Consider the following 68,311-nt stretch of genomic DNA (forward strand, 5'->3'; position numbering starts at 1 on the left):
TTGTAGATGCCGAGGGCTTTCCATTGCTCGCCGAAGAGCTTTTCCATTCGTACAACCTAGGCTGCCCAGGTTGTAGTGGTCGAGGGCCAAGAGCCTTGAGGCATTGCCATATCCTACTTCGACCATTCAAACCCTTGTAGCAAGGGTGATAGGCAGTGCTCCTGGAGAAGTCCAGTTATGGTTGAGGGTACTGCCGCTTTAAAGAGATGACCCAAGATTTGATGGGGGGTACTCATGTCACTTTCGAACCATATGGTTTTGATCGAACTTCGATCAATAATTTTCTGACATTGGTCACATTTCTTGGAAAGCTTGGAGATGAAGGAAACCATTGTAAGGGGGTTTAAAAAATGCGACACTTAAAGGCGAAGATCTGGAAGGAAGGGATGCACTGGAGAGCGATGGCAAGAATTTCAGAAAATTTGAAAGCGTAAAGTACAAATGAGAGAATTTCGGTATTTATAGAATGGTGGAAGGAAGAGCAATCGTTTGAAATTCCAAATGAAGGGTAAAATCGATCGAGAAATTAGCTAATCATTATAAACATTTAGAAAATCCAGTTGAGAAGACCGAAGGTTTCGTGTTTCGGGGGACGCACGATTGCATGTGGCGGTGAGATTTATGGTGAAAGATGTTTTGGCGTCTGCACGATGCTGAATGGTTCGCAGATCAAGGCGGCATGGTTGTGTTCAGCAACAAGGTCATGATGGTATGACGGTTCAAGAAACCGCACGCTTTAAACGTCATTATTAGGGATTAGCCATATAAAAGGATGCCACGTGGTGTATTGGTTAGCAGGATCAAGATCGTTCAATCGTGCTCAATAAATGCGCCTTGCAAATAGAGTATTTGGATTTTGAGTGTTAATTTCGCTTCTTCAAGGTCGAAGCTCGACCAGAGGATTCAGGCCGAGGACCTCAGAAGCGAGGGGGCAATGTTTGGGCCCAAAATATTATCAGTTTGGGCCGAGTATAGAATTATTCTCGGCCAGAAGGCCTTACGACAGGGTTAGCAGGGATCGTTTAGTTCTGGATCGGTTAGGTCGTGGGCTTCCAAACCTGGGTCGGTTAAGTCATACTGCATGACGAGTCGAATCCTGGTGCAATGAGGAGTCTCAGCAAGATTAATAACCCGAAAGTGAATCTGGCTCAATAAAGGACTAGGTTCATAATTATAGTGAAAATAGGACTGGTCGAGTTAGTGTTTGATCAGGAGAAGAAGTCCTAATCCGGGTAGGGTTTTAACTCGACCTTGAAGGTATCCGGTGCTATAAATAGAGGAGGTTGTACATCATTTGGGGCCCTTCCAATTCAACACACAACTGTCTTGCCCAAATTCTCTTAACAACTTTGAGATTTTTATTTTCTCTTTTCGCTGACACATCTTCCGTTGGCATCAACAACACTGTGAAAGCAACCGGTGATATCTTAAGTCAGCATAGATAGCTCTGTTGCCGTAGAATCAGCCAATCTCGCAGCATCTTCCGTTGGCATCAACAACACTGCGGTGAGGACGGTTGGTTACCTATCCAAGTCTCGGTCGAGAAGGATTTCCGAATCCTTATTGATTGAGGTCATCTCATTAGCTTTCTCGGCGAAGTGAGGTGTTACAGTTTACTGAGCTCGACGCATTGCACGCCGAGTTATTTTATGATTGGATACTCTTAAGTGGGATTTAGAGTTCGGCATTCAGACGGCCGAACTACGTTCACTATTAAGACTTATATTTGCTTTAAGTATTTGTACCCTTACACTTTGGTGTCGATTCGGCGTGAGTTTACTCTGACGAATAACATCACTGTGACCGAATCTGACGACGACGATTCGTGAACTTCGTAAGAATAGCAGCCTTGTCTTCAAGTTTGAGAACCTAAGAGGCCGAGACATGTTTCTTCCTCGGTCGCAATCGCAAGACGCAGAAGTCAGCCGCGCACCCAATGCAACATCAACAAATTTACTCCTCGGTCGAGCTCGGCCGACGAGTTGGCACGCCCCGCATTAATCGAAAGACGTAGTTAGCTTATAGATTACTCGGCCTGCGCGCCGCATAGGCTTGGTAGTTTTTAGGGTCAACAAATTCATACATGCTTTGGTATGTGGTACTTTATATATATATAAATGTGGTGTTGTGGACGCTCAGGTAAGCTTAGGTAAGTTATGTTCGGTTATGTAAATCATCAATGAAACGATATGTGATTGAATAATGTTGAGCTCATAAAACTGCACTTAGGGTGATTGAGATTTAGCCATAGATATGGCACAGGCCTGTTTATTATGTCACCTCCCGCACCATATGCTCATATTGGATCCAATTTAGGTGAACAGTCTTGTCGTACAGACCTTATTTATGGTTCCGACTCGTAGGTGACTAGCGAGTTATGGCCCAGCTATTATGTAAGAGTAGTATTGAGCATGATTATATTACACCCATTATTGTCGTATAGACCTTTTTGTTTGGTTCCGACTCTTGTGCTGCCGTATAGGTCATAGTAGTGACTCCGGCTAGAGTGACTTTTGGAGCTATGAATTCAGCCATACAGACTACCATAGGGGTTCCAACTCACATGTTATATTTGTACGAAATTATTCTTACCTCAATTGCTTACTCTGTTATATCTTGGCATGGCATACATATGATTATGTGAAGTATGAATTGAGTTGATATATTTCATATCTGATTATGTATATGCTTATATTCTGATTCTGGGAAAAATTATACATGTTTTAAAGTGATGGGTTAGATATGTTGATAAATGAAATGGTTTTGTAAAACATTTGTTTTTGCCCACTCACGTTTTCTATTTTGTGCCCCTCCAAGTTTTAAGTAAGCTTGCTATTTGTGGCTTGAGGACATCGGCAACTCTGACCTATCTAAATAATAGTAGGACATTCCTGGTACTGTATAACTAGTAATTGTCCTACTGGACTGCACCTAGACTTATTATGCTCTGATTAGGAGTGTTTACTTTTGTAACTAACTCCTATCACTTCCTGTTTAGTAGTGCATTCTAGTAATTCGATTTCTAATTATTCGTATATTTCTTATATCTATTGTTTCCGCATTGTGCACATGGCTACGTCACTCTCACGTGACGGCCAGCATGCCTTGATCTCGGTCGGGGTGTGTCATTTTCACTTTTTTATTTATTTATTATAAAATCAAAGTTTTGTTTGATAACTGATTTTAGTTCTAAAAAACTAAAAGTTCATTTTGTGTTTTTCAAAATTGTTCTGAGCAAAAAAAAAAAAGTATTGATTTTGATTTTCAATTTCATTTTTTTTAAACTAAATACTAAATTGGTTATCAAATGTGTCCTTAATTTAACTTTGTACGTAAAATTTTGTACAATGCTCATTTTATTATCTAGCATAGGTCATTTGAAACGATTTTTCTCTTTAACTAAGATCAACACAAACAACTTTCCTCTCTAACTAAAGTCAATGCCACTGTCTAGATTTCTCTTTATTGGCCTCTTATTAAAACAAAAAATAATAATAACTGGCCTAATCCTATAAAAAAAAAAATTGTCACCTTAATCGAATTACCCTATTCTTTTCTTACCCTGCATCGCATCATTACGTTAGATAGCCATTCATGTGAAGTAGTCACTTGATCAGATAAATGGGGTTGATAAACCAAAAAAGGATCAACGGGGTTGTATTACAAGAAGTAGAATTCAGACTTATCCGCTTGCAAATTAATTGCTAAATATTCTTTTGTTTGATTAACTTTAACAGAGATCTTCTACTCGGCGACGGAAGATTGAAAAACATGTGGATGGGTTTAGTAAGATTTACCAATATCTTTCGTGGACTTAAACGTTCTAGAGTTTTAGTTTGTCGTGGCAAATTTATTCATTTTGGTTTTATAAATGTTTACTGGTGTTAAAATTTGTAAAAGATTGAAATTGATTTACGAAATAAATGAAAAAATATTACATATGTTACGTGGACCTCGCTCGTTATGCAACAATATTATAATATATTGATTGACGGATACTGGTATTCAAATTAACTTGTCACAAGAACATTCATTGTGTGGCAGCACTGTGCTTGCGTAGAAGATCAGGAAACGGGTCACCGTCAATTCTTTCTTTATTTGCTTCAACCAAAAAGACAATCTTTGTTTTGCATTCACAATGAATCTGATTTAATGTAGATTAATCTTGCTAACGTCGACCGTAACAGCAACAATTTTGGTTAGCCATGCATAATGGCTGCCTCAAAAGCTCTATTCGCTCTGAGCAAGGGAGCGCGGGCAGGTTGCTTAAGCTGTTCGAGGACTAAACCCTACCATTTCTAAAAAAAAGTTCTAAATTTTTGTTAAACTAGCAAGTGAAAAGTGTCAAAAATTATTTTAACTACTCATTTTAACTTCTCATTGTCAACAACACTTTCTATTTTAAAAAACTTTAAATATTTTATATTAATAATTCAAACTCAACGTACTCATTTTTTAAAACAACATTCTTTTATTCTCTTCCTTTTCTCCTTGTTCAAGGGTCCACCCTTCAGTTTTATTATTTTTTAAATATTTAACGGATAAAGTGACTCTGTAAATTTAAAGAGTGACTGTTTATTTTACTATAATAGAGACTCTTTTATAGTTTGTTGGTGATGTATTTTTCTAAGGTTTGGCTCTTTAAAATAGAGTTTTGATTGTTTTACAGCATCTCTTGAACACGCGCTAATACAAAGTAATGGTAGTACATTTCTGTGTCACATTTGAATACCACTCGATGTGGTAAGTCATGCATATAATCAAGCTAAAATCCTTAATTAATTGGTATGATATACACACATATGTTTTTAATAAATTAGAGAGTTTTGAAGTCTAAACTTAATCTACTTTTACTCATCATCCTATCCATCCTCACAACTACGCTAATAACTCAAGTAGCTTCATGTACAATGTAATCTTTCTAAGATTTTCCTTTATTAATGTATGCTTCAGCACAACGAACTTTAGTTATTTGTATTGTCTCATGGCCTCATGAAATATTCCAAACGAAGCGAATTAAGGGCATCTCTCCAGATGTGCAGATGCCATCAGAGAAGCAATATATAATTTTGTACATTTAAAATTTGGTCCTACACCTAAATGTTTTGACATTGTCTTATCACTAGTTGTCTCCTCTCATTCATCTGAATTAAAACAATTATACTATTGATTGTATTATAACTAGAGAGTGAATTTACCCTCTCATTTTCTCTCCTTCTCCCTTTCTTTTGTCTTTTATTTTTTCTTGATAGCCTAATGCTACAATGGTGTTCTTCCATTCCTCATGACTTTGTTTTTTAAAGTTCCTTGATAGCTTTCATTGAATAAGCGAAACAAATAGTTCACAACAAGCAAACAGAGTAGCCTCTGGCTACCAACCAAATTAACCGTACAATCTTCAACAAGTAAATATGACATTAGGTCAGAAGGATTCTCAAATAAATTACAAAAACAACCAGAATGAGGGCAAAACGAACTAGACGATAGGCAATACCCTTTTTTGAACATAACACGTGAGCAAAAGTTGCTCCCAATGCTTAAACGAAATAAAAAACAAGAGGGATCAACTGAAGAAAATCCTTCTCCTTCCCTTTGTGTTTTGGAAGAAAATGAGAAGATGTACAAAATCAATGAAACGAAAAAAATCCGAGTGAATGAAAAGAAAAAACAAAGAATTAATTCTACTTTAAAAAAAAACAAGGACTATCCTTTAATATAAAACATCTTACAATTTTTGCTTGGGATTTTTTTTTTGGACAAGGATTGTCTGCCCTCATTTTTTCCATGTCCTTCTGTTTTGTGTGGTCACAGTTAAGTCACGTTAATATTTTATATTATTTTTTTTATAAAGATAATAAGATAAAAATGAATAGTAATATAAAATATTAACTTGATTTAATCGTGACCATACAAAAAAGAGGGTATGGAATAGCATGGAAAAAGGGAGGACAGACCTTGTCCTTTTTTTTCGGAAAACAGACAGATATTGTATTCAAACCTGTAACGGGAACCAGAGGGATGATAGAGGTTTTTATTAGGGTTTTGCAACAGCTAATATCGCACCCTACGACCATCCAACATCTGTCATATACAATCATTGTCATGGCAGGCCCGGTACAGTACGGTCCCATCCAAATTTACAATCTCTAGTCGGACCTATGTATTTACCCGGGGTGAGTGACAGCCGTACACGTGGATACATACTGAAATGCCGACGGTCGTTGTCAGAGTCCGTTCGCATTTCCTTTTCTGCCCGAACGCGACACCGATTGCGACCGGACCCCGGTTTAGTAGCACCTGTCCTTGCCGTCCCCATATATGTACCACGTATGCAATTACATCGTAATCCGAGTAGTGCCCTGTGGAAAATGATTACGTCCTCTCCAGTAGCAATTCTATTCCGCTGAGGTAACAATTGCCTTGATAATTGGGTATAGAAAATTATTGTCTAACTAGTAATTACTCAAATGCATTTTAACTAACGAGAGATTTTTCAATGTGACCGGTACACAGAGAAGTACATCAAGTGTTACTATACAAATGGTGGGATATGTGTCCTATAAAGTTAATAACTTAAAAAATAAAATTTTTCACTACTTATATTAAAATACGTGGTGTATCACTTGTGTTCCTGTCATAACTAAAAATTTCTCTTAACTAATTATCTCATGTCACGTGTTATTATCACTCCCAAAACGTTACGATCTAGTAATTATTAATTTTTTATAATTTTAATATTTATTTAACCTAATTAAAATAGACCCTTTGGATTACATTTTTTTTTAAATCCCAACAGTCCATGTTGTGCACGGAGGCCCAATGGTAATAAGGGATTTTATAAAAAATTTCTTTTATTTAAATTTTTTTGTCAGACAAATATGGACGGTAGGATAGATAGCCGTTGTAAATCTAACGGAGGATGGGGTGAGTGCGCCTGCAACACAACCCCAATGTCTGTATGTTGATCGATTGACTCGTCGTCAATCGCAATTCAAGTGTACGTGCCTGACACAAAAAGATCATAACGTGATTGACATCAGTCTTACGTCATATAGGCTCAGTCGCACGAACTTGGATTCTTTGCCCTCCCATTTCGGTACCCTTCTCGTGCCCTCCTGTTTTGTGTGGTCACGGTTAATCCATGCTAACATTTTATATTGTTTTTTATAAAAATAATAAGACAAAAAAAAAATAGTAATATAAAATATTGACGTGGCTTAACCGTGACCACACAAACAGAAGGGCACAGGAAGGGCACCGAATTGGGAGGGCAGAGAATCCAAGTCCCAGTCGCGCACACTACATGAATTGCCCTATTGCTTAGTCCAGAATGCTTGGGGCCACAGGCTGCCTGACTTTTTGGGTTAGGATGGAGAGGGTTTTCTGAGTTTTGGGGGATGAATTGCCCAATTCCATCGGCAAGTGGGATGGGTTAGAGTTAGACCTGGCATTCGTGTCGTGTTTTCCGTGTTCGTGTCATTTTCGTGTCATACCTGATATCTTAACGGGTCGTGTCGTGTAACATCCATTAAAATAAACAGGTAAAATGACCCGACTCGAAATCGACCCGATAATATTAACATGTAATATGACCCGACCCGTTACCCGTTAAGAAAAATATATTTTAAACCAATAAATAATCAAATGAAAAACGTAATACTAAATAAGTATATACATATCATATTGTTACATCCAAAACATAAAACACAATTTTCTTTTAAGTATATTTTCACCTACCTCAAGTCTTTAATAGTTTTTCAATTAATGTAGAAGTGTAAAAAAATATAGAAAAATATATAAACGCTCGTAATGACAAGCTTTACAACTTTCATGAAGAGCTTAACTTTGAAATTCACCACTATAATCATATAAATCATAGATCAAAATTTAACCGTTGATTGTTATTTACATTTACGCTTCATTGTTCTCATCAAATTTTGTTTTTTCAGATTTCTTTTTTGAAAACTTGATCTGTGTAACATCCATTAAAATAAACAGGTAAAATGACCCGACTCGAAATCGACCCGATAATATTAACATGTAATATGACCCGACCCGTTACCCGTTAAGAAAAATATATTTTAAACCAATAAATAATCAAATGAAAAACGTAATACTAAATAAGTATATACATATCATATTGTTACATCCAAAACATAAAACACAATTTTCTTTTAAGTATATTTTCACCTACCTCAAGTCTTTAATAGTTTTTCAATTAATGTAGAAGTGTAAAAAAATATAGAAAAATATATAAACGCTCGTAATGACAAGCTTTACAACTTTCATGAAGAGCTTAACTTTGAAATTCACCACTATAATCATATAAATCATAGATCAAAATTTAACTGTTGATTGTTATTTACATTTACGCTTCATTGTTCTCATCAAATTTTGTTTTTTCAGATTTCTTTTTTGAAAACTTGATCTATTAGAGAATGCAGGAATATTAACGGTTTGGATCGTTGATATTATATTCAGGGTTTTATGGTTAGTGAAAATATTGCTTGATGTTTATAAAGTTTCTACAAACTATATGACATCGACTCATATTTTAGTTAACCGTAAATATCGAAACGTGATATCAAAGATCTGAACCGTTCATCTTCTTACATCTGCCATATGATCATGTTTTCAAAAAAGAAAATTTTAAAAATGAAATTCAGTAAGAATAATAAAGCGTAAATAGCAATCGACGGTTAAATATAAATTTAAGATTTATGAATTATAGTGTTGGATTTCGAAGTTGACATCTTCATGAAAGTTGTGAAGTTTGTCACTATTAGTGATTGTACATTTTTTTTTACATTTTTTTACACTTCTACAATAATTATTATTAATTTTATTAATTTTTCCCTCAAATAAAAAACATTATTCATGAAGGTTTGGAGGATTTTAAAAATCTAAACGATAATATAAGTGTAACCAATATCTACTCGTGGAGGAATAATGATGAATCACGAGTGTTTATATATTCTTTCACATTTTTTATACTTGTATGTATGTCTTCTTAGTTCTTGCCTATACAAATACTATATTAGTTTATTTTAATTTTGGACAACAACATGTTAAGTAAAATTTATCCTAGTAATGATAATAAGGAACTCTCATAATAAAAATAAATAATGACTAAAACGTTTTTTTAACTTATATAGAATAATAATACAAAACTATATATTTAATATAGAATATATTGTATATATTAATATGGCTATTGTATTTTATAAGAAATCTTTTAGTAATTAAACTTTAAAATTGTCAAAATAAATTTTTTCTTAACGGGTCGAAACAGGTTACCCACCTATTAACCGCGTGTATACCCGTTAAGAACCCGTTATTAACGCGTTCTTAATAGGTCACCCGATAATGACCCGATAAGTTATCGTGTTGACCTGAAACCTGTTATTTTCGTGTCGTTTTCGTGTTGTGTCACCGTGTCATGTCAGAAATTGCCGGGTCTAGTTAGAGTTTCTCTAATTATAGAAGCCATGGCTGACGTTATAACCTAAACCTTTACATAGGTAATGGATTTCCAAGAAACCCTAAAAATTGTTCTCCATTGCAATCATTGATGCAACGTTTTTCTCCCAATAATTAATGGCTTACCGAATAGACTAATTTTAATATGATTTTCAATTCAATAATAGTGTTGTAGTGACAGGGTTACTAAGATCATGTTTTAAACTATATGTAGCTTCTTTTCGATAGAGCTAGGATTGTATAAGTTTTAGATATTGAGTGATCAGACAAATAAAAAACCAGAGTTTTAGGTGGAGATATGATCTAGGGACGGAGCTACATTTAGGTTTGAGGTACCCAAACCTTCATGTCTCTCACTTAGGTTTTTATAACTAGTACATACCCAATGACGAAGCTACAAATTGGTTTGTGGTAGTCATAGCCCACCCCAACCTCCACGTGGCTCATTTTCACTTTCTAAAATGCATTTTGGATTGTAGAATTTTTCAGGTCGACAGGCCGAGGGCTCACTCCAACAACCCTGATATTATCCCCACTTCAACACATGCTCAATCCTCAGGTGTGGGGTTTTATCACAAAATGCCTCAATGTTAGTTAGAGTGGGGAAATTCTATATAAATTGCTCTTTCTTCTTCCTTCTGTCCAATGTGGGACAAATTGAGTTCCAACACTCCGTCGAACATGAGACCCAATTTTATGGATCACACGTGGAGATTCACACATCGGCAACCACGTTGAGCCATGTCGGGGCTCACCCATTGTGTGGGGCCAAATGGGGACTCACCCAATCACGTGGCATCTTTGGCCTACGTGGAGCCATGTCGAGACTCACCCATCGCGCAAGGCCAAACGGGGACCCACCTAATCACGTGGCAGTAAGGGCCCGTCCCTTGGCTCTGATACCATGTAAAAATTTCAGGTTGACAAGTCGATGGCCCATTCCAACAACATCGATACTATCCCCACTTTACCACCTGCCCAATCCTCATATGTGGGGTTTTATCACAAAAGGCCTCGGTGTTAGTTAGAGAGGGGTATTTCTATTTAAACTGTTTTTTCTTTGGCCCTCGGTCCGATGTGGGACAAACTATGTTTCAACACTCCCCCGAGGGGTAAGGTTTGCTATGTGCTTATATGGTCTTGGGCTACTCCCCATATTGCCAATTGATTTTATGGTGGAACCCCAATTTCATCATGGTATCAGAGTGGGTTGTCCTCGTGTGAAGCCAAACAACCATACGCGCTCCATGTCACCCAGTTGTTGTCCACGTGTAGGCTTGAAAATCCGCCACACGTGCGGGGGGCGTGTTGAGAGTTATCCTACATCGGTGAATGACAAGGTTTGCTATGTGCTTATATGGTCTTGAGCTACTCCCCATATTGCCAATTGCTTTTATGGTGGAACCCCAATTTCATCATGTTGGAACTCAATTTGTCCTGCATTGGACAAAGGGAAGAAGAAAGAGCAATTTATATAGAATTTCCCCACTCTAACTAACACCGATGCCTTTTGTGATAAAACCCCACACTTGAGGATTATGCAGGTGGTAAAGTGGGAACAATATCAGTATTGTTGGAGTGGGGCCTTGGCCCGTCGACCTGAAAAATTCTACATTATATCAGAGCCAGGGGACTGGCTCGTACTGCCATGTGATTGGATGAGTCCCCGTTTGGCCTCACGCGATGGGTGAGTCCTGACATGGCTCCATGTAGGCCAAAGATGCCACTTGATTGGGTGGGTCCCCATTGGCCCTGCGCGATGGGTGAGTCTCGACTTGGCTTCATGTGGTTGCCGATGTGTGGATCTTCACGTGTGACCCATAAAATGGGATCTCATGTGTGGGGGGGGGTTGTGTTGGAACACCCATTGTCCCACATCGCCCAAGAGGGAAGAAGGAAAGCAATTTAAATAGAAATACCCCTCTCTAACTAACACCGATGTCTTTTGTGATAAAACCCCACATCTGAGAATTAGGCAGGTGGTAAAGTGAGAATAGTATCGATGTTGTTGGAGTGGGTCATCGGCCCGTTGACCTGAAAAATTCTACATGAATAGCATGTCATTTCAATTGTACCAAAATATTATTACATAAAATTTGGAAACTCTATGCTAGTTTGGCCCCTCCCAAATATTCCATTATTGTAGCTTCCCATCTCGCACTACGGATTGGTCGTTTTCCATTGTGTGAGACCTTTAGTGCACCTTGCTACACAAGATTCTTATAAAAGAAAGGGGTGGGCCTCTTTAATCCACATCATTGCTAGTTACTAGTTTCTAGTATGCATGATGAATATAAATGAATGGATGCTAGCGGCTGCTTTTGCTTACGAGCAATGACTTCGGATTCTTGGGTTTGTTCACTTTTAACGTAGTATCATTGTCCGAAAAAAAAAATCATTATAACATCGTAAAACCCTATTTCACTTTCGTCGTCAGCCAAGGAAGAAATTGAAAATAGAAAAATTGGTTTTGTGGCTTGTGTTCTGGGTTACCAAATGGATTGAGAATTTTCTTCTTTTCGATATCATGGTTTAGAGACACACAGTAAATAATATGTTTAGTATTGGTGGAAAACAATTAAAAGAAGACTTATGAAGCTGACAGCCATTTGTAGTTGTGTGATCAATCATGATCAAGAATCTTACTGTTGCTACAACCATTTTTTATCTATATCATATAATCAAGAACGAGAATTAATCTTACTGTTGCAGGAGTTGAAGACACCAGACAAGTTTACTTTCCCTTTTGATAAAAATTAGGGTATCATGCATATGCCCCTTGAAAAAGAAAGAAAGGGTAGGTGCTAAAGCAGGTATCTTTGTTTCTGGCCAATTCCCAATGTGGACAGAAACATCAAACCAGACAGACTACGAAAGTGTAGGTTCACTCCAAATACATAGGGACATCCCGTATATATTACAAAAACTTAGTAGGTTCACCCCTACAAAACCTTCAGTATATATACCTACTCAATAATGCCAATAACATTATTCCTGTGAACATTATTAGTATTTCAGCACATACTTTTTAAACCCTAAAGTTTTTAAAAGTGTGGAGAGTAATGAATTCTACGTTACGGAGAGAACAAAATTTGCATGTGATTTATAAGTAGTTGGCTTACTTTTTGCATTGTTAATTGGTTTTACCTAAAGGGGAACTTCACTTCCTTTATGTTTTTAAAGCAAATTAACTCACGTGTGAAGCCCAACGATCACACGTTTTCTATGCCACTCTATTAGTGTTATCTATGTTTTAAGTTTGAAAATTCGCTACATGTGTGGCTCAACAAGAGTTAACTCTCTCTTGTATGATGAAGGATGTTGATGTTCAACCATAAAATTAATTGGCAATATGGGTAGTAGCTCAACTCCTTATCTGCACATGCAAAGTCCCTTAATTTCCCGATGTGGAATTTACACTCTTAACAAGAAAAGAATTATCATGAACTCCTCAAGGCTCGAGTGCAGTCCAATTAATTTGTGTTTTAAAAAAAAAAATTGTCCTACTTGGTTTTGGACTTGAAGACATTATTGCTTTCCAGTTTGGTATATTTCGAAAAGGGAGGTATTATTGGTACTTTATATATTTAATTATGCATTTTTTATAAGTGCATTTTTATATTTTAGAGCGCAATATTAGATTTTTGGAATATCAATAATAATTTTTCTTGGTGCATAATTTTGAGTTATGAAACGATATGACAACCTTCTAAATGATACACAACACAATACTAATTAGAAATATAAAAAGTAGTTCAAGCACATGCAAAGTTTTTTAATTTCTTGACTTGAATTCATATTCTCAACATAATGAGTTATTATGCGCTCCTCGAATGCAGTCCAATTAATTCATGTTTTAAGAAAGTAGAGTTTTTGGTTTTGGACTTGAAAATATTAATGCTTTCCAGGTAATTATGTATTTGGGAAATTTTGTTTCCTTGATGCACATTAATTTGGATAAGGCCTTGCAACATATAATATATGACAACCTTCTAAAATGATACATAATGACACCCTCCATTTTCGTTAATAATAAAAGACAATTAACCTTCAACATAATTTTTTAAGGGATACTTTTGATACGGTCCCTAGTCTCTAACATTTTTTTACTAAAACCTTAATGGTATTAAAAGTTTAATCAAAGTCCTTTGACTTTGTACACCTCATTATATTACTATTAATATTTATATTTTTATAGTTTTGACATTAATTATTTGATATTTTATGAGATTTATAATCCTATAAATTTAAAATCCCTTATTATAATACTATTAGAAACGGCTACAATAAAAAAAATCAAACATTTTAATTGAATAAATGGATAAAAACTATGTAACAATAAGATATAATAAATGGCAAAAGAGTGTATCCATAGTCTTAAAAAATTGGTATATTTCACATATAACAAAGTGGTACATTAATAAAGAAGAACGTGTACATTATAAATAAATTAGGGTACAAATAAAAGATTAAAAAATTATGAGTACAAATGAAATTTTAAAAAATATGGGCGCAAAAAGAAATTAATACATGGGTTACAAACTAAAACTAAAAATAAAATACTACAAATTAAAAAAAAGGTTGCAAATTAAAAGTGGGTACAAACTAAAAATATAAATATATGATACAAAGTTTAGCCATAAAACATAAATATATCATATGTAATTTTTCTATCATTGATTAATTATACAACGTCACGTGACGGTAAAGATATGGGCACAAATACAAATAAAACTTTAAAAAATATGGGCACAAAAAGAAATTAATATATGGGTACAAAACTACAAATTAAAACTGAAAAGAAAATTGGTAAAAATTAAAAAAGGTTTGCAAATTAAAAATGGGTACAAACTAAAAATAAAAATATATGATAAAAAATTTAGCCATAAATATAAATATACTAATTGTAACATTTTTAACACTAAATGAATATTTTTAGGTAAAAATATTTTATTATTGAAATAATTAATGATGTTATTAATACCCAAGGACCTTGATTAAAAATTGAAAAGGAATAAGGTTTTAATCAATGAAGTAGTAAAAGGAGGGATGAAAATCTAATTTCTCCATTTTTTAAAGAACTAATAAGATTAGGGTTTTGAGTGAGCTTATAGATAGATTATTTAGTGGTATCAAGTGGTGGTTAATTATTGTGACCAAATCAACATAACAGTATAAACTTTCCCGTGACTCTCTCTAAAGCGATCTCCCTCCTTTCTCAAAATGACGTGTTTACATACCTGTAATCGAAATTAAAATGTGGAATTGAATTTCGATTACGGAGTACCTAAATCTTGAGGAATTGAAAAAGTGGTGGGACCCACAAAAATTTTGGAATTCAATTCCTTCTTTTGGAGGAATTGGACTTTTAAGATATATAAGGTATTTCAATTCCGCTTGCTGTGAGAAATTCGAAATACAAATTTTCTACCATTTCTATCCTCATTTATTTTTAAAATTCCAGAACTACTTCTCTTCCCAAAGAACCCACTCCTCACCGCCACCTCTCGCTATCTCAATCCATTCCATTATGATTTCAAGTTTCTATTTCAAGTCTTGGGCATTTGATGACAAATAAACTCCACTCTAACTCCCTCATTCCCTCTTTCTCTTCTTCTTCTTTTCTCTCTCTCTAACCCAGTGCATTTGATTTCAAAATTTTCCTGGGGAAACATAGAGATATGGCGGAGAGTGGGAGTAGTGGGTTTGGGTTGCGTCGCTGGGCATGGATGGTTGCGGTGCTGGGGGAGGGAGTGGCATTGGACATTAGCGTTGGGCATCGGTGGGTGGAACTTATGTGTTAATGCAATTCGCTTTTTTTCGTTTTTATGAATTATTATATAGATTTTGAATAAGGGCATTTTTGTAATCATATTGAATTATATTCCGACACTCATATGAAATCAGTACTTTTTATACTTTGTACCCAATGCACAAGGCTCCCGCTTTAAGTAGGGTCTGGGAAAGGTGAATGTCGGCTAGCCTTACCCCCATTTATGGAAAGGCTGCTCTCAAGTCTCGAACCCGAGACCTACCGTTTATGGGCGAAAGCACTTCGATTACAGAAAATTTAAGTAAACAACTTCAACAATAATCCAATTCCAACTCCTTCCCTTTCTAACTTCTCCTCAATTAAATTTCTGTCATCCTGATTACAAATTAGGAAACGAGCCATAGATCTAGAAACCCCATAACCGTAGGCCCTTTTCTCCGACTTGAAGCCGGCGGCATCCCTCTCTTTCTTCCTAGCCTCCCTCCCTCCATCCTCTCCTCGGTCCTCCTCGTTCCTCTTCTTCTCATTTATTCTCCATCTCTATTCTTCCCTCCCCTCTCACGTTTCTTGTTAAGCCTCCGTCGCGTTCCTCTTCTATCCTCCTATTTCGTGGCCTCTGTCTCCAACACCTCTCTCTAGTTGGATGGAGTCATCTTTCTTTAAGTTTAATGGGCTAATTTTGTTGCTCCTGGACTGTTGAGTGTGTTGGCCATGAGGTGTTCATGGTGGTGGCTCGTTTGGGAGTTTAGGTGGTTTGGGGTGCGTATCTAAAGCCGTTGCAGCTCCTTTGGTGGCTTGGACTTCCCTGGCGCTTTTGAAGCTATGGTTTCAGTGACCATGGATTCGTATTGGCGGCGGCTACGGCAATGCAACAACGTCGATCGGTGGCTTTAGCGTGGGAACCAGATGCTATGCATGCTTTGGTTGCTGTCTTCCTGAAGCTGCAACCACAGGACTTCAAAGGCTTTTGTTGCTAATGAATTTAGTTTTATGCATGTTACTAGGTGTGTGGTGGTGGCGGGTTTTGACACCGCATCGACGGTGGTTGTGGTTGGGGGAAATTTTTAGTTGTGACGGGAATATAGATGATAAATTACGTGTTTTTATACAAATTGTGAAAAATTTTAATTTTTAAATTATTAACTTTTTAATACATATAAATCATCATTTATATAAGAACATACGGTGTATCATCTCTTGTGATTGATGGGAAACCTCTGGCACCCACGCCTCTATCGTCCTTGCTCTACGACCCACGTGTCCTTCTACCCACACCTACTGCCACTTTTGTACCTGCATCCTCCTTCTCTATGGACACGCATGGGCTTTAGTTTAGTTGTACCGGCTAGATTAGTAGAATTTGTGTGTCGCTACAGCTATTTGTTTGTATCTCTCCAACGATATTTGTGTGGCATCTTTGTTTATGATATCTTGATGTGAGGCACCGGTTCTAGACCTGTCGCGTCTATCATCTTTGTGATAGATTTACTTTAGGACTCTTGGTTTTAGTGATCTTTTTGTGGCTGTATAAGAGTTTAAAATTATTACTGGTCTATGCGAATTGGGAACTTTAACGAAAAGCATCCGGTACTGTTTACTTTAACGAAAAACCATATTTTTACATTAAAAAGTCAATCCTGATACTATTCACTTTACCCTTTATTTTGTCCTTATCATTAAAACTCAAAGTTTTCAAACCCTTTTCATTAGTTTTCCTATGCGAATTATTTCTAGATTAAAAGTTTGGTCACTAGAGAAAATTGTACGTATCAAACACTTCTTGTACTTAATTATTCATGATAATGATAATGAAACATTCTATTGCTTTTGTAAAAAAGTGGTGGTCAAATTAAGAGTTTGTCGCCATGTAGAATTTTGGGCTTTGTTTTTTGAGATCACAGGATTACTAGGTTTGGATCTTTCTTTGTTTTTAAAGAAAGACACAAATAGAGATTTTTTTTTTTGAACAAACGATATTATATACACAATGAACTAATAATAATATGATTTTTAAATTTATTTTTGTCAAGAATCGAATTTAAGACCTCTTACTTATAAGTGCAAAAGAAAACTACTAAACCGTAATACTAAGTGGCCACAACAGATATTAGAAATGTTAGTTCACAGGCTAGTGCAATTTTGGGTGTTTTATGAATCTCTATCGAAATTTGGGTGGTTAGAGAGGAGAATAATCATCCAAAGAGAGTTGAAAAGAGTCTACTTCCTCTTTTTTTTTTTTGTCGAATGGTAGAAACTTTATTCAATTTAAATACGAACAGTTACATTTGCATCTTGTGCTACAATATTAAAAAGGAACTCTGGACCTAAATCATCCTAGCCAAATCTTCTGCTATGTTTAACGACGTGTGTCGCGACCGAATGGGCTGCACGATTACATTGTCAAGGGGTAAAGCAGAACCTCACCAACAGGAATAAGCTTGCCATCCTTCAAATATCTTGGAGATAAATATCAAGAGTCACATCAACCGTGATCTTCTTGTTAAGCATCTGAATCAATCCCTTAGAATTTGATTCCACCACCAATCTAGTACCGGCCTCCATAACATCACTTTCAATTATCATCTCCATCCCTTGCCTAATCGTCTCTGCCTTCACCATGATTGCAGCCGCGAACCGCTCCCTACCTATCGCTCCCGCAAGCTTAGGGATCCCAGCAAAGTCCCGAAGCACCCATCTAACCCTACCAACCTTCGTGTCTTTCCTCCATGCAGTGTCACAATTCAACTTCAACTCCCTAAAGATGGGTTTCTTCCATTGACCCTCATCCCAACCGAGCCCTTCCCCTAGACTACCCCCCTCTATGACCCCCTGCTCCTTCGTTGTTCTCCTCCCTCCACTACCGTAACCATCATAGCCTCCCTAAACTCTTCGACTTGCTGCTTTCCATAACTCAACAGCCACGTGCGGTAGGATTTGAGTTCCTTTGAATACAGCATCATTCCTACACTTCCAAATACGCTAGAAGCCAAATACCACCTACAGCAAAATTGAATATGCATCCTCCTCATTTTCTATTCACTCCACTAATCTTTGCCATCCCTCCAAAAAATCATTCACCCCCATAGCCGCCATATTAATTTGCAACGACGTCCCAAACCAAAACGCACGACTGAACTCACACCCAAAGAAAAGGTGAGCATTTGTTTCATTAGGCACACCACAAAGTTCGCACTTATTCAAGACTCGAATCTTCCATCGCTCCAAATTATACTTCACCGCCAACGCCTTCCGACTAGCCTTCCATATAAAGAACCATAGTTTATTAGGCATTGCAAAAGTCCACATTCTCATCCACATCCCTCCCAACGATCCCTATGAACTCGACATCCCTCCCTTTATGACCAAACTCGTCATTTTGCATCATCTCCATCGCTACATAGTATCCCGACCTTACTGAATACATCTCATTCTTTGTGTAATTCCATATTCGTTTATCCTTACAACCACTTCTACTGATTGGAATGGTTTGAATCAATTACAAATCATCCAGTTCCACCTTAGTCGCAATCTCCTCCGTTATCCACCCATGCCTATCCGTGGTAATTAGATCACACATCTTTAAGTTAAGAGCCCCATTCTGCAACATTGGTTTGAACGAGTGAGGCTTGGGAAGCCATGGATTAGCCATCATAATCGATTCACCCTCCTCTACCCTCCATCGAAGCCCACGATTGAGAACTTGCCTACCCAATACAATACATTTCCACCCCCACGACGATTTATTTTGTTTGTTTGCCTCCAAGAATGAGGAGTTAGGAAAATATTTATTCCAAAGCACCATACCAAGCATTGATTCCGGGTTATTCAGTACTAATTTTAGCAAGCATAGCCAAATTAAATCCAATGAGATCTTGGAAGCCCAAACCGCCAAGCTTCTTCCCTAAGGTCATTTATCCCACGCCAACCAGTGACACCCTTTAGTTTTAAACTAACCTCTCTACCAAAATTGAGCAATTACTCGTTCCATTTCATTCCAAGTGCCCACCGATAGTTTAAAGCATGTCATAGCATGGTTTGACATCGCCATTGCAACTGATTTAATCAAAATTTCCTTCCCACTGGAGAAAAAAATTGCTCAACCCAACCATTAATACGACATTCAATACCGCGTCAAACCGATTCAAACACTGCCTTTTTCGAATGCCTAAAGTATGCCTGGATCTCCAAATATTTGCTAAATCCATCTCGAGCTTAAATATTCATTCTTGAAACAATTCGCTTTTTATTCTTCTTCGAACAACCCTTCCTAAAGGATATAGAGCTTTTCTCCAAATTAATAATTTGACCAAAGACCTTACCATAGTCCTCCAAGATTTTAATCACGTTCCCTACCTTCGCCTCATCCGCTTTACAAAAGACCATCGAATCATCCGCAAAAAACAAGTCAGTGATAGACGTTGCATCCGGCGCCACCCGCACCCCACTAATCAACCCCTTCATCTCTTGCTTCCAAATATATGACGAGAGAGCTTCCGCACGTAGGAGAAATAAAAAAAGGTGACATTAGATCGCCCTGCCTCAATCCCCTTTCAAGTCAGAAATAACATGAAGGCACACCGTTCACCATAACACTATATGACATCGTAGATATGCATTCTCGAATCCAATCACAAAATTTAGAATGAAACCCCAAATTACTCATAACCTTAATAAAAAAGCCTCATTCCACTCGATCGTAATCTTTCGCCATATCCAACTTAACCGTTATTCTACCATCCTCCCTATCCACACCTTGCTTTAAAGAATGCCATATTTCATGTACTACCAAGATATTATCATGAATCTGCCGCCCGGTACAAAAGCTGGCTGATTAAAACTAATAACCCGATCCATCATTTTTTTTCAATCTTCTCGTCAAGACCTTAGCAATGATCTTGTACACTACATTACTTAAAGAAATCGGCCTCAGCTCTGTCATCCGCCGTGGAACCTTCACCTTCAATATTAATACAGTATGTGTACGATTAATCTTTTGTAACAACCGCCCCAAATGATGAAAAACTTGCACCATCTAGATGATATCACCACCCACCACTTCCCAATGATCCTGAAAATATCCAGTTCTAAAACCATTAGGTCTAGATGATTTAGTAGCCGGAATTTGAAACACTGTTTCTCGAATTTCATTAGCCAAGAACAGACTAATGAGCTCTTCATTTTCGTGATTGCTCATGTTAACCCCCACACAAGTCGTCACCTCCCCTCCCTACTGAGAACCACCAGACTGAAATAAGGCATTGAAGTAGTTAACAACAATGGCCTGCATACATAATGGATCATTCTGCCATACATTAGTATTATCTTTCAACCCCTGCAGTCGGTTATTTCACCTTCGTTAAACCGTTTGAGCATGAAAAAATTTAGTATTTTTATCACCTTCTCGGAGCCATGTATTCCGTGATTTCACCTTCCAATAGAGTTATTTCTCCCTAATAGCCACTGCCAGCTCTTTCTCATTTGCCTTTATATGTTCTTGCCGAGCATGCACATCCACAATCCCTTTCTTAATCTCCGCTCGAAGTTCCTCTATATGTCGTTCGGAATTCAGTTTCGTAGTTTTTTTCCACAAACCAAGTCGGTACTGAGTTCCCTTCAATTTCTCACTTACTTTAAACGCCAAAGATCCCTCCACTAATTCTCCCTATGCATCTGCAATAATATCTCGACACTTCGAATTCTTCCCCAACCTAGAGTCATAAAGGAAACGGCGCGGCCCTTTCGGAATGGTTCTGTCAGAGGAAAAAATTAACATAGAATGGTCCGAGCCCTCAAATACCATATGTTTAATTTTTGCATTAGGAAATATATTCATCCATCCTTAGGTCGCCACATCTCTATCAAGCCATTGTTGAATCAACCCATCATCCTGTTTATTCCTCAATATAAAATGGTAGCGTTCAAAACCCAATTCAAGAAGCTCATTTTCCGCCAGGAAATCCCGAAAGTTCCTCGTGCTCGCCATAAAGCGGTAGTTACCCCTTTCCTTTTCTTCGTCATCCACAATGTCATCAAAATCACCAATCACAATACATTTCCCCTGTGAGCTACTAATCCTCCTATTAAGTTTGGACCATTGCCCCCTCCTCCGTTTATCATTCCTACTTGTGTATACAACTATAATCTTCTAATCCGAATGAATCGGATCGCTACCAACACCCAATTCTATATAAAAACTACTCTAAACTATGCTAGAAATATTCACCTCATCTTTCCAAAAAGCACAGACCCCCCCCCCCCCCCAAAATACCTTTTGTTTCCACTTGTTGTATAAAATCCATCTGTAACAACTTAAGTAAATACTTATAGCGATCACTCTTATTCTTTGTCTCAAGTAAGATCACTACGTCGGGGTTGTGAAACGGCACTTGTTCCACCAATGCATCAACTGTTAAGGAACCCCCAATTCATTGACACTTTCAACATAATGTTTTTATGGTGACCGTGGAGACCCTTCACAGTTGGTCTCCTCTGCCTTAGTAAAAATAACAACTCGTTTATATCGTGTACTACTATCATCCCTACCCATCGCCTTCACTTCCTCCTTTACTTCCGCAATACTCCGCTTCCATCTCTTACTCTACATCTCACGGTAGCAATAATAGGACCCAATTCAAAAGGGTCCGAATCTTGGGTTCTGTTTTAAACCACTCCTACCGTGCCTTCCCCAACCACCTTCCCGCCTTGTTGTTCCCCATCAGTCAACCCCCTCTGTTGCTTCTTACTCGGTTGTCCTTTATCCTCCCCAATACCTTTTGTTTCCACTTATTGCATAAAATCCATCTGTAACAACTTGAGTAAATACTTATAACGATCACTCTTATTCTTTGTCTCAAGTAAGATCACTACATCGGGGTTGTGAAGCCGGACCTGCTCCGCCAATGCATCAATTGTCAAGGAACCCCCAATTCCTTGACATTTCCAACATAATGTTTTCATGGCGACCGTGGAGACCCTTCACGTCTGGTCTCCTCTGCCTTAGTAAAAATAATAGCTCGCTTATATTGTGTACTATCATCCTACCCATCACCTTCACTTCCTCATCTACTTCCGTAATTCTCCGCTTCCATCTTTTACTCTCCATACTCATGGTAGCAATAATATGACCCAATTTAAAAGGGTCTGAATCCTAGGTTCCTTTTTGAGCCACTCCTACCATGTCCTCCCCAACCACCTCCCCACCTTGTTGCTCCCCGTCAGTCAACCCCCTATGTTGCTTCTCACTCGGTTGTCCTTCATCTTCCATACCTACTGGAACATTCAAATCCACCTGTAAACCCATATACCCATTTCCTCATCCCTAACCATTCCCCCATCAGGTTCAACAAAATCAAACAACTCCACATTCTCAGTCCCCGGCGCTACAACCCCTCCCCGTTCAATAAGTCCCACATCAAAACCTCTTTCCCGCGCCTTCCGAGCCACCTCTTCCATTGCTTGATGCTGAGCCAGTAAGTTCATCCTACTCTTATTCCTCTCTTCAACCTATCTAGCATACTTGTTTTGTTTCAAAGGTGATGAGGCCGTATCTTTCATATCCCTCCCCCTCCCCCAGAAATTGTTCTATGTCCTTCTACTTTCCTATCCATCTCGACCCCCTATCGCGTATCCCCAGTTCCCCATACTGCCCCTTGCAATCCCCATCGCCCTCTCTCCGTGACTCCATTGTTTTCCCACTTCCCTCCCTCGTACTCTGACTTTTGGTTATACATGACGGTGATCTAAGTACATTTTCCTGCAAGTTTATACAAGCCTTCATTCCTTCATACGGTAGTGGACCCCCTTATCTCAGTGATTCGTCTCTTACTGCCATTCCGTGTATTCCACGTGTTTGTACCATACTTGACCAATCCCGAAACTACTGAGCACCAGTCAACGTTATACCGTCAAGGACCCAGAAGAGCTTCCCTTCAACTAGGAGGCCAATCACAATGCGACACGTGTCGACATCAGAAGCCAATCACAGCGCGACACGTGTCAACATCAGAAGCCAATCACAACACGACACGTGTCAATGTTAGAACAAAACTAGAAATTTTCTTCTATAAATAGGGATCATTCTCCCACAATAATCTCTAATGTCATTTTGTACTAAACTATTCACTAGAACTCACAAAATGAGAGCTTGAACCTATGTATTTGTGTAAACCCTTCACAATTAATGAGAACTCCTCTACTCCGTGGACGTAGCTGATCTGGGTGAACCACGTACATCTTGTGTTTGCTTCCCTGTCCTTATTCATTTACGTACTTATCTTCACTAGTGATCGAAGCAACCAAGCGAAGGTCACAAACCTGACACTTTCTGTTGTACCAAAGTCCTCGCTGATTTTGTGCATCAACATTGGCGCCGTCTGTGGGAAACGACACTTATTCCCACTCTCTTCAGCTTTGTCAAGCTAGTTTCCACTGCTCGTACACTCTCTTTTAGCCAAGTATCTCTCTCCGACATGGGGAGCGAAAGAAGCCATAGCACACAGAATGACACTCCCATTGGACCTAGTATGAAGCAACGAAAGTAGGAAGGAAATAAAGTTACTCTTCAAGCTAAAGTCGATGAGTTAGAAGCTCAGAACAACAAGATAGTGATGAGGAACGAGGTTCTCCAGGAGCAGTATGAAAAACTTTTTGAGATGCTTCACGAGGCTAGGCATGCTCAAGCACACAAGCTCGTCGCCCCTACTGAGGTCAACAATCATCTGAATGCCCCCCAACACGGAGGGTCACCGATATCCAACACGGACATCCCTGATAAGGATTGAGCTACACATCAATGTGATAATCAACATGAGACTTCTCTCAACCCAGCTGTTTCAACCCGAAGCAGAATGAGTAGAGGAAAGCACCTCCTCACAGAAGGAGTGGAAGGATCAAAAGCCGTATATCGCGATTGTCGAGACTTCCTAAAGCAACGTCGAGAGAATCCCATCCACATAAGCTCGAAGATCAATGACCCAAGAGTTTCTGAAAGACTCGGTCCTCTCTCACGACCCAGGCCAGCAGTTAATCTAGGGAATGGGCAACAAGTCCCAGAAGAACATGAAGGTACAGGGGACTCGGAAATGTTCCGACATACTCACTCTAGGAGTCAGTGTGATGAGTCCAAGGAAAAATCATGCTATTTTGATCAAACTTTCCTACTTACAATAGGCGATGGGGACTTACGGAAGAAACCTTCAGTGGTGCACGACTCCACTCAAGACCCCCTTGTCCTACAGCTCCTGGAGGAAGTAAACAAGTTGAACGTTGAACGTCAAGTCGAGATACCTGACTGGAACCAACCCAGGCCTGGGCCCCTCACAAGAAGGATCCTCAACACCCCCCTCCAAGCAAAGACAAAGCAGAAGCTTAGCTTACAACTCTATACTGGAAAGGAAGACCCGATTGAACACCTTAACCTCTTTGAGTCCACCATGGTATACCAGAGATACACCGACGAAGAACGGTGTCTTCTCTTCCCCTCCACCCTCTCTGGCGGAGCTTTAAACTGGTATTGCTGTCTTCCGCCTGAGACAGTAGACTCATTTGAAGAGTTGAGGAAGCTGTTTGTCTCTCAACACATCTTCCAGACCGATCGCTTGCATTCCGTAGATGACTTGTACACTATTCGCCAGAAGCCAGACGAGTCATTACAAAAGTATGCTGGGCGCTTCAGCCATGAGTATTCTCGTTGCGCTGAGGCAGATGACAAGACCGCCCTCAAGGCCTTCACGGCAGGCTTACGTGACTGTTTCTTCAAGTACATGATCAATGCCAACACTTGGAAGACTTACTCTGAGGTGATGGCACAAGCTTACAACCATGCCTCCGCCGAGGCAAGGACATATCAAGGGAAACCCCCTACAGTCACCCCTTATCAGCAAGTAGGGAGTGGAGGCCAGATCCAACCAAATGATAAGACCTCAACCTTCCAAACGGTAGCAGCACACCCCCCTGCCTCATTTAATGCTTCGCCAAGTCAGCAGACATATCAATCCCAGGGCTAAAGGAAAGATTTCCATCCTCATCAATCTCATTTTAATAAAAAGAATAAGGGACACTATCGCGATAACTCAGGATATCGTCACAATAACGCTCGTCCCCAAGCAGTCAATGCAGTGGGCCAATCACGTGTCAAGACAGGCCCTACCCCGAGGTGTGAGACATACACACCTTTGAACGCTACATGCGCGGCCATCTACCCCAGTACAGCTCATTTGATACCAAAGCCAAAGCCAAGACAGCCAGATTACAAGTCCATGAAAAACACGGGCATGTTTTGCTGCTACCACGAGTATAATGGCCATGATGGCGAGAAGTGCGTCATCCCCCGTGATCATATTGAAGCTTTGGCACGTGAAGGAAAAATTGATCAGTTCCTCCTTCACCCTCCAAGGGATAACCGTAACCAACGCCAGGTGAATGTGATATATTCTATAAGCGGCGGCACACCTATGTCTGAATCTTCCAATAGGGCCATGAAAAACAGTGAACGAACTTTGAGACCTGGCCATCAAGTGTTTCACGTGGAAGACATCAGGGGAGGCAAGTATCAAAAGCCTAACTGGGATCCAATATGTTTCTACCCTGAGGAAGAAAGAGGTATCATCTACCCTCACAACGACCCGCTGATCGTGGAGGCTCACATAGCAAATTTTGATGTGAAACGAATCCTGATAGACACAGGTGCTTCAGTCAATATCATGTTTGCTGAAGCTTTCAAGGCACTTAATGTAGCTGAACACTTGCTCGATCGCTCGATTTCTCCTCTGATAAGCTTCTCTGGCGATATCGTGCAACCTTTAGGGAGTATACACTTACCCTTCACCATTGGTACAGGCCCCTACACAGCTACTATTACCACTAACTTCCTAGTGGTCAATTGCCCGACGGCATACAATGTCATCTTTGGGCGCACATGCATCAATGATCTCAAGGCTATGGTATCCACACATATGTTGTTGATGAAGTTTCCAACCCCTTTCGGCAATGGATACATCATGGGAGATCAACTTAGTGCTCGATCATGTTACAACACTTCAGTTAAGCAACAACACCTGTCTGTCCCCAAGGAGACCCTCTCTATACATAACCAGGTAGTAAAGACCAGTCCAGATGAAGCCAACTCAGATCTTCATGATGGCAACAGTCAACCCGACGACCCTCGAGATGACTCATTCACCCAGCAAGCACAACCCGCTGAAGAGTTAGAGAATGTATCTATCTCCAAAGACCATCCAAATCGCATGGTGAAGATTGGCACCACTTTCACCACCCATTCGGTTGTCGCTGATCTCTTTTTTGCAAGAAAACGCCGAGGTCTTCGCTTGGTCATATAAAGATATGCCGGGCATCTCTCCCGATATCATCTGTCACCACTTGAGTATTGATCCCAAGACCAAACCAGTAAAACAGAAGCGAAGATCTTATGATGTTGAACGATACGAGGCGATGAAAGCAGAAGTTGAAAAACTCAAGGACATAGGCTTCGTCCGTGAAGTCAATTACCCAACATGGGTAGCAAATGTTGTCCTTGTTAAGAAAAATCCGACCAAGGAAAGTCTCCTGCTTCAAAAGGTCTTGTGGAGAATGTGTGTCGACTACACCGACCTAAACAAAGGATGCCCGAAGGATAGTTTCCCCCTTCCTCTCATTGATAGACTTATAGACTCTACGGCAGGGTGTGAGCTCTTGAGCTTCATGGACGCTTATTCAGGATACAACCAAATCCTCATGAACCCCTCAGACCAAGAACACACAGCATTCACTACTGACAGGGGACTATATTGCTACAAAGTCATGCCTTTCGGCCTAAAGAATGCAGGAGCAACTTATCAGAGACTGGTCAATTCAATGTTCGCCGAATAGATTGGGAAGAGCATGGAAGTTTACGTTGATGATATGTTAGTCAAGAGCAAACATGCTGACCAACACATCACCAACCTATCTGAAACTTTCACCATTCTAAAGAGGTATCAAATGAGGTTGAACCCCAACAAATGTGTCTTCGGCGTGGGCTCTGGCAAATTCTTAGGCTTCATGATTAGCCAACGAGGCATTGAAGCTAACCCCGAAAAGATCAAAGCAATCCTCGACATGAAAGAGCCAGTAACTTCAAAAGACATCCAAAGCCTTACTGGCAAGGTGGCAGCCTTAACCAGATTCATCTCTAAGGCCACAGACATATGTGCTCCTTTCTTCAAAGCACTCAAGGGAAATAAGAAATACATTACATGGACGGAGGAATGTGCCAAGGCATTCAGGAACCTCAAAGAGTACATGAGTAAAGCCCCTCTGCTCTCCAAACCAGCAGTTGGTGACACTCTCATTATCTATCTATCAGTTTCGGCTTCAGCAGTCAGTTATGTTCTTATTCGAAAGGACAGTGGTGTCGAACGGCCCGTCTACTATGCTAGCAAGGCCCTACAAGATGCGGAGACACGATACTCCAACATTGAGAAATTAGCTCTAGCATTGGTCATGTCTACTCGAAAACTTCGCCCTTATTTCCAAGCACACGTCATCATCGTGCTTACCAATCACCCTCTTCGACAGATACTCCAGAGTCCTGACACGTCTGGGCGAATGATTAAATGGGCGATAGCATTGGGTGAGTTTGACATCTCCTACCAACCAAAACCAGCCGAAAAGGGGCAAGCAGTAGCAGATTTCATCGCCGACTTCACATATCCTGTTGACATTGCTTCTACACCTGAAGCAGTAGCTTCATTACCATCGGAAGCTTAGAAGATAGAATCAACAACCCCAGCATGGAGTCTGTATGTTGATGGCTCATCCAACCAACAGGGCTGCGGAGCAGGATTAGTCCTCACTACCCCGGACAAAGTGGCGATAGAATACGCTCTTCGTTTCAAATTCAAGGCATCGAACAACGAGGCCGAATACGAAGCCCTTCTAGCAGGCTTACGTTTGGCCAAGCACCTTGGGGTTAAACAAATTGATATCTTCAGTGACTCCCAATTAGTGGTCAACCAAGTCACGAATAACTTTGATGCTAAGGATAGCTCCATGGCAGCATATATTGCGCAAACACGACTTTTGCTCAAGCACTTCCACTACCAGATCACCCAAGTTCCTCGAGCGGCAAACAGTCATGCAGACGCTTTGGCTCGCCTCGCCTCGGCAGTGGAAGACAAGATTGGGAGAAAAATTCATGTCGAATTGTTGGCAGCACCAAGCACCATGGTCACGGAGGTGTGCAATTTACAACAAGGAGATAGTTGGATCACCCCAATTTATAAATTCCTTGCCCATGGCACCCTCCCAAATGACAAAGTCCAAGCTAAGCAGATTCGATACAAGTCTGCCCGCTACCTGATCATTAATGACCAACTCTACAAGCGCGGTTTTACCCTGCCATACCTAAGATGCCTTACACCTGCAGAGACGGAAATTGTCCTTCGGGAAATACATGAAGGAGTCTGCGGAGATCATGCTGGGTCTCGATCCCTAGCACACAAGACTTTTCGCCAAGGATATTATTGGCCAACACTCCACCAAGATGCCATCAGAATATCTCGCTCATGTGATAAGTGTCAACGCTACGCAACTATCCCTCACTCCCCTCCCGAGCCGCTCACTCCTATGATCAGCCATTGGCCCTTCGCCCAATGGGGACTTGATTTGATCGGCCCAATGCCTGCAGGGAAGGGCAAAGTCCGCTATGCAATCGTTGCAGTTGACTATTTCACAAAGTGGGCTGAAGTAGAACCCTTGGCAACCATTACTGAGGGAAAAATAGAAGACTTCGTATGGAAGAACAGCCTCTGCAGATTCGGCATTCCCAATGCGATAGTCACGGACAATGGGCGGCAGTTCGACAACAAGAAGTTCAAGATGTTTTGCTCTAAGTTCAACATCAACTTATGTTTTGCCTCTCCAGCCCATCCCCAGTCTAATGGACAAGTCGAGGCCGTTAACAAAATAATCAAGCGCATTCTGAAAACTAGCTTGGACAAAGCTAAAGGTTGTTGGCCAGAATTCGTACCCCAAGTTCTTTGGTCATACCGCACTTCATATCGGACTTCCACAAGTTCCTTGCACACCCTACTCACATGTCCAAGCTTCATACAGTAGAAGCAATAATTAGGCAAGCCTTCATATTTAAATTGAACCCACACTCGTCCTTCATCTAGGAATGTAGCCATCATTCCCCGCATCAATGGTTTTCGTAGACTGAGATGAATGCGTACCCTAAAAAACCTACCGATGCATTCCCGACTTGCCGATTTATCCACCGTTCCAACCTTCCCCCTATTGCCTTAGTAACCGTCATACTTAATGGTGGCACCTTGTGAATCTGAACCCACATATTTCCCATTGACAGATCATTCCACCGTGCCTCACGCCTATTCGTGCAATCTCCCACCATTACAAAGTCATCTCAAAACGTCCAAGGAAATTATGAGTCTAAAACTCACTGTATCTCCCACTTGGCCACAAACCTAATCAAAAACCTTCGATCACCTATGTCCCGAATAAAGACCCCTTCCTTCCCCCTCCACAACGATATGAACCGATCAATAAATGCCTCCCCATTCACCACCCTCTCGGTTAGAACCTCTGCCAATAATATATAATGGAATCCGATCAGTGCCTCTTCCACATCCTTCCTGTTAATCACAACTCCATCTTTCTCCTTATCTATAAGTTAAAGCTTGTTCCCCAAGTTCTGCCCTAATTCCTCCATAATTCCTTCCGCATCTAGTTCCTCCATGGGCCCAACCACCCCACGCACACCCTTCACAACACTTCCTTCCCGCTAGCAAACAGGCCAGCAACCTCTGTCACGATCTCCTGCAAGCGTTGCTGTCACTATCCTAGGGTTTCGTGCACAAATCGCCAAAACTACCTAGCTCCAAAGGTCACTACTAATGAATATCCAATTTCGGCTGATCTCGTTGTATCTTCTATATTTTTTAAAGAATTAGGATATTCATTAATAGTGCAAACATAAATAATTACAACGGAAGATAAGATGTATTTATTCAGGCTTTGATAAATTTTGAAAATTTAACTCGGTTTGAAGCGAAAAGAGTGTCCCATACCATATATTTACAAATTAATTTCTATTTTCTAACAACACATGCATCACCAATAAAATTCGGAGGTCGTTATATCTTGTGTTTCTTTGTTTGTTGTTTTATGTCTTAATTTCTACCACATTTGACTTTACAATTATAATAAATGTGAAGGATCTAGTTGTCTACAGCAAGATATGATGGCTCAGATAAATGCTAGAGAAGGTGAGGGATAAAGACAAACAATGTAGCGTCATCGATCGAGTAATATAACATGAAGATATTTATGGAATGAAACAAGATATTATCAACCAGTTGAGCATCTGTAAATATAGAAACCTTGCTTGTCCAGAAAATTCATAAAAAGGTACTTTAGGATTTGGTAGTCAGAAGAGGATTGTTGAGATTTTTGGAATGTAGAATAAGATTTTTGAAGTGCTAATAATAATTTCTTATATTAATATGTATGGTTGGAGAAGATATATATAGGCCTTTTACATATCAAAACCGAAAGGTGCGCGTAATTGCCATTCCAAAAATGGAACCAAAACGCACCGAAGGTGAAGGATATCATGTATGACGATAATTTTTTATCATTATAGTTTTGAATGCATGATAATTATTTCTCTGTATAGTTATTAGTTGTGTAACATTATAATAAATTATAATACTCGTCCAGCATTCCCAATGAGGGGCTATATATAGGGCTGGAAAAGTAGTGGATATAGCGTATTTTAGAGCTCGAGAAATTTTTGGGGCTTTATAAAAGAATCTCTCCCAAAGAAGGGTCATATCTTTGGGCTCTATATGGGGCTATATGCATTTATTTATGTAGTAATTTGATTAAGCGATGATTTTTTTTGTGTTAGCTTTTCAAGTTGATTTTTGGATGTGCTAATCTTAGTTTTTTTTTTTTTTTTTTTAATTTTTTTTTATGAACCCATCAATCTAAAAAGTTCAAATTGTGGCAAAGTTAGATTTCATCACTTATAAATCGTTCGTTGAATTAGATTTCCTTATCTCAATCTTATCCGTTGAAAGAAACAAACCCCCACTTCGCGCTCTGAAGTTATTTGATTTTCACGTATAACACAACATTTACCTAGCACCAATTGGTAAATTTGTATCATACAATTTTGAAAAAAATTATTTGAAAATTTCACCCATCAATGCCCATGAACGTTAAATCAATTTAAAATGTTAATTCTTTTGGAATTTAAAACAATTATTAATTAACCAAATTGTAAGAAAAATAAGTAAGAAAAAAGAATAAAAAATAAATAAAAAGATAGTATAAGTATATTCGCAAGTGGAGGGAAGAGTGATAGAATTTTTCTCACATGGGTTGCTACTTTTTTTGTGGGACCCACTGTTTTTTGCGGCTAGATGTAGCCCGATTTTATGCTACCCAAAAAAGGAAGTTGCTAGCTCCAGTGGTGAATCTAGCCTTATTTTCCAGCTCATTTGGGATGAAATTTCTCGCTAAGCCTAGAAATGTGGTAGCCTCATGGAAGATAAAGCCCCAATTAGGGATGCATCAAAATGTATATCCCAACCGCATAAAGCATAAATAAAAAGGAAAACTAATGAAAAAAAAGTTTAAAAACTTTGAGCTTTAAAGATAAGGACAAAATAAAGTGTAAAGTGTAAGAATTGACTTTTTAATGTAAAAATATCATTTTTTGTTAAAGTAAACAGTACAAAGAAGTTTTCATTAAAGTTCCCTCAATAAAAGTCAGTGCAAGGAAACAAATATCATTTCCAAACACCAAGAAATATATTATGTATTCTTAATAAAAAAATGACAGGGAGGTCGGCAAATTGGGAAGAGCACACAGAAAAACCTATATATAGAGTGGGGTGACTATAAAGCTCGATCATGACCATAAGTAGAAAATATCCAACCTCAAAGTCAAAAGACAACTGAGCTAGCTAGGACGGGTGAGCCATCAATATCACGGTGTTATCTTATTTATTTATTTTTATTGAATATCACAGTGTCATCTGGTACCTTACAATTGGTTCTGGCATAAATTATAATATAATTCATTACATAGATATCATCTCCGTACTTAATTAGTAGAATATATTTTCACAATAACAATTGTTGTAAGTATATATTATAAGGAACTTTAACGAAAAATTCACGGTACTATTCATTTTAACGAAAAATCACATTTTAACATTAAAAAGTCAATCCTGATACTATTTATTTTATCATTTATTTTGTTCTTATTGTTAAAACTCAAAGTTTTCAAGCTCTTTTCATTAGTTTTCCTTATATTATATTGTACTATTAATTTATAATGAGTTCAAAAGTTATAATTCAACAAGTTTACTAATTCATTCAAAGTTGCATACTTAGAGGGGCATTCAAAGAATAGAAACGATAAAACACTTTTTCTTGTATTAAATCATTTTTGTTGTTTTTATTTGACATATTTAATTTGATGATCAACAAATAAAAGGACGCGTAACAAAAAATGATTTGTAAAGTCAACTTCCTAAAAAATTGTCATGAATCCTGATGGATAATGCATTAATATATATGAATTTTCTTATGATGGATAATGCTAAATGAGGCTCGAAAGGCTAATTCTCAATGAGGCTCGAAAGGCTAAATGCATTTCTCCCAATCCTGACTACAGTCAAATGACACACGTTCTCCTAAAACTTTCAATCAGGAAATCACCGGTATTTTTACCAATTTGGTGCCTTGAAGCCAAGGCCAAAGAACATTCATGATTTGAAATTGTCTACCGCATTTTCACTTAATCACTTCCTGTGGTGCTCAATATTAGTCGTTCAATTTATTTTAATTAATTACCTTTTCAAATTCTGACTATCAACAAAAGAAAGTGCTTATCCAACTTATACACCATAAGCTTAAGCATAAAATAATCGGAGAGGGTGAGGATATGCTTCACAAGCTTTTGCTTTGTGCAAGCGGATACTGATCTATCATCCATCCGATTTGAAGGAAAATATACTTAAAGGGGATATATAAGTGCTTGGTTATAGTGGGACAAATCTAAATCTAGCCAACTAGTATGATGTGACCTCTTGCATTAGGATTATTGGCGGGGAGAATAATTACTTGAATATTTAACTTAAGAACGGTCTATTTTGTCTGTTTCGTACATAATTAATCGGGTGGGGATAATAGATTTGTTAATAAAACCACGTGATTTACGCCATTGTCTCTTTGAGGAAGGAGACAAGAAATCTTTGGCTTTGGAAGAGAGAAATCTAGAAAAGTCCCAAGTGCTTTACCTAGTGTAAAAGGTTGTTCAACTTTATAGAAAGATAAAGGTGGGTAAGAAGGTGAATTTTCTTTCTTTTTTGGGAATGGAAGTTGAGCCCTGAAGAGCAATTTTAAGCTTAATTTAAGTGCAATTAAGCTTCAACCTATCATAATGTCTTTCACCAAAAGCTATAGGGCTGTATTGTCTCAGAGGGCGTCTTTCTCCCATAGCTGCACGCGTCGTTTCTCCTCAACAAATTACTTTTATTGTTGGACGACGTATAACAGACAATATTGACTAAGTTACTTTTGTTCAAAACAAGTTAATTTCGTGGTGCAAGTATGGGAGTTAAAGTTGACATCTAACGCTTTTGATATTTTAAATTAGTCTTTTCTTTTGCAGGTATTGACTAATTTTGGTTTCTTTACTTGTTTTATGGACTGAGAATTTACTAACTTATAAAGGCGATGGTCGTTGAATCAGATTCTTTAATGCTCATAGAAATGCTGAAAGATTGCAAGGTGATTGATGCTAAATGCTAAATTATACGGCCTCATTCACGATATTCAACAATTAGCTAGACAATTGGAGTCGGTTGTGTTCACGTTTGCTCCTCGACAATGCAATAGAGCGGCTCACTCAATAACTTCCTTTGTAATTAGGAATATAGGCTCCTATAGATGGAGTATGAAATTTTTAGAATAGTTGCTTAATGTCTTGGTTAAAGATATAAATATTTTTATTCGTATTTAATAAAATTTATTATTTGACAAAAAAGAAACATTATTTTTAGAAAAATGATGAACCACTAAAAATTACACATGAAAAGCAATAATTGTACATTTTCTCTTGATTTCGTGGCCGCCAAAGATAGGCTTAAGAAAATCACCCTACAGTTAAAGACAAGTAGGAAACCATAAAAATATTATTAGATGATTAAAAAAAATATCCAAACAATTCGTTTTTGGTTGTAGGTGCTCAAGTTCCAAAGGGCATACGCCCCTCAATGGCAATTAGTATGACACCGACTGCGTACTTAATCAAATAATGGCCCCAAATTAGAAAAGAAGAAAATTAGAAAAACTAAAATAAGACCTACCACTTAAATAACAAATAAAAAATAAAGAAAATAGAGTAAAACATGTATAAAATGATCAAAACATGTTAAAAACATCAAAATTTGGGTGGGTCTTCACTTCTGCAACTTGCCTTTGAAGTTAGAGGACCAAAGTTTAAAAGGTTATATATATAATGCTAGGAATGGGGTCATGGATGTTGATTTATCGAACAGAAGATCTACGTAATACAGGTGTGCAAACTATACAAAACGCGTTCAATAAAGAGACATGGGTTAGTTTCCCAAAAAACAAGAGAAATGGGTTTTTGAGGGGTCCTGAAAAGATTGAAGACCTCATGTCTATCATATAAGGTCAAGGATTGTTTGCCCTCCTCTTCAGATGCTTTCTTTGTGCTCTCTTGTTTGTGTAATCACGGTTAAGTCACGTTAATATTTTATATTAATATTTATTTTTATCTTATTATGTCTATAAAAAAAATATAAAATATTAACGTGGCTTAACAGTGATCACATAAAACAGGAAGGTACAAAGAAAATATTGGAAGTAGAGAGCAGACAATTCTTGTCCATCATACAAGAGTAGCAGTACAATTTGGATCTTTTTATATGTAAAACATGAAAGATTCTTTCTCTGTATATATGGTTTGTCCGAGTCGTAATGAACAGAAATTATTATTCGAAAGGATGGTCTACGTTTTTGTATAATATATTACAAGATATGAAATCTTTAAAGGAAGAGATTCCTATTTTTTTATAAAAATAGGAATTAGTTATGGAGTTCATACTACATCGAACTTTAACGATCCGAATCGTCTATTTTTCAAGTTGCACCCCATAAATCATCCTTGCAAAATATTAGTTAAATCAGAAATGTTTAAAACATCTAATTGGGTTCTAATAAATTAAAGAATATTTTTTTTCCGAAACAATGAAATTTTATCTTGATAATTAAATAGGCAAATGGTCTCGGATTGAATTAAATTTTTATAAAGATGATCTATGAATCAAGACTTACAAAATAAATGGTTCGGAGTGAAAACTACACCTAACCCCATTTAAAAAAAAAATGAAAATTCCTTTGCCTAAAGAGTATGTTACAAGATATAAGTGAAATATAATTTGAGAAGCATACAAAACTTCTATATGCCGAGGACAAGGAAATTGCACGGAGGGATTCGGGTGATTTTTGATACCTTATGTCGGATGGCTATAAGTCTAGTTATTAGAAAATTAATACATCCATTAACAAGTGTTGAGCACTTTTTGAGTTTTGAATGATTAGGAGAGCAACTCTCCTGTATGGTCAATTCTTCATTTTTGTTGGTCAAAAAGCACAGATATTGCATTTTGTTCAGATTCGTTTATCAACCTTTTTACTTTGTTTTTTTTTTCTTTCTTAAAAAGGTCTGGTTCATGTCACTCTTTTATAACTTTTAGTTTTAATTCAATAAAATTCACCTCGAGATTTAAAAAATAAAAAATAAAAAACTAATTAGTATCGAAGGAGTACTATTATTTTAAAAAGCGAACTGTCAATTTAGTTATTGAATTATCACCTCAATGAAAATTAAGTTCTTAAACTTTTTTTTTTCTGAAAAATTAGTTCTTAAATTATAAAAATCTGCCAATTATATCCCTAATATTATATTTGAAGCTACTATATTTAATTTTTCGTCAATTTAAGTCACGTTACTTACATGTGATACACATTGAATGGTAGATTGGTAGTTTTCTCATAAATAAATAGTGTATAGAGTTAATTTTGGAGGGTAAATAGGTAGTATTTCATAAAGAAATAGTGTAAGTTAACTTTGGAGGTTAAATTAAACCTTAGATTCGCAACCTATATGAAATGTTAAGAGCTTATAGGCAAAAAAATGAATGTATTACACTTTAAAGTGTGTTAAGTGACTTGAGTTGAAGAAAAATTGGATAAAATAGCTTTGAATATCATAGTATGGATGAAATTAGCAATTCTTAATGAATTTAAGGACTTATTTTACCCAAAATAATAATTTAGGGACCTAATTTTCATTGAGATGATAGTTCATAAATTAAATTGGCACTTCACGCTTTGAATATAATTAAACTTATACTTGCATAGTTGTTTAAATTGTGACATCCCACATCGCCCAGGGGAGTGATCCTTAAATGTATATTCTCATCCTTACCTAGCACGAGGCATTTTGGGAGCTCACTGGCTTCGGGTTCTGTCGGAACTCAGAAGTTAAGCGAGAAGATGACCAGAGCACTCCTATGATGGGTGACCCACTAGGAAGTTGCTCGTGAGTTCCCAGAAACAAAACCGTGAGGACATAATCGGGGCCCAAAACGGATAATATCGTGATACGATGATGAAACGAGCTCGAAAAGTGATTCGCCCCGGCCGGGATGTGACATAAATGATCCTCGGCTTCTTCCCGTTTTGTCAGTTAGTTTAATGTTCTTGCATATTCTAATTAACAACTATTGCACATGATCATAAGGCCTCGTGGTCAAATTGTAATTATAGTAATGAAAAGGACTAATACAAATATCACATGTTTATAAAATATCATAGTCAATTTTAATTGAACAAATTGATTAAATGATGAAAACTAAATTTCAATTGCTAAACTGATTAGACACTCGTACATATCACTTTTTAAAATTGATTAGTTCAGTACTTGGATGTTGTAGAATCATTATATCAGGACCTGGATTGTCTGCCCTTCCATTTTGGTGTCCTCCCCGTACCCTCCTATTTTGTGTGGTTACGGTTAAGCCACGTCAACATTTTATATTGTTTTTTTATAAAAATAATAAAACAAAAAGAAATAATAATATAAAATGTTGACGTGGCTTAACCGTGACCACACAAACAGGAGGGCACGAGGAGGGCACCGAAATGGGAGGGCAGACAATCCAAGTCCATTATATCAACCTAGGTTCTCATTATACTTTTTAGTTATAGTAATGGAACCACCCAAGTAGTAATTCCTGGTTTAATTAGAAGTATTAATATGCGGAGTGCATTTTTGCATAATCCACTAGCCATAATATGCACTACCTGATTTACTACTATTAGATTGGATGAATTTAAATTTTGAAATTTGTGTTTATTCGATCATTACACACATCTCAAATTTAAATTTATTCAACAATAATAAATAAGATAGTAAATATTATCATCACTAGAGAGTAGTAAGCAAAAATATTCTATAATATGCATGTTTCAACCGTCATGTACGACATGGCATAGGGTATTTAACAACATAAACTAAACCCTGACGATCGTGTTTGAAAGTCTGGTAGCCATGCAGATTATTGCAGACACCAACAAGCTATCAATAAAAATGGGATAAAGATTGTCTGCCATCCTACTTCCGGTGTTTTTCCGTACTTTCTTGTTTATGTGGTCATAGATAAGACACGTAAATATTTTATATTACTATTTATTTTTATCTTATTATCTTTATAAAAAAATATATAAAATATTGACATAACTTAACCGTTATCACACAAAACAAGATGACATTGAAAATGGGAAGGCAGACAATCCTTGTCCATAAAAATGAAACCAGCAATAGGGGTTAAAACGTCACTGTAATGCTTTTGCATAATTCTGATCATAAATAATTTAATTAATTAACTTGTCTCATCCTCTCCCACCGCTTGATTTTATATTGGCAGCTTTAATCATGTATTAGATCACGAATCCTACATACCAGAGCATGAAGTAATCATTGAAAAATAGAAAATAAAATCTAATAATTAATAAATATTGTTAGGTACGTATTGTAGTTTACACGCTTTCGTCTTTGGCCTAATAATTAATCTATATAACTAACTAATTATTTTTTGTATTTATCCAACCCTAATGATTTTGTGATATACGTTGAAGATCTTATGATTTCTTTTTCTATTGCATTATTATTGTACCGTTTTACTTTAAATCAAAACCCTGCAGGCCGCAGTGCGAGAATTTTACATGTGACACCGTGTATGGTTCCAAATGATGAAAAAAGAAGAAAAAACTAATTTGCTAACCTTTAAATAGATTTTTATTATCTTGAGAGAAAAGAAATTATATGTACATATTTATTTGTCAAGACGAGAGATGTATTTATTAGTACCAAATCTTGAAACAAAAGGGAAAGCAATCATAAACCCTATCTAGTACATAAAATTTAATATAAAAATAAACCAAATTGCTAACTTTGCTAACTTTTAACATTCTATTAACACAATACCTTAGATCCTTAACGGATCAATTTCGTTGTTCACTTGTATCATAACTCATGTTTTCTAACTTGCCAAGACTTTATTTCGAAAGAGTTACAAGAAATGTATTTATATACCTAATCTTGAAAAACATGAAAGCAATCATAAATCCTAACAACAAAAAGGAAAGTAATCTTAATCCTTGTCTTAATGCAAGAATCCAGATCCTCGCCGAATTTTCTTTGTGAGGATTCTAGAAATTCGTGAATCATATATATTCATTGTACGTCGTACGGTCAGAAATCATTTTAAATATTTGTATTTAAAATTAAATACAAACAGTACCAGACAAAAACTGAATCCACGATGTACAATGTACTGACACGATTTACGGATTTCCAAAATCGTCACCAAAAGAATCTGGAGAGGATCCTGTTGGTTAATGCAAAACCCCAATACAGAAAATATTGATATAAAAAGAAATCAAATTGCTAACTTGCTAACTTTTTAAAACTCTATATACAATATATATCTTCGGTTCTTAATTGATCAATTTTGTCGTTCACTTGTATCAAACTCATGTTTTTCTAACTCCACCATTATCCTTTTGTAATTAACAAGAATGATTACCACAAAGGGCTAAAGCTATTTCAGGAACCAGAAACAAGAACAATTGAAGTGGTCAATGTCTGCAATAATTGAGAAAGGGGCTAAGGAGACTAAATTTTTAAACCGAATTTTGTAAGCCAAATGATGTGGTTATTGATGATTGGATTATCACTTAAGCGTTGATTAACTTGCTTATTTTTTTATTGATGACACATTATTTAGTTTAAAATTTTAATCTCCCTAGTATTATTCATTGAAAAATGCCTTTTGGTTCACTAGCAGGGACTCCTTTGATTACCCTCTGGTTCTGGAGAGTCCCTATGTATGGTAATTGTACATGTGTTACTTGTCTTCCCATGTTAATATAAACCATGAAAAATCAACTTCAAAAGGTCGTGGGACCAAAATGGTTGAAAATTGAAGGCATGCACTTTAGAAATAGTGGACGTAAAAATGCCATCCAACCATGCAATCTATCACTAATTCATTGGTAAATATCAGCTGTGGTTTGTTTTGTGGCCAAATAATTGAGCTAACTTTCAGCAACATAATTATTTGCAGCTGGAAATCGAAAGGATAGTGGTTTTTATTTTATTTTGGTATTATAGGATTTTAGTCATTTGCTTTCTAGACTGAATATTTGATAATTTTTTATGTATCTGTGCGAAGAGAGCTTTAAGCTAAAAAGAGGTGTACTAAAATCAGTTTTTGGAAGTTTTTTAGTAAACACCGAAATTTTTAGCCATTTGATATATAGGCTCAATATTTGATAACCCAATATGTAGCAACCGTGCGAAGAGTGCCTGAAGCTAAAAGAGTGTGCTAAAATCAGCTTGAAAGATGCGTGATTTTGAGCATTTGAATCCTTAACTGTATATCGAACTAGTCACTGCTCTAGTGCATGTCATACACTAAAATATATAGATATAATCGAATTTTTGCAATTTCAAAATCAAAGCTGGGTCTCCAATTTGTCTCTTCTCCAGCAAAGGAGAAAGAGAGAAAATATCATGGGCTCTGGCTTTTCTGGCAAAGCCTTCATTTTTCCACCACAAAACAACAAAACAGAACAGAGGTCAAAAACTAAATGTCATGAATTGCAAAAGGATTGGATCGACGCAGATAAGTTCTAAAGGAGGAAGGAGAAAAACTAGCTGAAACCAGACCAATTGCTGTTGCCTCCGTATATGGTAAAATATTTAACTATCACTGTCATTGTCCCATTCACAGCTCATCATGTTTCACCATCTGGATTCTAGCAAGCATGCATCTGCCAAAAATTCACACCACCAAACATTCATAAAATCTCTCTTTCAAGAACTGGAGTGTCTCAACTCTCCGTAGTGTCACTGTTGTTGTTGTTCTTATTATTGTATTATTCATGTGGAGGAGGACCCTTCGTGGGTTCGATTGGTACTAGACTTGCATCACCAGTCCCATTTTTCCCTTGGACTTGTTCTTAATTGCATGGTGTTTGTTTAATTCGAGTACCCAACTAAAGAATTCTCTCGTACGTCCGGAGATATCGTCTGTTTTTCATACAACACTCCAACGAAAAGGAGATAATAATTTTTATACAAGAACGTCCTTCATACAACACTCCAAAAACAGGGTCTTGTGATGAGTGCTGTAAAAACATACTGAATAATCCGGCGCTTCCTATAGCACTCGAGTCGCAGAGCCTCGTGATGAAGTTGTACAGTAAGGGAGTGAACGGATCACCCTGTTCCTGTAGCACTCCAATAACAGAGTCTCGCGACGAGTGTTACGAAAACAGACGAGATACATTCGCGGTTACAAGAAGGATTGCCTCCGCGATGGACCAAAATGCGTAAGAAACCGGTGGCGTTTCAGCATTCGTATATCAGAAACTCAATGAATTTGCAAGTTAGGACAAGAATTCCAAGAAATGAGTATGGAATGAAGGCAGTTGTGGGTACAAATAGTTTGATGAGAAAAGTAGATGAGAAAGACAAAGGCTTTATTCTATTTGCACCAAAGTTGGCAACCAAAGAGGAAAGAAAACGTCTCGTGGCATTTGCTTTCCATCCTAAAAACAGTAGAGTACCAAACTGTACAATTACACAAAAGCAGAGTACAACGTAAAAAAGGAAACGAGTGAGAGATGATCAGAATTTAGGCCCTTCACAGTAAAAATCCGAAGAGCCAAAACACTGAAAACTCCTAAAATAAACAAAGAAAGCTCACACTTACAAACTCTTAATTAATTAACACCTAATTAGCAGAAACTGCTAAACTATATACAGAGGAGTGAAGTGGTACTGCGAGTGATTAGTAAGTTCATTATCTTTTCAAATATATTTAAATAAATAATAAAATGAAAAGAGTCAATTACGTACGAGTGCGGTAAGATGTGCTACTTAATTATAATCCCATAACAAACACTCAAACCCAACTGAACTCGCCGAACCCAACTCACTGCATTCGAACTCCCCAACGCGCGGCAGCCACGGCGGCGGATAAACCCATTGGTCCTCCGAGTCCACAAACACGAACTCGCTTCTCAACTCGGTCGACTCGCAACTCAGACTCGGCAACTCGACGATCTCGCTCAGCTCCTCCGACTCGGACGACAAGTTGTCTATGGCCGAGACCAGCGAGGACAGCGACGAGGGGGACGCCGACATTGACGGGATGGAGTCGAATTGGTGCATTTCGGCGGCTTTGCTGGCGGCCGCCTGGACATCGCGGGGGGCGTTTGAAACCGGGCGAGGCAGCAAGTCGGAGAACTCTGGGAAGTTGAGAATCGCTGAGTTGCCCTTGATGCTCAAAGCGGCGACGTCGTGGGCCCTGGCGGCCATTTCAGGAGTCGGAAAAGTGCCGAGCCAAATGCGCGATTTCTTGCGAGGCTCGCGGATTTCGGATACCCATTTGCCCCAGTTCCTCATTCGGACCCCCCGATAAACCGGGTGTTTGCTGGAGTCTCTGACCCGTTTGGCATTTTTTTTGCAGGGAGTGTCGATTCCTTGGTGAATTGGCGAGCTGGGTTTTTGTGGGTTTTGGGTTTGGAGTGAGGAAGGCGAGGAAGGAGGCGATGCGGAAGCGGACGAGTTGGAGCTGCTCTCAGTTTCTGAACTCTGGGGTTGATCAGCGCTCATTGCTAATGGGTGCCTTGTAAGTGTTTGTGGAAATCTCTCAAAGAAAAGGACTTAGCGTATTTTGTTGTGAAAGAGTGTAGCACTGGTTTTCTTTAGCAGAGGAAAGGAAATGGGAGCATGCTAGTTATGGAGGAGAAGTTTCAATCTTTTTCCTTTTTTGTATTTGATATCTTTCCCGATGAGTCATACAACATTTATAGAGAATGAGGGTGGGAGAGAGTGTGAGTGTGACAAACAAGAAATAAGGGGAGAGAGAGAGAGAGAGAGGAGAGAGAGAGATGGTCACACTACTTTAGAGCAATGGTAGTATGGTACAATGGGGTCCCCTTCATCTAGCACCACCATGCAAGCCATTTATTTCATAGTCTGATATCTTTACCAGTTTTTCACCCATGTTTCACTGTTCATTTATCCCTTATCTTCTTCCTCTTTGTCCACCTCCTTTCCGGGTTGGTCCTGAGAATTAGGGGTTTGTTTTGTGATATTCTTACTCTAAACTACACTAAAGGCGGGGAGAATGGTATGAACCAGAGACGCATTATGAGAATGTGAGTACCAAAGTCCTACATCAGTGAATGACCAAATCATGCAAGGACTTATAAGAAATTAGGCTACTCTTCATATTGCCGATTGGTTTTACGATGGAACTTCAACTTTCTTTACGCATTGGATTGAAGAAGAAAAAAAGGAAACCAAGTGGGGCAGTACCCCTTGCGTAGTGGGGTTTGATAAATTAGGGTTAATTTAATCCTGATGGACTACGTTCAGTTAACCCGTAAAGCCAGTATAAGCTACTAATCTCAACAGAAAAATTCCTCTGAATGTATATGGCTGGGGATTGTTGGAGAGCTTGCATTCTCTTCCTCTATATCGTCCTTTCTTTACCAAGTTAATCCCTTGAGTCAATAGATATATAGTGCATTATGTTGTCCAGCCACATACCTAAAGACGTAACAAACTCTAATATCGTTTTGCAAGGCTAATCTCAACAATCTAACAACGTAATATGTTAAGTTTTCGAGAATTTCTCTAAAAGTGTGTGCATACAAAGCGACATTCTTGTCATTTCTTTTATGATCAAATTTGCTATTTTAATTTGTGTTTGGTTGTTAGGAAAATTTTCCAAAAGCTAAAGGAGAGAAAAAAACAGAGAAAAGAAGAGAGGAGATAAGGATGGTTTTGTTGAAAGTACGTGTGGTATATAATTAAGAAGAAATTTTTTTGTGTGGTCGGTACACGAGATAATACATCATGTGTTATTATAAAAATAGTAGGATATATGTGTTAAAAAGTTAATAACTTAAAAAATAAAATTTCTCATCATTTTTATAAAAAAAATGTGATGTACCATTCGTGTTCTTATCACAATGAAAAATTTCTCATAATTAGGGGGATGAGGTGGCAATCAGTAAGGGTTTGCAGCATCGTCACCGCATGGTCCACGCTGCTGCATGCACTAATATTAATTATTATCTTGCATCGCATTGTATGACAGGTAAGCAATATATATATATAATAATATTGAATGATGGACACAAAAAATTTAAAGGAAAACTAATGAAAATAATTTGAAAACTATATATTTTAACGATAAAAATAAAATAAAGGGTAAAGTAAATAGTACCAAGATTAATTTTTTAATATAAAAATATGATTTTTTCGTTAAAATAAACAGTATCAAAAACTTTTCGTTAAAATTTCTAATATTTAACGGTGTATCTATGACATATAAGTTGCTATCATATATAATAGAGAATGTGTAGTTAAAAATTGCTGAGTGCAAGGTACCTTCCATTTTGTACCTTCCTTTTCCACTTTCTCTCATCCCGATTTCATCATACAAGTGGGTTTATGACTTTTAGGAAATTTTGTAGTCATCTAAGTAACATCAAATAAGTAAGTACTAGTTTGGTAATACTTAAAAACAGCTTATTTTCATAGTTTTGGATGAAAAAAAAAAAACTAAAAACGCGAAACAGTAAAAATGAGTTTATTCTCACAGCACAACAAAAATATTTTTTTTTCAAAGCAAAGTAATACCAAACCAACCCTAAATCAACTTAGTATTTTGATTCAAAACTGAATTATTACATTGTTAATCAAACAACAAAAGATATTCAATCTAGTTAGATATTGTGACAGCAAAACTTGAAATAGAATTAGATAAGTGATCCTCCAATCTATATGATGAGGTAGTGGTTGCAATGTTGCATTGAACACCAACTTATATTAGACATTTCATCATGGGGTCCCAACCATTATATGATCAATCGATCTTGGCCCATCCAGCAACGGTTCCTATTGTGCTTGGTCCACGATTATATGGTGCCTTGATATTCTAATAAATGTGACTTTACCCTACAACATTGCATGTTAAAAATGACAATTCTATGCACTTAAATTAAGAGTCTTTTTTTTGCCTAAGCTCTCTTCTTGAATGTCCACTTCAAATTTACGAACAAATACTGCTAGGAACATCAAATTTCATTCGTTAAATAATGTTATCGTGTTTGGTTTTATTATAATATTCTTAGTTCACTTTGAACCTGATTTGCTATGCTAATAATACGTATAATGATAAATCATTAAACAACTTAATTTATTACATAATCTATTATCTATGCCATTCTTTTTGTACAAACGATATTCTAATCTAAGCCAATAAACCTGAATTTCTCTCCCTTATAATGTATAAATTACATTGCATTTGTACAGTACAATATGTGCAACTCTATTTTGATCAAAGATCAATCTATGATTTCATCTTAATTACGTTAGGTGAAATCAAAACTACGATATATCATCATCATCATCGATTGTCCTTGAGACCTTACAATATTTTTTACTATTCCAATAGGGTACATGGTACTTTCTTAACAAGTTGAAAAGGTACATCCTCAATGAGGTGGTGATTTACACATAATCTTGGACCCGTATATATGTTTCATATTTCTGGTCTCTGTTGTGAGTAGAGAGTAAGTACTCATATCTATATAAAGTTCCACAGGCAGTACTCGTGTACTACAACTTAAATCCATGGACATGCAATTTCTGTTTAAGCATTGATCATGTGGCCGTAATACCACGGCACACGTACGTAGCTATGTCAAATCATGCAAGAAGTATCAGTTGAAATGAATCAAATCATCATATGAACATTGTGTATAATTAGTACCCCGACACAACCATTTAACCCAAATCAACCACGCAAATGCACCCCCAAATCGTCAAGCCCAATCACTCATTGCTCTAATCATTTCAAAGCATGAAAAATTCATCAAAAACAACCACCAACTAATATAATGTCGAAGTTCATATAGTATCACATGTTAAAAAGGACATCTTGGGTTATCACATGTTAGGTTTGGTGGTCAAGCTTTTTATGTATTACACTCTGTTGACCCTAAAAACTACTAAGCCTACGTGGTGTGTATGCCGAGTAACTAATAAGCTAACTATGTCATTCGGTTGCTTGCGGGGCGTGCCAACTCGGCCGAGGAGTAAAATGTGTTGATGTTGCGTTGAGCGCGCGGCTGACTTCTCGATCTTGCGACTGCGGTCGAGGAAGGAACACGTCTCGGCCTTCAGGTTTTAGAGCTTGAAGACAAAGCTACTAATTATGCGAAGTTCACAAATCGTCGATGCCGGATTCGGTCACGGTGATTATGTTTGTGAAAGTATAAGCACGCCGAATCGACACTAGAGTATAAAGACACAAATACTCAAAACAAATGTACGTCTTGATTGTGAAAGTGGTTCGGTCATCAGAATACTGAACTCTAAAACCTACTTGCGAATAACCGATCATAAACAACTCGGCGTTCAATGTGCCAAATGTAACTTGTAACACCTCATTTCGCTGAGAAGGCTAATGAGATGACATTTGCCAATAAGGATTCGAAAATCCTTCTCCACCAAGACTTGGATAGATAACCGGTTGGCCCTGTCGCAGTGCTGTTTATCCAAACTGAAGGTGCTCCACGGTCGATTGATTCTACAGTAACAGTGCTGTTTATCCAAACTGAAGATGTTCGCCGGTTGCCTTCACGGTGCTGTTTATCTAAACTGAAGATGTGTTGGCGAAAAAGGAAAACAAAGATCTTAAGGTTGTTGAGAGGTTTCGCGTAGAGCGAGGGTTTGCGCAGGGCCATTTGTGTGTTGAATTGGAGGGGCTTTGTTCGATGTCCTCCCTCCCCTATTTATAGTAGCCAACCTGTATTGAATCACAATCATTCTCGGATTAGAACTCTTTTCCCCGATCCAACCTTATCTCGGCCAGTCCTACTCCTACTAGGACTTTGAACTTAACTCGTTATCAGGCCGCATTCAATCTCAAACTCTAACATCCTTATCATGTCGAAACTCCTTCTCGTAATAGGACTCACCCATATCCTACTGGTTCCGGATGGGACATGGCCAACTTCGACTGCGCGGCCCATGAGCTGGATAACCCCCAACGACACCTAAACATGGCCTCTGGGCCGAGAACAATTCTAAACTCGGCCCAAACCAATATTTTTGGGCCCAAACACACTCATATGCAAGGTTTTAAAAAACGTTAGGCACTAGTCGAGTGATGCTTGGGGTCTAGCACCTAGGCAGCTAGGTGGAACCTAGGCGGGGGCCTTAGGCGGACTAGGCGGATTTAAGTAAATTTATTATATATTGTATACATAAGTGTTTGCTTATACTTAAAAATACATAATTGCATTGGGATACATAAATTGCAAAATAGAATGACATATATATTATAAAGCATTAGAACATAATGCAAAATGAAAGTTATCTATTTTCTGTTTAAGTAAGAGTTGCGACCTAGGCACCTAGACGAGACTGGGCGGACTAGGCAGGTGCATAGGCGGTCTCCTTTTTTAATTTCCAAATGTCTTGGAATTAATTGGGCGGTGGTCAATGGCCTAACACCTAGACGACGCTAGCGGGGATTTTTAGAACAATGCTCTCATAAGGATCGATTTGATCAATGATTACAAGGATTGACAGTCTAACATAATGATAAAAGAATATTTTGGTAGAGTTAACTAAAAAATTGTATGGGGATTACATATTCTCATGAGATTTGACTTGACCTGTGATTTCCAATTGATGATCTGCAATATTGATAAAATAATAATTTGGTACGTGCACAAGTATGAAAAATTCGTTCTTCAATAACTTTTGACAAAATTATAAATTTGAACCACTAATTATGTCATTTTTTTTATAACGCAAATGTATAGTTCTTACACTGTGACATATACAAGTTTGATAAGAGAACGCTAATGTAAAATCTACATTATTGTTATTTTCTTCGATAATTTTTGCTTTTGATTGAGGAAACTTGATTCAACCCAACTACCGTGGAAACAATTATATTATAGAAAACTTCATTTTAATCCTTAAAAAAGATAAGATTTAGATTATAACCATATATAAGATTAAAATCCAATTTTAGTCCCTAGCACATTTAATCATATCATTTATTAGTTGTATTTTGATGTTTTATTTTATCTTTTTATTTTTATTTTAATGTATTAGTTACATTTAAATTTAATTTATATTTCATTCATCATAATATATTTTAATGTCTACATTTAGGCAACTAATTTTTTTTATAATATATATTCCGATAACAATTTTGTATGTTCTTCATTTAGGTACATTAATACATTTGAATATTTTGGTATATCCATCGGTACAAACATGTAGTTACATTGATTCAATATAATGCATTTTGGTCAATATAATGTATTTCGTTACATACACTTTGGTACACATATTTGAGTATTGACTTTTAGGTACATTAATTCAATTATTATATTTCGGTAAATACATTTAGGTACATACATTTTGGTACTAATATTTAGCTACATATATTTTTGGTATTGATATTTAGGTATATACATGTTGGTACATACATTTTAGTATTAACATTTAGGTACATTAATTCAATATAATACTTTTCGGTACATACATTTAGGTTCATTATAATATATTTCGGTACAATCATGTCGGTACAAATATTTCAGTACAAAAAAGTCAATTTTATATATTTTGGCACAATCATTTCTGTACACTTATGTATTTATATATTTTTGTATCACAAATTTCTTTTAATATTTTCTCATTTACATTCATTTCTAATTCAAAAAAACTAAATATGAGCATATTAATAAAATTAAAATTTAATATGGAGAGATTAAATAAAAATAAACATTAAATAACAAAAATTGAATGTAAATTTTGATAAAAGTACACTCAAGGGATTAAATTGAATATTTAATCTAGCACCAGGTTTTTTTTTAATTTTAATCTTTTGCAATGACTAATGTTAAAAAACCCCATTATATTATTGGGGTTGGGAGGTCCTTGTGGCTTTACTTAGCAATTGATTAGGCAGATCAAGTCTCGTGTGGATTTAAAAGTTGCAGAATCTTCTATATTTAGCATAGCATACAATTTCAAGTGACTAGACTTTTGAGTGTATGCGCATACGAAAAGTGATGGATTTAGAGGTATAGAGTACTATATAATGCGATTCCATCAAAGTGGTTTAGAACTTTAGATGATTAGACGGTGTCTATCACGTTGGGTCCCTTTTACGCCATGGGATCTCAATCTCTTGGCATACTAGCATTAGGGATATAGGTTCTCATTTCATTTCGTAATTTTGTAAGAACATGCTTAGCCACGTACGAGTATACCGATAGTGTTTTGTGAACCCTACGTACATCAACGACCAAGATCAATTCAATTTTTTATGCGCATGAGTGACCTTACTTACCTGTGCTCGATCATTCTTTAATTAGCTAGTTTGAAGTGGCATTGTGTGGCTGTAAAACAATCTTTAAGCATACTAGCATAGCCACCACCCAATTCATTTCTCTTATATGTTAAATGGTAAAACAATCTTTTAGCATACTAGCTAGCAACAGCAGTAGGTTCTTCTTTCATTTCACCATATTAAATGGTAAAACAATCTTTTAGCATACTAACATTAGCAGTAGGTTCGCATTTCATTTCGTGATTTTTTTTTTTTTAAGAGAAATGCTACACTCAAGTTGCCCAAATGTTAGGATTCATTGTGAATTTGTGAATCCTACATATATCAACGGCTGATAAGATCAGTTCACGCGTGCGAGTGACTTAACTCGCTTATTCTTTAATTAGTTTTCAAGTGGCACTGTACGGTTGTACTTGGCTTACCTGCTATGAAGTTGTATATATATTATATGCAGCACTGACATTGATTGTTTGTAAGAAAATGAAGTGCATATTACTGTATAAACACACAATTCTTTGGGGAAATATTATTAGAATGAGGAAAGTCCACAGCCGACTTGGGGAGGATGATTTCTGTCACAAACAATAATAAACCTTTGTGATAAATCAAATCAAATCAATGTTTACTAGGATTATAACATTATACCAAACTGTCAGGTACTCTCATATATAGGACTAATGTACCTTGGCAAAGAATTGACCAGCTAGCAGGTAAGAAGTTAATGTGTATTTAATTTTTTTGGTGTCGAAACAAAAATTAGTATGAACAAAATCCCAACACTGTATCTGCATGGTTTCTGCTGTCGGGGACTTTTAGTTCAAAGTTTCTCAAGGAAGAAGAAAAGCAAAACCCTAGTTACCTTTTTCTTTTGGGCAAAAACCCCTAGCTAGCTAGTGGTTCCAACTTTGTATCGGTTATGGCCAACTCTCATTCCACTGACCTGTATGATTTGTTGGATTTAAATGTGGATATGGGATGGGACTGATCTGGGAATAAGGGGGGTTTTCTGCATCTGTGAAATCATGTGGCTTTAATTTAATCTGTTACATGATTCCTTCACACACCTCCCCTAACTTGGATGACATATTATAACTTGGTTCAATTCATTTCTGGACATTATTCATTAATTATTTCAAGAAATCAGTTTTTTATTTATGTTTTCTTATTATTTAGAATTATTTGTCCGGATCTCAAAGTCGAGTATACAACGATATTGTTCAAATTTAATCACCTGCTAAGTACTGAGTTTTATCACAAAAGACATTGATGCAGTTAAAAGTTGAACCATTCAATATAAATTATATTTTAGTCTGCCAAAATTTCAAATTATTCTTCGACATTATTATTATTACTACTATTATCATTATTATTCCTATTTTTATCAATCTCTACACTAATTAAATAGTAAATAATCTGTTACTTTCTTGCTCTATTCACATGCAGTTCATGTGAAAGCATGTTCATGAGTTTACACACATCAGACTAAACATTAATCTCAAACATAGTAAGTGGAGCCTGATGACCTATATATATATATATATATATAATTTTTTTTTTTTCCTAATTGGTTGATCATATTTATTGTTTTAGATAATAAAGAATATATGTGAGTTCATGTTCAATTCACGTGCGGTTCAGCAAACTGATCAGTGTTTGTGTTGATTTTAATTTTTAGAAAATACGTATTGTATGACCATGCTGATGCAGTCACTGGTCTTCGATCACATTGGAAGCTCATGCTTTTGTTACAAATGGTCCACATGAGTGGTTCGATGAGTAGTAACTATATATGAGTCCCTTTGCTCTGAATGCAGATGCTACCACTGACTCAGTGTGAATTAAATGCAGCTGATGGCATTGGGTGAGCCGCCCCATGGCCATGAAGGTATGAACACAATGACAGAGATGACAGATAACACATGCATTACAGACCCTTTCACATCTTAATTAATTACTCAATGGCATCTCAATTGGAGATTAACTCTTTAGCTACTCTCGGTTTGTACATCTCAATGTTTATCTTTATTCACATATATTACACACCACCTCTCATTTTAGTTAATTAATGTATGTAATCTCAGTATGAGATTCTTAACAATTCTCAGTTATACATCCCCATGTGTTTTTATCTTTGATCATGTGACATGTGAGATAACAAAAAAAAATATAATTAATCACTATAAGATTTTTTTTTTTCTGATTAATCATTCTTCAACCTTAATCTTTGATCACTAGACGATGTCAGAGACTCCTTCTACCGTCAATTGAATACAATTAATGGTAGAATTGCAAGGGATAAGTTCTAGAGACTACTCCTTCAACCTTCAACTGAACAAATTTGAAAGTGACATCTATTTCTTCCTTCAACGTATTAGGTATAGTGAGTTAATTATCTAATTCATTTGAATCCTAAAGATGAAAGAAAATGATGTACTACCGGTTATTGAATCTTCCCATCTCAGTTGGTCGAGAACCAAATCTAGTCAGTTCATGCTCAGACATTTATGTGATTCACAACTGTGCCTACATATGCAAACTTGCATTATGTTTAGAAATTAGAACCGCAATTAGCTGAAAGCTTCTTTCTCCATTGAGGAAAATAACTTCATTGTAAAACTCAATGTGGATTGGAAATCTGATTTTGTTGCTAATCCGGCTGTTGACCAGGTTTTGGAAGCTGAAATGTGGGGTTTATTCTTAGGTATGAAGAATTGTTTCAGCCTGTCAATTGAACTTGAGTTACCTCATAGATAAACAAGACCTCAACGATAACGTTATTTTTCGGATAACCAGCGTTTGTAACACAATTGATGAACTACTACAAGAAATGAAACAGAAGGAAAAATGGAAGTCTTTGCTTATTGTTTCCATAAGTTAGACAGTAACAAAGAATGTCTTTCTCTCACCTTGTCTGATGTCTAATAGTTCCCGCCCAATATTTTTGGTCGAATACAAAGAAATCTAAATAGAGCAATTTCTAAAAGTACACTGCTGCAGAGAATAAGGGTTTTATTAATTTTCTCGCTTACGCTCTCCTTCTCTTGGGACTTAAAATGAAATCGTCGTCGTCGTCGCTCTCTTTGATAACTCTCTTCATGGCTTTTACATCGCCATTCTTAGATGCCTGCTGTTGTGGCCTCTGTGAACTCTCAGGTTTACTTGGTGGTTTTGGTGTAGACTTAATAGGGGTTCCCAAACGGAGTTGCTTTTGCTTTCTCTGCTTCTTCTCGTATGCCTTTCTGGATCTTTCAGGGGACAAAAGGCCATGCTCCATCATCCTGCAAATGAGTTGAGAACATCCAACGTTTAGAAGAAATTCACGTAGCATCTAATTCACAGCACTAGAAATTCGGCAGCATATCCAAAATTCATGAGCCAATGCACACCAATCATTAACTAACTCTTATATGAGATGTTGCAAACCAACAAGAGAAACGAACCCCAGAAAAGTTGCTAGGCTCTTATAAGTTCATCGGTTAGTTTTCAAATTTGTGTGGGCACTAGTGTAAATAAGAAGTTCGTTAGCCACAGAGCTTACCCAACACAATAAACAAACAACGAAAAGTAGAAACCTATGCAAACCCAAAAGTGATTTGTATTTCAGGTTCAACAAATATAGTTGAGGATAAGAGGCCAAAGAGTATTGCACATTCAAGGGGGATTCCTCGTGTATTCAAAAACTTGAGAGCGTTTTTCATCAGAAACTCTGATACGCACATTGCACAGAAACGCTTGACCCACTAGCCATTCACTCACAGTGCTGCGAAAAGCAACGAAGACTGTAGAGAAAATGAATTCTATTGCAGGACTGTAAATGGGTTGGATCATGTTGAATTGCATCCTGAGCACATTCATCAGCGGCAACCAAATGCAAAACTGATCTTGGCTCACACTGTTTAAGATTGATCAATTTTTAAATCTGCTAGAAATTACTATCGTTTTCCATGGTTCTACTTCTAACTGATCAAACGTGTTCCAAAGAAAAATTTAGAATGTAAGGCACTTTCAACAACTACCGATGTTGGATCAGATAAAGTTATATTACCAAAACCGAAACAATCCATAGACAAATTTGCAACAGTCATGCTGTTCTACCAAATTAACCAAGTGTTTCTAGACGAGAATCTAATTCCAATGTTATGATATAATGTGCAAGAGCTCATCAGTAAACCAGTGTTTCTGGATTTAATTTCAAATGTCCATGGTTGTCAGCGTAGTATCCATTCATTCTCATGAAGTTTCAAGAATAAACTGGCTGACTAAAGTTTTGAAAAAAGATTGTTCGGGTTAGCATTCAGTGCCGCAGTCAAATGGGGTCTAAATTGAAACAAATACGGCTGGTCCTAAGTCCTAACTCATAAGTTCATCAAATAATAAAAAAGTGGGGTAAATTATCAAGAGATAGCCGACCTACCACAGTGCAGATCGGGGAAAAAAACAGGGCCTGTGCAAAATCATGAATTTTATCTGTTTTGTTGATTCAATAAGAGAAAGATTTTTGTGCCGCTTAGCTAATAACTTCTGATTATGAAACCAAAAGGACATAGAAAGCTGCTTTACTATGACTTTTCCTCACTTCCTATAAAGTTTACACTCTTACATTTCACTGAAAATTCATATTATCCATCCCAACTACATATAGAGTTGGAAGCCATCACCGACAGAAAAATATACTTGTTTTGGTAGTGAACATGCAGCTTACTGGTATAGTTGTTGTCCACATAACAATCTATATATGCAATTCTTCCAGATGAATATTGGCTTAGGCATATCCAAGACAGTGAAAAGGCACCATCATCGGACTAAACATGATCTGGATCCTAAAAGTACGGAAGCAGTCAACTAAGGTTAAATTGGCTTTGAGGAATCACTATCATTTGATGAACTTTTGAATCGAAGGGGGCCTCGCAAATATAAAGTTACTTCCAACAATATCAACCTTGCAGTGAAATCGAATTTAACCAGTTTGTACATTCCCCATATGATCAAATAGAAGGATAAAAGATTTATATAGATAAGGAAAAGTTACCAGAATTCTGCCATTTCACTTGTTGGTATCTGTTTGGACAATGACTCGTAAAAGATCCTCAAAGGTTCTCTCTGGAAATAGAAAGCAATAAAGAAACACAGGGATGAGTGGCTCTTTATCAATATAAACTAAAACAAGCATATAAATAAAAGTGATGGGAAAAGAAGAACCTCTTCTGGAGGATCAAACTTCTGGCCTGCCAAAGTGTATACTTTCTTCTCTCTCACTTTTGTGGTGGTTTTCTTTGTTATCGTCTTTGATACCGAATTCAGGTTTGATTTTACCTGCACATTTGAACAACTAATACTGAATCCATCACACCCAACATGAAATCAATACAGTCAAGTCTGATACCATGAACCCTGGAACCCGTCATAGAAACATAGGTTGCACCACAAATCAACCATGTCATTGTCGATTATCCAAAGGGTAGTGATTTTCACACACCCTGTTTCTCCTTTGCACTCCTCCCTTTGTCTCTGCCTCTTGATTCTCCTTAGATTTATTCAATCCTAAAAGTATAAACAAGGGGCGGAGTGCAGAAGGAGAAAATAGGAGTGCGGAGATCACTTTGCCTATCCAAATAATCTAAGAAACAGAAATTAGAAATTCAGAATACACCAGAAACCCCAAACCAATATACCTAATGCATTGAATACACATAAATCGATTCAGAACCCACAAACCCAATTCACCAAATTAAGAACAAAACCACAAAGTTCACTATACCATTGTCAATCATCCAAATTAATTAGCAATTCCTAATTAGAACATCCCCTAATCCATCAGAAACAGCTAAATCAATTCACAACCCCACAAACCCAATTCACCCAATTGAAAACCCAATCCAAAGAACAAAACTTTAAGGTCAAAAAGTTCAAAAAATTCAATCAAATTTGACATGGGTTTTACCTCAGTTTTTGTAACAGTCTGCACAGATTTCTGCCTGAAATCAGCTGCCTGCTGCTTGCTTGAAGAGCTCTCAATCTTCTTCTTAGTGACAGAATATCCAATCTTTCCCTTTGAAGAACCATCCTGCAGGGTGCCGCCGCTCTTCACCTTGGCAGAAGTAGCCATGGATTCCACCACCAATCTCTGTAAATTAATTTAATCTAATGTCTTGCTGTTTGGTTTTGATCGGATGATAAGAGACTTTATCTGCTTTTTGTTTCCACCTACTTTTTTCATTGAAAATTCATCAACGTAATAAACTTTGAAATTTTCCAAAGATTTAATTTATTGACAAAACAGATAAATTAAAGGAAAACTAAATTAAAAATTATGAAAAAAAATATGGATATTAGGATTTGGATATATCAGATTTGCAGGTTAATGAGTATTGTTCAACCGCTTTTTCCAGGTTTTGCTAACAGATGAAGAACGGCTTCTGCCTTCTTTTATTTTTATTATTTTGATTGCTCATGTCGAAAAGACATTTTTGCCCTTGATAATTCGAAGGAAGCGTCAAACGAAGCGTAAAGTGGTCATGCTCGATGTTTCCAACCGACGCGAGAACTAATAGGGTGTGGGGATCTTCATTTTAAACAATTATCTGTAGACGTTGGATTAGTCTGAGTGCGTTGTTCGTACAGAATCTTATGATCGCACGGTCAGCATATAAATCTTGAGGATTTTAGAGGCTCGAGGCCTGCACTAACTTTGACGTTAACGATGGTCGGGCCAAGTGCTGGAAAAATAACCGACCTTGCTCTGTAACTTTTAACCGTTGATTTGGGATTGTCCTAAACTCCAAAGAGATCAAACTAAATGAGGCTGAATTAATTTCATAATTAAATTGATTAACTATAAAGCATGGTTATTGTCACTTTGAAAAGTTACCTACACTTCAATTTATAAACGTAAGAAAAAGTTTGGACGATGAAATTTCAGATTACTAAGAAATTATAAAATAACGAAGATTGAAATGACAAAATTGTTATTTTCTAGAATTTGTAAATATACTTATTTGGTTAACCTTGAAGAACAATGAAATTTAAATACGAAATTTGAAACGGATAAAATTAATATATAAATGTGAGTTAGAAGTTAGAAAATGTGCTAGTAATGGTGGTGGAGACGACGGTGATAATGGTGTTGGCAGTAGGTATGAATAGATAACGATATCTAGTGATGGCAACAATCGTGATGGTTATGATGATAGGAAATGTGTTAGTAGTGGTGGTGGAGACGAGGGTGATGATGGTGGTTGGTGGTGTCGGCAGGTACGGTAGAGACAACGATATGTTGTGGTGGCAGCAGTCGTGATGGTGATGGTGATGATGACGGTGGGTGGTGGCGGCCGTGGTGACATAATGGTTGGTATATATGAACAATGACAAGAAGAGTGGGAAAGAGAGGGAACAAAAATCTTTTCTCTGCCTTTGCTTACACAAAATATTTATACTTTAATAACAATTCATGAAACCATAAATTTCTGAAATTTCAAATGCAACCTGCCACCACTTCATTTCCTTGTTATTCCACTTTTTTCCAAGAGGGTTCCTTACTCCAACACCAAAATTAAATAAAAAATAAAAAAATTAAATGAAAATGCAGAATTTACATGACTATAATGTTACTGTGTCAATTGGGTTTTATCTGATGGAGTCTGTTGTACCAAATATTGTGCAGTATCATATGAAAAATATCATACTTCTCAGGCTTAGCATGCCACAGAAAATGCTGTTGCACCTTTTTCACCCTCGTTTGCATCTGTAGATATTTCTTCTTCGGGATCGAAAGGAGTATGTTCTTCAAATTCGGGATATCCTTTTCCAACACGAAAACAGCAAACGACTCCCACTTCAGTACTTCAAAAAATGGAGGCACGAAATTGTCTGATATGATCACCGGAACACACTCGTAGAAAATGGCCTCTACCACTCGCGGGCTGTTCACTTCATAACCTTTTGCGCAAATACAGTACTTGCTGCTCTGCATACGACGGATGTAGTTCTTATTTCCCTTTCCTTTAGGCAATCGACCGAAGATCTGCATGTCAGGATCTTTGTTTTCCCAATGCTGTAACAGGATTGGCCTAACATAGCCATGCATGTTTCCAGCAAAGAAAGCGAGTATTGGCCTCTTGGAAGGATGATTGCCTCCGAGATCTCTGAGAGGCTTCTTATCATTCTTGATGTATGTTTCGGGAAGAGACACGTCCTTGCCAAATACAAAACCTTCTTTGACATCAGCATTGCAGAGGGCTCTTATGCACATAGCCATAATTTCCTTTGTTTCTGTTGGGGCCTGAAGAAGTAGCTTTTATTAGAAAATATACTGATATAACGTACTCAAAACTATCCACAGTTTGAATTTGAATGCTACTTAGAGATAAATTAAAAATAAATACCCTTACGAAAATCGCAAACCAAACTATACAGGAAGCATGAAAAGCATACCCAGTCATGACAAGCAACAAGAAAATGATCGGCTCCTCCAGTTCTGTTCCAGAAAGGATACTTCCCAGCAATCATGTCCACATAGTCCTTCAAATATTGTACAAGATTTTTATGACTGTGTGAATTGGCCACGTATAACCTTTCCTCTAACATTCGAGAGCTAAAAGGCAAGTAATACAGGTGGGCTTCCTGAGGGTTTTTAGTGACAAATCTCTTGTCAGCTTCCATCAGCTTCATGAACCATCCCTCAGAAGCATATATTCCCCTGAGAAATGGCGAGTGTAATATGGGTCTTTGTCCTTCCCTGTATACGTATACTTTAAGAGTGTTCTCCATTAATTCGTAGCTCCTGCAAATTAGATGAGAATTTACTTGAGAGAAATAATTAATTGAATAGTCACACATGCAGCTTATAAAATTTGTAGAAAAACTATGATGATTTTAAATGAAAAAAGTAACGACTAAAATTGCAAGATAATGCATACGCCAAAACTTTCATTTGATCCCATCCAATAAGTTACCAGCATATGACAGATATCATCAAATGTTTTTCAGTAAGAACATTTTTGTGGACACAAGCATGTCTTGTTCACAATAACTTCTAAACGAAACTGTACTGTAAGAATTCATACATATAACGGTTTCATTGACTTACCTTTTAAACATGGAAAGATTCCTATATAGTGGAGCATAAAGAGTTTGATCACTCTTTATGAGGGGTGCATTTTTGATCTGTGATGCTGCATATTGCAACTGTCGGTCAACCGGTGAAGACCATAGTGCTTTCTGACCAAAAACAACAAAAAAAAAAAAAAAAAAAAATGAAAAATAAGAACAAAGAGTTGAAGCATTTTAAGAAAAATCAGATTCAAATAGCATAATCTAATCTTTAAAACGTACCACTGAATGGTACGAGGAATGACTCTTACGCAACAGCTTGTTCATATCAGATATTGAATATGAATCCAAGACTGGACCCTCTGGCTCTTTGTTCACTTCGGGGACCCTAGTCATTGAAGAACTTTGTTCTGTTTGGTTGAGGTCACTATGCAATTGCTCAGACTTTTCGGGTTTCTGAGACAAGGTTGTTAGATCTTTCTGAACCAAAGTCACATTTGAGCCAACAGCTATAGGGGGTGCTCCAATGTTTGTTTCAATAATTGCTGGAGCTGTGATAGGTGATGAATTTATCATCGGGGATGCAGGTGAAGTGGTTGGAAAACCAGCAGTAGGATTTACTACTTCATCTGTAGTATTACTTTCATTCCTAGTCCCGCCTTCTGAAAAAGTAGTCTCAGTAGCATTTTGCTTTTCAAAAGAGAATTGTTTACGCCGCTCTTGTGCAACGTCAGTCTCCAAGGGATTGAGAATTTTCACAATGAAAGTTCTATTTTGCTTTACAAAAGTATCAGTTGGCTCCTCCTGATCTTCACCTGTATCCTCATCAATTTCTAAAGTTCTGTTTGAGCCCTCACTTCCTTCTAATACAAAACCTGAGGTCCTACTATCGTTACCTATCTCGTGAGTTCCATATTTACTAGTGTAGTTCACATCATTAGAAAGTGACATGTTACCAACCGCCTCAGAATCAGTTGGTGAATCCCCAGCTTGGAAGTGACTTTTCCCCTCTACCGGAACCTTTGCAGTAGAGAGTATAGATGATGAGAAAGTACCATACGGAAATTCAAGATGCCAGACAACTAAAATCACAGCAAACAACATTCCCACAATCCACAGCAATCTCCTCGTTTTGGCTTGATACATAGACAAAAGCTCCCGACCCATTTTGAGAGACCGCTCTAGTAATTATTGGGCAACTTTCGACAAAATTGTCAAAAAAGCATAATCCACCCTGCACATTTCCCAGTTCCACAATCACAAACTGTAATTGTTAAGGAGATAGCTATTTTCCTAATTGCTGAAAAGAATTGAATGCTTTCTTCAATCAGTCCTCAAATGCAGTTAATAGGATACCTTAAAACCCAACACATGCAACTAATTGTTGAAGAATTCCATATAAACCAATCAAGAAATTTAAGCTGCTCATCAACAATTAGACAGTAATCCTTGCAGTTCTTAATTTCCAAACCAATCAAATTAAATTCAAGAAATTTGAATTATCTATTATAGCTGACATCTTCCGATTTCCACCAAGCAAACCACAAAGAACTCTTCAAATTTCTATGAAAATATCCATTAAACTATGATAAACCCATTAAAATCTGATAATTTTGCAACTATTTAAAAGTAAACAAATACAGAAAAAAAAAAAATCAAGAATCAAACTTCAATAAGCACAGCTGATTGAATGGAGAGAGAGAGAGTGGCAAAAATGAAGATTCCAAATTTGTTCGGAATTCTACAAACTGGGTTTGGCTTGTAACCAAGTTCCGGTTCTAACATTACATTCATAGCCTAGTTTACGTTTCCTTCCAATTCCCACAATTTCTCAGCAACCAAACAGTTATTTTCTCCCTATAAGAAACAGAATAGCTTAATGGGTTCAAGGGAATACCTTTGCTTTCACAGAAAAGCTGCCGAGCTTCTTCGCTCTCCTTCTGCAATGGCCTTACCGAGATGCGGGAAGCTGTGAGATTTTCATTGACTTGTCTATCCAATTTGCCACAGCTACACACTTTCTTGTCTTCAATATTTACAAAAACGGCACCTCCTAATTGCCTTGGTTGACAGGAAAATGAGAGATTAGACTGATTAATTAGTTTGCAATTCACACGAGTTTTAGTAGACGCCAGACGGCGACTATTCTCTGATTGATTGGTTTCTTGCGGCGTTGCATTGCTATCAGTTGGTAGAAGCTTCATCCTTTGGGAATTTATGGCTTAAATAACTACAAAATATAATAAATTTATTAAGTTTCTTTTGGTTCTCTTAGTAGTTAATAATTTTCTTTTTAATGCAACCTAATCTATGAAGGTGGATACTAAAAAAACTTAATTGGTTTTATTTTTTTTTTTCTTCCTCGTTTTTGCTTCAATTTCCATATCTCCCTCAACAAAATAATTTTGACTTTTTGTAATTTTTTGAAAAATCTAACAGTTAAAACATTCAAAATATTATATACTCTAGAGCACCGTAAAATGAGTATTTAGATCAATATTGACTTCTTCCAGGTGTGACAATAATACACCTTGATTTTGAATACATTGAAATATTAATAAAGTAGAGGAAAGCGATTGTAGATGGAGATATAAGATTTGTTTTTCTTTAAATAATGCAAAGTGGGATTGTATATTTGCCGATTACTTCCATCTTATATTTATTTTGAAGAAATGATATTATCTACATTAAGGAGAAAGATGATTGGCTAAGCCTCACAATGGATTAGCAATAATATAGTTTAAATTAACCTTTGGCGACCTCTCACTTGCATCTCATATTTTGAATTTGATTTCTAGAAGAAATGAATAAATGAGATGATAAAATATATGAACAAATTAATATTTTGTAAGATTTATTTATGTGAGTATAAAGAAAGAAAAAGGGAAAAAAGAGAAAAGGAAAAGCGAACAGAATGTGGCACAAACTTTAATTTTCTTGAGGATGAAAAAAGGGGGATTTTTTAAGAGAATAAAATTTTCAGTTTGTCGGAAACACGCTTCAACATATCAAGTATCATAATAAGTATCTGAATACTTAAAAAAAAAAATATTTATATTATGACGTTTTAGTGTATCGAGCTGTATTTTCGGCACATCAAAAAATCCCTCTTTTGAGGGAGAATACTATGCATGAGTACGCATACGTAAATGCAGGGCCACATCATTTGGCAACTTATGCCATTCTGCATTATATAATTGTTGGCAGACCCAAACCGAAACGTCTAAAGACATATTTTATTGCACATTGACTACGTTTCTACTTAAATAATATTTGCATGTAGGTAAGCTTTCAATTTTTAAATTTCATATTTTTTTTATTACAGTAGATATTCTTTATTAATTTGTATATAACGTTTGATGAATTTAATGAAGTTTGTGGAATTTTTGTCACATCCCGGCCCGGGTCCACCACATTCCGAGCCCATTCCACCACCGTAGCACGATATTGTCCGCTTTGGGCTTACCATTCCCTCACGGTTTTGTTTTTGGGAACTCACGAGCAACTTCCCAATAGGTCACCAATCCTGGGAGTGCTCTGACCTCCTTCTCGCTTAACTTTGGAGTTCCTACGGAACACGAAGCTAGTGAGCTCTCAAAAAACCTCGTGCTAGGTAAAGATGAGAATATACATTTAAGGATTACTCCCCTGGACGATGTGGGATGTTACAATCCACCTCCCTTAGGGCCCGACATCCTCGTCGGCACACTTCCGGCCAGGGATTGACTCTGATACCATTTTGTCACATCCCGGCCCGGGCGGGACCACTTCTCGGGCTCGACTCCACCGTAGCATGATATTGTCCGCTTTGGGCCCCGACCACACCCTCATGGTTTTGTTTCTAGGAACTCACGAGCAATTCCCCAAGAGGTCACCTATCCTAGGATTGCTTTGGCCTCCTTCTCGCTTAACTTTGGAGTTCCTACGGAACTCGAAGCCAGTGAGCTTCTAAAAGGTCTCGTGTTAGGTAGGGATAAGAATATATATTTAAGGATTACTCCCCTGGGCGATGTGGGATGTTACAATTTTTATCATAAATTTAAGGAGAAATTAGGTTCTCATCCTTCATTTTACTACTTCATTCATTAAAATTATATTCCTTTTTAATTTTTGATCAAAGTTCTTGGGTATTAATAACATCATTAATTATTTTAATAATAAAATATTTTTTATTTCTAAATATATTCATTTAATGTTAAAAATGTTACAATTAGTATATTTATATTTATGACTAAATTTTTTATCATATATTTTTAGTTTTAGTTTTAGTTTGTACCCATTTTTAATTTGTGCCCATATTTTTTAAAGTTTTATTTGTATTTGTACCCATATATTTTTTTTAAATTTATTTGTACCCTTTTTTTTTTTTTTGCCAAATGTACCCATGCTAATTATATGTACCCATTCATGTATTTTTTTTTTCAAATTTTTAATCTTAAAATGTACTCATTCTTAAATATACCAATTTGTTATATGTAAATGTACCATGTTTTTTTATATAAAATCTATTCAATTTTTTTCTAATCCATTTTTAAACTTATATGGGTACATTCTTTTTTCTTTGATTTTAAAATGTATCCATGTCAAGTTTAATTGAAGAAAGTTACTAATGTTATTAAGCCTAATATCTTTTTTTTTTGTTGTGATTTTGAAGAATGTACCCATGTTTTGATACAATAATTTTTTGGTTAATTTTGATGAATGTACCCATGTTTACACACACACATAAACACACACACACACACACTAGTATATTTATACACACACACACACACACACACACACTAGTATATTTATATTTTAATATTTTTAATCCCACAAATTATGGTTTTTTTTATTTAAAATCTCACTTATATAAACAACTAAAATTTTTAATCTAAAAATATAGTAACGTACATAGAAATAAATTATCACATTAATTTCAGGGACTTCGATCAAAAATTGAAAACCAATAAGGTTTCAATCAAAGAATATTCAAAACTAAAGACTGCATCCAAAGTCTTCCTAAATTTAAATATAATTATGTGGATTGTCACAGATTTTTTAATGGCCAATTCATAATAAGCATTGCTATTACATTGTTTAAATGGTGATTATGATCATGACAAAATGTTCGTATGAGGTGGTGAAAGGGCCAAGTGGTGGTGGTGGCGGCAATGGTGATGAAGTGGTGATGGTGCTCATGAGAATGATAGTGTCATGATAAGGTGGTGGCAACGTGGTGGTGAAATGATAGTTATTGCGTTATGGTGGGTTGGAGTATACTATCAATAATGAAAATAAAATAAATGAAATCTATCAAAATCTTAAGAGCAGTGGTTAGATTTGATATGACAAAAAATTTACTATATAAACACTCCAAGTCAATAAAATCCATGACTTTTTAAAATCCTTTAAAATTAACGAAATTTTAAATACATCTAGGCTTTTGTAGACTCACAAAAAGTCATCATTGAATACCACAAGATTTTTGTAGAATTGATTGTATACACTTTGATTTTAGAATCAAGCAAAATCTATCAAATTCCATATAATTTTGTGACTAATACTGTAATACGCATTTAATTATCACAAGGCCTCAAAATAAAAAATGAAGAATTTAGGAGAGCAGAACTTTCATTTTCCAACAACTAGACAAAAAGAAAATTCTTGGGTATTTTACCTTAACAGAAAAGAAAAATATTCTTGGTTTGGTAGTGATGTTATAACTTTGATTTGGTCCCTACTATGCGGGTGGGACCTGTGACCTGGGCTTGATTGGGCATTTGATTAAACCTTTTTTGGGCCATTTGATTCCGATGCTTTTCCATTATTTGGGGCATGTGATCCTTTGATGCCATCACCGCAGGGTTTACAAAGACCTTCACGTGCTATGTAAGGGTGGTTCGGTATGGGATACCATACCGAAACTAGTATCCCGAATCCCAAACCGAAATTTTTCGGGACGGAAATTTAAAGATCAATCACATACCAAATTTTCGGGAATCCTGAAATATTTTCGGGATTTCGAGACAAATCGAGAATCCCAAATTGAAATATGAAATTATGAATTGTTTTTCAAATATATAATTCAAGAACACATTCATGAACTAGGAATGTCATTTCATTCACACTACCATTTAATCTAAAACTGGCATGCCTGACTGTTTTTATCAGAGTCAAAATTCAAATTAATTAAACCCTTTTTGCAATCTGTTGAGAGACAAAAGAATCAAGCCTTCTGAAATCATCAGCCATGACAACAACAATAATAAAATCCAAATGAATATCAAACAGAACATGAAAAATATGCAAGGTGTAGGGCATTCCAGGTTGCGGAGCATGAATTAGAAACTACTAGCATCAATTATAAAAGAATAATATATATAACATATATTTGTAAATATATATATAATTAATATTATATATTTTCGGTTCGGTATGGGATTCCCGAAATATCGAGAAGCCAATCCCGAATCCCGTACTGAAATTTCAGGATTGGATCGGGATAGCATCCCGAAAATTTCGGGAATATCGGTTTGAGAAATTTTTGGTTTGGGATCGGGATTTTTTCGGTTCGGTTTGGGATTTTCAGGAACTTTTTCCACCCTAGTGCTATGTCACCACCATGAGACGTGTAACGTGCACATGAAACATGCAACTGGACCGTTGGATTGCAGAATCAAACTTCCCTATATGGTTTACTCTCCCGATGATAGTTACTTGCATGAGAAGGATCGACACCCAAATTTTACTATGATGTGATATTAGTATTACATGAAGTTTAATTGTAAGCGCAAAATCGACAGTACTAAATTAAGCTATATAATAAAAAGATGGAGGTTTGAAGTTAGGAAACGGTTCGTTGGATATGAAGATCATTTTACGACTTATAATTTATTTGCAACTCAAGTTATGACTAATTGGATTAACAATACTATTGATATTCTAAAAAATAATCTTGGAATCTTATTTAGTTAAAATATAGATGAGTTAGAGGTATAAGATAACTTTTTGGAATGCTAATAATCATTTTTGACAAAAACTATAAAAGACAATGATAGAAAGAACGTAAGCATATACACCACTCACCCTACTCAATTCGAGATCCCAGGTATAACTTATGTCTATGAATATTTGTCTTCTAGTTTGTACTTTACTATAACCACATGTTTCCTTATGGTTTAATTATGATTCTTGACATTCATGCATTTGCTAAAGCACGAGTATATATTTCAATTATTTTGTTTCCTAACTTCGTTCGTGTTTACTAACACATGAAATCTTATTAAAAATTTGTAATCTAATACTTGCAAACAAAGAATCATATAAATTATATTCGTGATAGACCCATTCATTCTTTCATTTTCCTCTCATAAGTTTATTGATTCCTAGGTAAATATGTCAACAATTGTATTGCGATGGAGATTCCCTCGTATAGACAAGCAAATGGGTCTCGGAATCTGAGCTTGTCCTTGGCCGAGTTGGCTAAACAACACAAAAGGGGTACTCAAAGAAGGTGTATCAAATTCATTCATTTAGTGTTAAAATGTGGTTTTTCGTTAAAATGAACGGTACCGGGAGCTTTTTGTTAAAATTCCCTTATAAAATATGGCTGTTGAGAATAGCCTTCTCTTTTTCAAGATTTAGAAATTTACAATATATCCACTAGAAGCCTCTTAAGAAATGCGTACGCTCGAGTGTACTCGAGTTCCCCTCAAGTAATTTAATTTATAAAACTCTAAAAAAATAAGAGAAGATTATTTAGAAGTGCTAGATTGTTTAGAAGTGCTTTTGAGATAATCAGAAGCACTTCAAATATTTTTTTTGAAGACGTACATTTTTATGAAAAATGTCGATGTGCTTCCCTAAAGCCCGAAAGTTTTGACTTGTCTACTTTTCAAAATGTCCCCGTTTGACTTGCTGAGGATTACATACGAGCTTCATCATCCTTATAATTGTTGTGTAAAATAAGCCCGCCGTTGTCAGCCATTTGGCTTATTTCTCCAGCATATTCCATAGCTTTTAACCACTAATCCAAACGCATTAGATAAGAAAAGATGCTTTTAAGCTCAAATGAATCATCATCTTTTGATTTGAACAATTAATTAAGCCAATGCTAAGTTAGAGATTAATATCCAATAACCGATGCTACGTATTTTTCTTTCTTTATACTTATCCATAGATTATTATGCTTTTGAAACTGATTACGATTGTCGGTCGATTAAGCTGGTGTTGCCTTCGTCTTGGCTCACAAGTTTATTATATTCTGACATAATTGTCTAAAAATAATGTGTCGTATTTGACACCACTCATTTTCTTTAGAAAAATGAATAGATTAATGCTTAAATTTCTCTCTCATTAAAAAAAAAAATGCTAGGGAGACAGCACTCTTAAACCACAATGGTGACCATCTAACGTAATAAATGATGTGTACATGTTACGTTAATTAATAAATTTATCTGATTGTATTAAATGACTTGACATGTACATGTCACTTGCCACATCGGATGATTTAAAGATATGGTTTGAAAAAGGTGATCTCGCTAACATTATTCTTAGGAAAAATAGGTTCCCATCCCTAATTTTCATATTGTATATTTTTATATTTTAGATCAAAGTCATTCGACTTATTCCATGTCATCATTTTAGTATTTAAAAGATTACATGTCATCATAATTGAAATCTCATCCATTCCTACATTTAAGGCAAAATAAACAAAATGTGTAAGTTTAAAACAATGAAAATCCATTCGAACTCCCCCATTCTTATTCTTTCCTTATGCACATCCGGAATCTACAACACCCCAAACCTAATTTTCTTCATTCCTAAATTGATCCAATGTAATATATGTTGAGGAAATCTATTGTGATTAAATTACAAATTAGCTTGTGAGATTTGTGCGGCATATGCAAGGCAATGCAGACATCGTTTTGTCAAGGAATTTGGTTGATGCAAACATGTAGATACTGAGAGTGAGCCGACCATGTGTGAACTGTAGCAGCAGTACGCCTACACCATTCTGCAGTCAACTTCTTTTTTTCTTTTTATTTTTCTTTTCCTTTTATTGTTATATATTAGTCTTGATTATCTAATGTATGGTTGGCTACATATATTTCATGGATACAATTTTAATCTATATGTTATTTCGTTCTAATAAATATATCTATTGCTACAATATGTTTTGGTTGGTTCAAATTCGTTTTATATATTTATATGGATACAAAGTTTTTGGAGAACATTATGCAAAATGGTTTTTGGTTGCTGCATTTTATGTAACCACATATGCATGTCTATAAAACGATGTGGTATAATGTACATTCTTTTCTTTGAGTTTTTAAATGTACCCATGAGTTTTCTCTTATATATATATTTTAATTTTGGAATACAATGTCAGCTATAATTTGCTTGTAAATTCAGTATGTACCCATATGATATTTATGTGTTATAGATGCATACATTTTTTTGGTCAAGTTCATGGGTACATTGCTTTTGTATGTCTGAAGTTATGGGGTACATTATTTCACTTCACACTACTCAATAAAATTCACAAAAATATGGGCAGTGTGCATGAATTTTTATTGTAGAAATTGTTTTTTATTTTTTTATTTTTAAGTCTCATAATCCGCAAGATATGTAAATATAGGATCCCATAAATTTTGAAATTCTTAATTTTTTTTAAAGATTTGATTGATTGAATCTCATAATTACTAGGATTTTGAGTTATATAAATTTTTGTTGAACTGCAATCAATATTTTAAATTACAAATTTTAATTTAATATATAAAAAAGATGAATAAAAATATAATAATACTAAAATTCTGAGGTAATTAAAGGACTTTAAATCTAATATTTGAGTTGACTGGAACCAAAATTACCCTTATTCTTAATTATTTAACAATAATCTTAACAACCGTAAAAGCACTATCAAACAAGCTTATAATGTAATTACTTAGCC

General features: G+C 36.6%; 3 protein-coding genes across 3 annotated transcripts; all 3 read right to left on the reverse strand.

The window, feature by feature from the left end:
- Nucleotides 1–41,720: 41,720 nt before the first annotated feature.
- Nucleotides 41,721–42,687, reverse strand: LOC103456023 (dehydration-responsive element-binding protein 3-like). The gene is given in 1 exon segment (NM_001329037.1): nucleotides 41,721–42,687. A coding segment is annotated over 1 exon segment (738 nt). The 5' UTR covers nucleotides 42,546–42,687; the 3' UTR covers nucleotides 41,721–41,807.
- A 9,474-nt stretch (nucleotides 42,688–52,161) lies between these two features.
- LOC103456025 (uncharacterized) lies at nucleotides 52,162–55,784 on the reverse strand. Its single transcript, XM_008395649.4, has 4 exons — nucleotides 55,268–55,784; nucleotides 54,526–54,639; nucleotides 54,356–54,426; nucleotides 52,162–52,604 (listed from the first exon to the last, which is right to left on the reverse strand). Exons 1-4 carry the CDS (start codon nucleotides 55,430–55,432, stop codon nucleotides 52,352–52,354), a joined length of 603 nt encoding a protein of 200 aa, XP_008393871.1. The 5' UTR covers nucleotides 55,433–55,784; the 3' UTR covers nucleotides 52,162–52,351.
- A 1,002-nt stretch (nucleotides 55,785–56,786) lies between these two features.
- LOC103456024 (probable glycosyltransferase At5g03795) lies at nucleotides 56,787–60,616 on the reverse strand. Its single transcript, XM_070814012.1, has 5 exons — nucleotides 60,272–60,616; nucleotides 58,657–59,608; nucleotides 58,412–58,542; nucleotides 57,757–58,105; nucleotides 56,787–57,604 (listed from the first exon to the last, which is right to left on the reverse strand). The coding sequence occupies exons 2-5, from the start codon at nucleotides 59,539–59,541 to the stop codon at nucleotides 56,939–56,941; spliced, it is 2,031 nt and encodes a 676-aa protein (XP_070670113.1). The 5' UTR covers nucleotides 59,542–59,608; nucleotides 60,272–60,616; the 3' UTR covers nucleotides 56,787–56,938.
- Between the last annotated feature and the right edge of the window lie 7,695 nt (nucleotides 60,617–68,311).

The sequence above is a fragment of the Malus domestica genome, chromosome 15 (genome assembly GCF_042453785.1).
Source record: "Malus domestica chromosome 15, GDT2T_hap1".
NCBI lineage: Eukaryota > Viridiplantae > Streptophyta > Magnoliopsida > Rosales > Rosaceae > Malus > Malus domestica.

Bases quoted from the DNA above. Each gene is read 5' to 3' on its own strand.
- LOC103456025 (XM_008395649.4), bottom strand. From the start codon at position 55,432: ATGGCTACTTCTGCCAAGGTGAAGAGCGGCGGCACCCTGCAGGATGGT. The intron at 54,640-55,267 runs GTAAAACCCATG...TCAAATGTGCAG, and splicing joins AGACTGTTACAAAAACTGAG to GTAAAATCAAACCTGAATTC. The intron at 54,427-54,525 runs GTTCTTCTTTTC...TTCTATTTCCAG, and splicing joins AGTTTGATCCTCCAGAAGAG to AGAGAACCTTTGAGGATCTT.
- LOC103456024 (XM_070814012.1), bottom strand. From the start codon at position 59,541: ATGGGTCGGGAGCTTTTGTCTATGTATCAAGCCAAAACGAGGAGATTG. The intron at 58,106-58,411 runs GTAAGTCAATGA...TCTAATTTGCAG, and splicing joins AATCTTTCCATGTTTAAAAG to GAGCTACGAATTAATGGAGA. The intron at 57,605-57,756 runs GTATGCTTTTCA...CTACTTCTTCAG, and splicing joins TTGTTGCTTGTCATGACTGG to GCCCCAACAGAAACAAAGGA.